The following is a 72,089-nucleotide window of genomic DNA, read 5'->3' as shown; positions in this document are numbered from 1 at the left end:
TCTTGCAGAATGAAAATAAGTGGAAGGGCATCAGGCCACTTTGTGTTAATTGATGATTAGGAGTCTTCACACCATATGACACAGAGACAGGCTGAATAGAATCATATCTCCCGTCTCAGTTAAAGGCTACCGGGACAGGAGGCACTTAACATTCACTCACTGACTGATTGCTATTTCATTCAACATTGAAACTATGGGGCATATTCACGAGGAAGTGGGGGTGAGAGGCGTTAGCCTCCTTGGCTTACACCTCTCATCGCCACTTCGGAAGCGTCAGGCTGCACCATAATACCAAGGATATGGTGCAGCCTGGTGTTTCCCCCTGCGACTGTGCTAAGTCTCACTACTTAACGCCAATGCAAACACCCTTGCACCAGAGTGCAAGGGTGTCTGCGAGCAGGGAGGTTTGTTTATGTACAGGAAGGTGTCCATCCTGCACATAAACAAACTTAAAATGCCATTTAGTAACTTACGTGTGTGCTGCTTCATGCAGCACACATGTAAGTTACAAAACGTCATTCTTAAAAAAAGGTTTGTTTATGTACAGGAAGGGACACCTTCCTGTACATAAACAAACCATGGCGTTTTGCTATTTCCATGTGTGCTGTACAAGGCAGCACACATGGAAAAAGCAAAAATGAGGAGAAATTAAGCATTTGTCCTCGTTTCGCCACCTTAAGACCAGGATTTTTCTGGTCTTAAGTTCGGCACTGACACCTATTATCGCTGCTCTTGATAATAGGTGGCAGCGTCGAATTCAATGGGTGTTGCATGTGGTACGCCCACTGCAACACCCACTGCACACCCCCTTTCACGCTAAGTTTAGCGTGAAAGGGGCCCTATTCTCAAGGCAGCATTAAGCTACTTAACGTGGCTTTAAGCCACATTAAGTGGGTTAACGCTGCCTTGAGAATAGGGCGCTGGCCCTATCGCCACAGCAACGTCAAAAAAAGTGACGTTCCTGTGGCGATAGGGGCTTACGAATATGCTCCTATGGGTGATAAGAGTAACCCTGCAAACTAAGAAGCAGATTCGTTTTTGTGCTCTTTTTTAAAGTGCTATTCATGGTAACATCCAGGAAACTGCAACTTCAGCATCGTAAGTGGTGCAAATACGTGAGCACCCTGGTGTTAACAGTGAATTGCACGTTGATTAAAAAAAGAGGAGTGGTGGGTTTGATCCCACTCCGAGATATCTGGACCCAATCAAGAAACCCTCTTTTAAATCCATCTGGCCTTATGAATCCACTATTTTTCATTTGGGAAAAGTTGTGAGGAGATGTAAAATCTAGGCATCATGTACTATGGAGCACGAAGTTTATTGGTGGAATGGTGTGTTGTGAAATTGTCAACTGATGTTGTGAAAGCTTGGAACCTTAATACTGCAGGGGTGTCGTGCTTTCAGTGCATTGGTGGTGTTGGTGAGCTATAAGTGGTTTACAAGCCAATGAGTGGTGGATTCGATCCCACCCATGAACTATGTAAAAAAACTAAAATTAATTATGAAGCAATCTTTTTTAATTTGCTATGTGAGGCTACTATTGTGTCTTTGGTTGAGTTCAAGAGGAGATGTAAAATTGTTACATTGCAAGTAATGTGGATCATAAAGTATGTTGGTAATGTGAAATGTACTAGCGGGTTTGAAACTGAGGAATGAATTGCTCAAATCCGCCTATAGATATTGTGAAAGCGTGGAAGAATTTGTCTTTTGATTTGTGTTGGCTATGCAAGGCTATTTTAATTTATTTATTATGATATTCATGATCAGTTTACAATTTGAAATATGCTACAGTTTAGTATGAGTAATAGATTTTGTTTGTTAGTTCTACAAATATGATTTTTTTTTAAACTCAGTCTTATTGCCTGCAATAAAATTGAAAGTTTTGACACAAATGAGCAAGGAATGACCTCATACATGAGGAGGTCTTTATCGGCTTAAATCGAGTTCCAAACATCTGACTCGGTTTTTCTTGTGAGCTTTCAGGCATCGAAGCTCCCTGCTGACACATGCTGTGAGTTCAGAAACAAGCAGGCATGAATTTTTAGTTAGTAATAGAAGAGTAGTGTGCTATAATATGAATATGTTTTTACCCTCTGTTTTATGTTAGTGCTCTATTAACATTTAATTTAAGGATTATACCAATGTAAACCCTGAGTTTAGGAACCTGATTCGTATGGCAAAAAATTGAGAACATGAGATATTCTGTGTCGTATGTAATTTTGAACTTTTCACATTAAGGTTTGGTTCTACACGGTTATGCTGAAGAAAGGAAGATTCCAAGGATTCCAGATTTTAAGAAGTTGGGCTCTACCAAATTCTAACGTATATCCACAGAATGGTAACAATAATGGGCGTGAACGTTGGTGAAATTTGAGGGTGAATACAGTAATCTAGACATCAGATGCTGTTCTTGCCATCAACAAGCATTAGGAAGAATTTAAAGGGCTTTTACCAATAATGTTTAGTCAAATCATGTTGTCTCCTTTAATAATAAATATTAGGATTTGTCCCGTTTATGTATTTCAAAACAATAAACTAAGAATGCACTTATGATAAATAAAAATGAGAATTTTATAGTTTCAGATAAAAACAGGCCCATGTCAGGCAATTGTAGGGAATAGATTTAGAAGTCGTCTTGAGGGTTGGTGTCCAGATATGCTTATAAAGCTACACTGAGAAACTGTTTAACTGAAGAAATCCCAGTCATTATATGTTTAGGTGTCTTTGTACTCACATGTATTTGTATGTGAGAACTTTTGCATATGAAATCCTTTTAAGTGTGTATATTCAAGTAGGAATTTATGGAAAACATTTGACCGCGAATGCATATAATAACAGAAAATATTTGGAGTGGGTCTACTGACATAAATAAAATTTTGTAACCCAAGTGGGTCGCATGCCATCGTGTGTATCAAAGTTGAAATGTTCATCAGGATTAAAAACAGTGTCCTGCTCAGTTGCGCAAAGGCATATTGCAGCTCCAACCTGTTCCGCAGTGCCACAGCAATGCGCGACTGCAGCCCCACACGGTTTCTGGTGGTGGTGCATGCTCGTGGCCCGGGCCACTTAAACATCAAATTCAAGTTGCCCTTTTCGTGAGCAGGACACTGTTTTTAATCCTGATGAACATTTCAACTTTGATACAAACAATGGCATGCGACCCACTTGGGTTACAAAATTAAGACTACCAGTCCCATAATCCTGAGCGAATTACTCACCTGAGCGCCATTAGATATTTAAATAGAGGGGATGTTCTGGTGGTTTCCGTGATGCCATTTGTTGTGGAAAGTGCCCATGAAGAAGGGCCCACAGCCCAAAACGCGTTGGCACCACAGGAAGGAGGTTGGTGTCTTGACCAGAAGCGCTTGAGTGATGTCGGCTGTTTTCCATCCTGGGAGTGCAAGCTCACGAAAAAGGCAACTTGATTTGATATATATATATATATATATATATATATATATATATATATATATATATATATATATATATATATATATATATATATATATATATATATATATATATATATATATATCACAACCAAACCCGATCTTCGTAAAATCGGACACCGACACAGGAGATGTTGTTAGCCATCCGGCTAGGGTTTATTCTTCTTCTTTTAGCAACGCGTTTCGGCACAACTGCCTTGCTCACACAAATTAACATTACGAAACACTTTCATTTAAATACACGTCACAGAGTCACGTGACCACTTTAAAAATAACCACTGAAAACAGACTCACGTTATTTTTCTCGTAATGCTGTGGCTTTTAACACAATACTTTTTAACATGGTGTTAATGATCGTGGCATAGTGCCACACTCCCTCCTCTCTTAATATATTAAAATCCCAAAATTCTTATTCATTTAAGGATTTTAAAACCCATAATATACAAATATTACAGTTATATTAAAAAACCAATTAATCTCATAGAGGATACCGGGAATAGGTGATTCTCTAGCATAAAAGCCTTTAACAAATTTGTATAGCATTACATAGTAATATATTTAAAATCATATATTTCAAAAGAACAGTGGTAATATTCAAAACTTAATGCAAGATTCCTGGGCAAGTGCCCCCTCATTATCATCAGTTGATCATCACTTGTTGTATTGATTGGGTACAGCGTAGGAACTATTTTCTGTCAATCCAATGTTCAAACCTTATTGTGAACAAAAATCAGAAAGAAATAATGTAGGATGATCATTTCATGGTACATACCCTTGTTTACATAGAACTGTCTTCTTAACAATAAGTAATATAAATATTAAAATTTATTAAAAAATACTAGTGCATATTAGTTTCAAGTAAAGTGCCAATGCCTACTGTGTGCTAAACCGCAATTCCAGTAAAGTGCAACTCTAATAAAGTGCAAATGCATTACAGTACTCAACCTTAAAACAGTCTATAAATCACTTGTTGGGTATGTCCTTTCTTATCATTACTACATATAGAAAATTATCCTTATGCCACCAGCTAGTTTTTAAATGATGTTATTACAGGGATTTGTCTTATTCATCTGTGACTCTGTGACAATTTAAAATTCATAAAATTTAGACTAAAAAGAGGAGCTACACTCACTATTGATGGATACTACTAAATCAGATGTACATGGAGATCCTCTTCAACATTCAAACCATTTGGACTTTTCGTGTTAAACATCAGTATGTATTTAGACTCCAATTTCCGTAATTTTCTCTCTCTATCTCCTCCTCTTTGTTCCACGGGGATCTGATCAATAGCAAAGTAAACCAGTTCACTGGTGTTGCCTTTGTGGAATTCATTCATATGACGTGCTACCACATAGTTTTTATCATTATTTCCAATTGCCCTAAGATGTTGTAGGATACGTACATGAACCATGTGGATAGTGCTTCCCACATACATCTTAGGGCAAGAACATTTAAGAATGTAAACAACAAACTCACTTTTACAGTTCAGAGGTTTCCTCAATTTCCAGGGGCTATTTAGAAGAGGTGAGGCTACCTGTTGCGTATTTGTTCCGTGTTTACAGGCTTTACATTTAAAACATTTATGAAAGCCCGGGCTTACTTTCAGCCACCCACCTCCTCTCTTAACCTCCAGATTAGTCTTGAATAAATCATCTCTCATAGACTTGGCCCGATTAAATGTCATTAAGGGCCTTCTGGATATCGTCCCCTGTAGAATCGGATCTTGTTTGACCAGGTACCAGTGTCTACTCAGACTGTCTCTTACCTGAGTCTGGTATGCACTGAATCCTGTTATCATGCGGATTTCACTCTGGGTGTGTTTCTTTTTTTCTTCGATTTTCTTTTTATCTGGTTTTAATAACGCAACTCTCTCCAAACCATCTACTTTTGCTTTTGCTTGATTTAGAGTTTCCAAATTGTACCCTCTTTGTAAGAACCTGTGCGTGAGTGCCCCCTGTGCTTTACTCAGGGCATTCTCTTCACTGCAATTGCGTTTCATTCTTAGGTTCTCCGCGTACGGGATACTCATCTTTAGTTTGGTGGGATGGAAACTAGCCGCGTGCAAAATTGAATTGCCGGCGGTAGTTTTCCTATATGTGCATGTTTGGATTGATTGTTGTGCAATATATACTTCCAAATCGAGGTAAGTCACACTCTCTGTACTTATTTGTTCTGTGAATTTCAGATTTAAGTTGTTTACATTGATACGGTATATAATCTACTGGCGGTTATAGTTACAACCTAGTTTCCATAGGAAATCTCAAAATTCTATTTTGAATAACTTTGGCGCCGGTTGACGAATCCTCGCGAAATTCTCAAAACTAATGGGGCGCTCCGTTCAGCTCCTACCCTGAAAGTCTCGGGGTGATTCGTCAAGCGGGGGCCGAGAAAAAGGGGGGTCCCAAAACGCGTTTTCCCCATGCATTTTTCCATAGGACCTTTAGTCGCAGCTACAGCCCGAACGGCTGAACAGAATTACGTGAAATTTGGCAGAGAGGTAGCCATAAGGTCAAGGAAGTGCCTTTTGCAGGTCTGGTGTAAATCTGTTCAGCATTTCCTGAGAAAATAGCATTTAAAAGCATATACATATCAATACGTGCGCACGGTGCGCGCACGGTGCGCGCACCCTGCCGTGCGCGAGCGCAATTTTGATTGGTTGTTAGATGTCGGTAAACATTCGAATCGGTCGAAACCAGGAAGTGTCGGCCACCATTTCGTCTCTCGCAGTCTGAGGGGGTGAAAAAAAAAGGTGGAGAACGTGAAAAGGGGGCAGAGTGGACAGTTCCTGACCCCCTACCCTTGGTCATGGGGTCACAGAAGGACCCTCAAGGGCGAAAAAAACATTTTTTTTTTTTTAAAATTCGCGAGGTGCGCGCACGATGCGCGCATGGTGAAAAACCTGAAAATAAATAAATAAATAAATACATAACTTAGCATTTAAAAAAAACGTACAAATTCACTGAAAAAAACATAGGTTTCACACACGTTATAGTTACGAATTAGCATTTAAAAAACCTTGCAAATTCACTTAAAAAACCATAGGTTTCACACATGTTATAGTTAGCTGGACATTTCACTCGTAAAAAACTAATGAAATTCCCCCGTTATAGTTAGTGCAGGTAACTATAACTCACGCGACCGCAATCCTCTGCTGATGACGTCAGATATTACATCACTGATGACATATGTGTCTTTATGAAAAATAAATATTTGTAATATATGTATAGCTAAAGATTAATGGAAGAAGACATGGGTAAATAAGTGTCTAAATACAGTGATGTAATATCTGAGTAAAGAAAAATTCTACACAAAATGTCGATTTGGATTTCCACGACCTGTTCTTTTAAAAGGAAGAGTCAACAGTTTTATGTCAGCTGTGCGACATACTATTACAAGAAAATCGCCTAAAAATACCTACAACCTAAGAAGAAAAGAAGAGTCAAAATATATAAATGACTACAACCCAGTCATTTTATCCATGTAGAATGCTAACATGGATATTCAGTATGTAGCTGACAATTCTATTGCTGTTGCTCGGTATGTCACATCTTACATCACTAAATCTGAGAAAACGGAATTGAAGGAAATGTGGGAAGAGATTTCTCACGAGAAGACTGTCAGTAAAAAGCTATACAGTTTCAGTTTAAAGATGTTATCGCATCGAGAAATTGGATCCTACGAATGCTCAGATAGGTTATCATCTGCAAGTCTGTACTCCAAATCCAGAAGAATAATTTGGGTATGTTTAGGCCTTGCAGGAATGAGAAATCGGGTACTGGAATCTGTTGGAGAAATTGAATATTTGGCAGAGAATGACCCGGAAAGTACAGATATTTTGAAATCAAAGATCTCGTAGAGAAGAGCCTGAAAGCAGAGGGGACAGAGTCTGGGTCACGGCACAGTGACCAGGGAGCTCAAGGAAAAGAGCCCTTCAATGTCGGGAGCTTCAAGTGGAAAAGGTGTAGCTTGGATCTGCAGCCACGGGCTCCGGGAGGCTTCAAGGAAAGCCATCTTCTGGAGGGTGACTGTCCCACAAAGGTTGAGGGTCGCTGCTGTGTTAGTGTCTGGATTGGATCCACTAAGCCTTGGCAACCGCAACCCGCGCAAGATAAACAAATCAGCTACTGGTGCAGACCCACGAGGTCTGTGAGAGGTCTCCTTCAAGGAGACTGTAGAGCAGGCCTGGAGTAACCAGAGGAACTCTTAAAAGTGAGGATTGTCCACCGCCAGGGCCCACAAGTCGAGAGACAAGGGACCACGGAAGGCAGCAATTTGGAGTGCATAAAAGGGTGCCCATGGGCCACTGGGGTGAGCTAGGGTGCTGATCTTTGGCACAGTTGCTGCTGAGAGGTTGGCTCAATATTGGGCCAAAGCACAACTTCCCCACTGGTCAGGGTCGAGTGCTATGCAAGAGGTGGCCGGTGTCCTGGGGTATCAGGGATCTCGGCACCTACGCAGTCCACGGTGCTCAGACTTGCTGAGCACGCTCACTGGCCTCTGGGATGCTAGGAAACCCACCTCAAGGTTGAGAGGAGTCATCAATGTCCAAAGGAGCAGCAAAGTTCCAACCGCGTCACTTGCAGTGTTTCAGGTGCCTGCCAAGCAGGGGGGTAACTCCTTTACCCCAAGGGAGATTTCTTCAGTCAGCTGGGCAGCAGCTTGTCAAAGGTCAAGTCTGTGAAGTCCAAGATTAATCTGATTCTCCGGGGACACGTTATTCACCTTTATCCACAAGATTAAGGGAGTGTCCAGATCAGTGTCCACCAATGGTAGTTGAGGCGGGAAAGGGTGGCTACACCCTCTCCCCTTTGTGTGTTTTCCGCCTGGGCGAGGGGCAGGATGCCCCTGAACCAGTTTCAGGCGGTGTATGCAGAATGTAGGCGCTGTAACAGCCTACGTGCAACTCTGAAAGGTATCCTATGGTGCACCCACCCAGTTCCAATCAACATAGCCTGTCTGGGAAGGTGCTGGCACCCCCCTGCAACAGGATCCCTATTGTCCAGCTGCCGAGGCTGGGGTTTTCCCCAGCAACAGGCAGCCAGAATTGTCTGGGTGGCGAGTAGCATCCATTTTGTGATACGTGTGCACTTTTAAATTGGTGTCTAAATTCTGCTGCTTTTCCCATATCGCCCCTTTAGCAGGGGGGAATCATGCCCTCATGCCCATGACTGGACTGGGGGTATGATTCCTACATGTTTGACACCAAGCCCGATATGGTTCTCTGTAGCCATTCTCAAGTTATCACGCTATTGCGATATACTTATAATGCGGTTAAGAGTATATGGTATGGCTACACTACAAACAACCCAGCAATGGTTTTACGAGGGTTGCAGAGGGGCCCTACTCAGGTAGGGGTCCCCCCTCATACATATCCCAGCACTCTGGCTTGTAGGATTAGTAAGGCCTGCCCGAGGGGTGACCAATGAGAATACATGTGTTGTACATAGGTGGGATACAGGGTACCTGTATCCCTGTAAGGGGGTGCAAGCACCACTTTACCCAGACTACAGTAGTGGTCTGGTGGTGTCATTTGGTTTGGCTGTCCCAGGGTGGCACAATAAGTGCTGCAGCCCTGGTAGGCCTCTGAGGGACCCATGCCCTGGGTACCTAGGGTACCATCCACAAGGGTCTGGTAGGGTGTCCTCAGCATCCAATTGGAATGTACCTAGGGTACTCACATCAGTTTTAAGGAGGAAGCAGATAGGCTGGGGTCCTGGATAGCAGGATCCCAGTCAGACTAGTCAAAAAACATCCAAATACCAGGCAAAATGTTGGGGGCAACCATATGGTCAGATTCCACCTTCCTACAAGGAGCGTCAGACAGGAACAGGTAAGAGGTTTTGGGGTTAGTTTTAAGTGGGTTGGGGGTATTCGACTTAGTTTTAAGGGAGTGGGGGGTTCGGGAAATAGTTTTAAGGGGCTGAGGGGATTCAGGTTAGCTTTTAGGGGCTTGGAGGGATCGTGTATGATTTTAGGGGGTGGGAGAGGATGGAGTTAGTTTTTAGGGGGTTGTGGAGAATCGAGTTAGTTTTAAGGGGGTGAGGTTAGTGTTAGTTTATAGGGGCTTAGTAGGTTTGTGTAAGTTTTTAGGGGGTGGGTGGGGGTTCAGGTTAGTTTTTTTTTTGGTCCTCATTTGCCTGCCCAACAATCCCAAAAAGGAGCGCCGATCACCGTGTGTGGTCTGGAACTAGGTACTGCTCTCTCCCAGACCCAGACACCAGGGAAATATGAACCAGCGAAAGACGTTCTCCGGGATGAGAGGGCACACCATCCCCTCACTACTCCATCTAGACTTAATAAGCCTTTCGGAAGGAACCACCAAGGCACCTGGAGTGTGATGGCATAATCATCGGACCCGGGGAAAAAAAAAAGAAAAAAACCCGGAAGATCTACCGAGTCTTTTATTTCCACTGGACCAACAGGTTCCAAAAGGAGAGGTTGCGTTGGCGACATGATCTAGCCATATCCACCTTGGATGTATCATATAGGGACACTAGCCAGCCTGCCTGCGATGGAGCCCTCTGGTCTACCCAATATTTGCAAATCTGCCGTCTGGCCAGCAGAATTGCGTAAAACAAAAAGCACTTTGCCTGCCCCGTGATATTATCATCCACCCCAAATATAATTAACGGCAATGTAACGGATATGGATTTCTTAAGAATGGAGTCCAAGGTAGTCTTTACTTCCTCCCAAAAGGTGTTGATAAATGGACAGTCTATAAACATGTGAACGTCGGAGGCTGCAGGTAGATTGCACTTGTTACATGATTTTCCAGTCTGAAATGTAGCTAGCCTTTGAGGGGATAAATAGGCTCGATGGAGAGTAAACAGATGGTTCCGCCTCAACCAAGCCGGCTTAACCACTTTATACAGGAGAGTGAAAGATCTTATCCATAGGTCCTCACACTGCATACCCATGAGCCCTCCCCACTGCTCATCGGGTAGAGTGAAGTCCCCATCCACCTCCTCCTGAATGGCCCAAAACCAAAAGGCTACCTCTTTCCCCCCTCTTGTCTCTCTACCAACTGTTCCTCCAGGAAGCTACTCCTCCCCAAGTGTATCCTTTTCCTAGTCAATTCCCGGGACCAGCTAACAAGCTGCATATATTTGAATCTAGATAGTGTTGGGCCAACCTTCTCATATAACTCCTCCCACACCACCAGAGCCCCCCTACTAGCAGATGTCCCCAACTCACTATCCCTGCCTCCCTAATGGGGGTTGCGAGACTATCCCTCAAACAGGGAGGGAGCCCTGGAGAGTCCCAGATTGGGGCGAACCTAGAAAAATAGGGCAACCCCACTCTTTCTCTAATCAATTTCCACGCATTGGCCAGTGATTGTAAGATCTTTAACCTCACCTTCTTGAAGAACTTCCGGTCCCCAAATTTAAAAAGAAAACCATCAGGGGGGAGATCCGCCCCATTCAACATAGCCTTAAACATTTTACCAATAGATGCACTTGATGGAGATTTCAACAACATCCTGGAGTATGACAACTGAAAAGCCCAGGCATAATATTGTAAATCTGGAAGTGTGAGCCCCCCTTTCTCCCTCCTCCTTCTCAGTTATTTCTAGGCCAATCTGGTTGCTTTATAGTTCCAAACAAATGAATTTATGTCTTGCTGACATTTTTGAATTTGCTTAGGATCAAAAGCTAAAAGGATGGTGTTGAAAATAAAGGTATACTTGGGGAGGATGGACATTTTTACTAAACTGACTCTCCCAAGTATTGTCAGTGGAAGAAAGGCCCAAGCTTTTAGTAATGCCCGACATTCTCGAAAGACCTGGTCCAAATTAGTATATGCAATTTTACCAATCTCCTGAGTGATCCTGATTCCCAGGTAACGCATTGATGGAGTAACTACCAACTTCGGGTTTTGGATGTTCCAGGTCATAACCTCTGTCTTTCCTTCATTGATTTCATACCTCGAAATCTGCCCGAATTCTTTAGCCCTTTTGATGATGACGGGGAAGGCCTGCACAGGGTCAGTTGTATAAACAATTATATCGTCCGCATAAAGTCCAATCCGCTTAGCCCATCCTCCAAACTCGAAAGAGGGGATGTTATACTCCTCTCTCAAGATTTGGGCAAGGGGTTCGATATACATATTAAATAAGAGGGGAGAAAGCGGGCAGCCCTGCCTGGTACCCCTCGTTATCTTAAAATGCTCAGTAAGGACCCCATTAACCAGAAGTCTAGCCCTTGGATCCTTGTAAAGAAGCGAGATAGCTCGACAAAAGTTTTCCCCTAGATTAAACCTTTTCAGTACCGCGGCCAGGTAGGGCCAATTGACCCTGTCAAAAGCTTTGGTAGCATCCAGGGTAAAAGTGGCCAAAGGGAGAGAGAATGTAGCGGCAATATCTTCAGTTCAGGTTAGTTTTTATGGGCTTGGAGGGATCATGTACGTTTTTAGGGGGTGGAAGGGGATCAAGTTAAAATTTAGGGAGTGGGGGTTCAAGAAAGATTTTATGCTGTTGGAGGGATCGTGTTTTTAGGAGGTGGGAGGGGATCGTGTTAGTTTTTAGGGGATTGGTGAGAATCGAGTTCGTTTTAAGACGGTGGGAGGGGATCATGTTAATTTTTAGGGGGTGGTAGAGGATCGAGTTAGTTTTTAGGGGGTTGGGGAGAATTTAGTTAGTTTTAAAGGGGGTGGGGGGTTGGTGTTAGATTTAAGGGGATGGGAGGGGATAGAGTTAGTATTTAGGGGTGGGGGTTCAAGAAAGTTTTTAGGCTGTTGGAGGAATAGTGTTAGTTTTTAGGTATTGGGAGGGGATCGTGTTCGATTTTAGGGGTGGGAGGCAGATCGAGTTAGTTTTTAGGGGGTTGGGGAGAATCAAGTTAGTTTTTGGGGGTGGGAGGGAATCATGTTAGTTTTTAGGCGGTGGCAGAGGATCAAGTTAGTTTTTAGGGGGTTAGGGAGAAACAAGTTCGTTTTAAAGGGGGTGGGGGTTTGTGTTAGTTTTAAGAGGTTGGGAGGGGATCGAGTTAGTATTTAGAGGTGGGCGGAATTCGTGGTTCAGTAAGTTCTTTACTTAGTGGTTTAGATTGAGTCGTTGTTTAGAATTTATGGTTTAGGCACTTGTTATTAAGGAGGTAGTGGTTTAACCAAACAACCAGCTTTATATATACTGCATAGCTATTTATCAGCCCCCTTTTAGTCAAAGCCCATAAAATCATACAGCCCCCACAGATCCCTCCCTTGCTTTTCGTTCATGAGATCAGTGCTTTTGTAATGTGAATTTCTCCCCGCACAATGCTTTGCTCGTGCTTTTTCAATGCAATCCCTCAATAACTGAGCTGCGTTTCAGGTTGTCACCCATCGCAACTAAGCAAAGCCCTCCCACTGGCAGAAGACCCATGCCACGGCACACAAATTAGAGATGACAAGCTCCACAAACTACGCACATGGGTGCCATCTCATAATGCTCCTAAGGCAATGAAGCACTACAAAATCAAATAAAAAAAGATGTGTCCACAGATGAGAGCCTACAAGTGTTTTCCCTTCAACCAGTTTTCCTCGAAATAAAGGACTCTTGTGAGGAGATATATAGCAGTGAGTGTTGCAGTGATGTGCCTAGGAGACTGTGGGCACCGACCTGCCCATTTAGTTCATGTCTATAAACCACACACACACACACACACACACACATGCACACATGCACGCACGCACACACACACACACACACACTGAAAACACTACAAAAATACTCCACACAGTGTTAGAAAAATTGATTATATTTTAATGGGTAAAACGACCAAAACAACAAAACTCCAATAAGTAGAATTGGAGTTAAGAATTTTTAAAGATTAAATCAAAATCTAGTGCTTAGAAGCAAATAATGCTAAGGGTTATTTGAGTTTGCACTGGACCAGACTAAATACAAAGTTCAGGCTGACTGTGATGGAGAGCAGGCCAGTTACAGGACTCACACAGGTCCTGCTGAAAAAGTACATTGGATGGAGTAAGCATCGACGTAGAAGACTCGATGTATTGTTTCTGAAATGCCCAGGTGATGAAGTTTTCATTGATGAACCCCGTTATGATGCAGGCACGGTGTCATCGTCGAGCCACATTGTCTGTCATCGTTGAGCTGCACAGTCTGTCAAAGCGATGTCCTTGAGCATTGGTGTCGAAGGGCAATACGTCGGTTCCGATCAATGCAAAGTAATCACTGCATTAATTTTGATGGTTCTGGACAGCAGAAATCACCATTCAAGGTCCCAGGACTGGATTGGCACCACTTGGCAGGGCAGGACTCACAGATGGCAGAGTCCACATGCTGTTGTACAGTTAAAGGAAGTCTTTGATGGCCCTGAGACTTCAGGACAGGGGACAAGCCAGCAAGCCCTTGGAGTCACTCTGCGTTTAAGTGAAATGGGTCCAGTCTTGTCCTCAGCAGGGCAGAGATCAGCAGGGCAGCACAGCAAAGCAGAGAAGCAGTTCTTCCAGAGCAGCAGTCATGCAGAGTGGCAATCCTTGTAGCACAGCAGTCTTTACTCCTGGCAGAGTTTTTTACAGGTCCAGTAGTGTATGGTCTTGGTAGGGTCAGACCCGCAGTACTTATACCCAGCAGTAATTGTGCCTTTGAATTGGGGGTGACTTTAAAGCAAGCCCTTGAAGTGCCCAGGTCCCCCTTTCTTCCCAACCATGGTTCAAGACTATCAGGAGAGGATAATCTGCCCTTTGTTTGGGAAACAGGACACTGCCTATTCAGGTACTATCAGAATGCAGATGAAGGCAGATGAGTTCTCTGCCCTACCCACCCTTCCTGTGTTTGTGGTTGTCTGGAGGGAATGCACAAAGTGTAGCTGTCATCCACCCCAGACAAGTATTGGAGACAGGCTGCAAGTCACACAGAGCAGTAAAAGCAGTTAAATGTCCACTCTAAAATTGGCATTTCAAAACATAGTAATGTTAAATTGAACTTTACCAGTAAAGAGGATTTATCATTACCATTTCAAAGATATGCAACATGATCAGCTACTCCTTTCTAATCAGGAATTGCAGCTTAAAAGTGTATTAAGGAATTGCCAATGCTAGCCTATGAGAGGAGTAGCCTCACAGTAGTGAAAAACTAATGTCGCTGTTTGTCGGATCCAGACATGTAAAACTTAAAAGTACATGTCTTACCTTTTTGTTACACAACACCCTGCCCTTAGGGCTACCTAGGGCCTACCTTAGGGGGTGACGTATGTGTAATAAAAGGCTTGGCAAGTGATTTTAAATGCCAAGTCAAAGTGGCAGTAAACTGCAAGCACAGGCCTTGCAATGGCAGGCCTGAGTCTGATTTGAAAGGCTACTTGTGTGGGTGGCACAATCAGTGCTGCAGGCCTACTGGTAGCTTTTAGGCTACTGGCCCTGGGTATATGGTACACCACTTTACAAGGGACTTTCAAGTAAACTAAAAATTCCAATTGTGTATAACCAATGTTACCATGTTTAGGGGAGTAGCACATGCTATTTAGCACTGGTCATGAATGGTAAAAAGCTCGGAGTCCTAAGGCCAACAAAAAGAATCAGGAAAAAGTGGAGACAGGCAGGCAACAAAATTGGGGGAAGACCACCCTAAGGACGACAGTTCTATTAATAGGTCTCTGCTCTTTATGTACCCCTGTCTCATGCCTTATTTCTAGGCACCTCCTCCCAGACCACCTCAATTAATCCTTTCTCTGACCCGCAAGTAGGCTCTAGCATGCAGCACTCAAGCCAACCATCTTTGCTGAGTTATGTCAGCAAAGGTACACACATATAAACATGACCACAATCTTTGCTGAGAGTTGTCTCTGATATGGCCTGAGCTTACCTCTCACACACTAGATCACACTAGATCACTGAAATCCACTAAGGCTCCATCCCTACATACTATGTGGGTGGGTAATCTTATAATAGCCAAACCATTTGGTGCACAGGAAAGGTAAAACGGAGTAGCTTTTCCTTGGGCACCTCTGTCTAAACCCTTTCCTTCCCTATTAATATCAAAAATGCCTGCTACCCCACTCTCGAAAATAACATGGGAGGACACTGGGGCTACCCCATCTCTCCCTAGTGCCCATCATACCAATGTGCAATTCTGGTGACATAATGATAAACCATGTTGGAGAGTGGTGTGCAAGTGTTACCAGAACTTCATAACATGTTATCATGATACCTTACTTTTTCATAAAGAAGAAATATATGATTTGAAAGCAGTACTTAAGTATACAACAAAGTTATGGATGGAATGCTTGATTAATCTCAGCCACCAACAATTACTCAGGACTGAATCCCGCTACATTGTTTTTATGCACACCATGGCTTCTCAGTTTGGGCCCCCGCCATAAGCAAATCAGTCTTCTCAGCCAAGTCGATGAATAAAAAAACGGAATATGTGGGTTTAATATAACGCACATTTGGTTTGTGGTATTGTGGTTTGAAATATGATAATCAAGGTTACGTGAATATATTCACAGTACTATTTAACCTGAATGCTGACTGCTTTATTTTTCTGTGTTTTGTTATTATTATCCAAGTGTTTCTAGAAGTTAAAAAGGGCATGCCTCTTTTATTGTTGCTAGTCAAAAGTATATAGTCTTGCAGAATGAAAATAAGTGGAAGGGCATCAGGCCACTTTGTGTTAATTGATGATTAGGAGTCTTCACACCATATGACACAGAGACAGGCTGAATAGAATCATATCTCCCGTCTCAGTTAAAGGCTACCGGGACAGGAGGCACTTAACATTCACTCACTGACTGATTGCTATTTCATTCAACATTGAAACTATGGGGCATATTCACGAGGAAGTGGGGGTGAGAGGCGTTAGCCTCCTTGGCTTACACCTCTCATCGCCACTTCGGAAGCGTCAGGCTGCACCATAATACCAAGGATATGGTGCAGCCTGGTGTTTCCCCCTGCGACTGTGCTAAGTCTCACTACTTAACGCCAATGCAAACACCCTTGCACCAGAGTGCAAGGGTGTCTGCGAGCAGGGAGGTTTGTTTATGTACAGGAAGGTGTCCATCCTGCACATAAACAAACTTAAAATGCCATTTAGTAACTTACGTGTGTGCTGCTTCATGCAGCACACATGTAAGTTACAAAACGTCATTCTTAAAAAAAGGTTTGTTTATGTACAGGAAGGGACACCTTCCTGTACATAAACAAACCATGGCGTTTTGCTATTTCCATGTGTGCTGTACAAGGCAGCACACATGGAAAAAGCAAAAATGAGGAGAAATTAAGCATTTGTCCTCGTTTCGCCACCTTAAGACCAGGATTTTTCTGGTCTTAAGTTCGGCACTGACACCTATTATCGCTGCTCTTGATAATAGGTGGCAGCGTCGAATTCAATGGGTGTTGCATGTGGTACGCCCACTGCAACACCCACTGCACACCCCCTTTCACGCTAAGTTTAGCGTGAAAGGGGCCCTATTCTCAAGGCAGCATTAAGCTACTTAACGTGGCTTTAAGCCACATTAAGTGGGTTAACGCTGCCTTGAGAATAGGGCGCTGGCCCTATCGCCACAGCAACGTCAAAAAAAGTGACGTTCCTGTGGCGATAGGGGCTTACGAATATGCTCCTATGGGTGATAAGAGTAACCCTGCAAACTAAGAAGCAGATTCGTTTTTGTGCTCTTTTTTAAAGTGCTATTCATGGTAACATCCAGGAAACTGCAACTTCAGCATCGTAAGTGGTGCAAATACGTGAGCACCCTGGTGTTAACAGTGAATTGCACGTTGATTAAAAAAAGAGGAGTGGTGGGTTTGATCCCACTCCGAGATATCTGGACCCAATCAAGAAACCCTCTTTTAAATCCATCTGGCCTTATGAATCCACTATTTTTCATTTGGGAAAAGTTGTGAGGAGATGTAAAATCTAGGCATCATGTACTATGGAGCACGAAGTTTATTGGTGGAATGGTGTGTTGTGAAATTGTCAACTGATGTTGTGAAAGCTTGGAACCTTAATACTGCAGGGGTGTCGTGCTTTCAGTGCATTGGTGGTGTTGGTGAGCTATAAGTGGTTTACAAGCCAATGAGTGGTGGATTCGATCCCACCCATGAACTATGTAAAAAAACTAAAATTAATTATGAAGCAATCTTTTTTAATTTGCTATGTGAGGCTACTATTGTGTCTTTGGTTGAGTTCAAGAGGAGATGTAAAATTGTTACATTGCAAGTAATGTGGATCATAAAGTATGTTGGTAATGTGAAATGTACTAGCGGGTTTGAAACTGAGGAATGAATTGCTCAAATCCGCCTATAGATATTGTGAAAGCGTGGAAGAATTTGTCTTTTGATTTGTGTTGGCTATGCAAGGCTATTTTAATTTATTTATTATGATATTCATGATCAGTTTACAATTTGAAATATGCTACAGTTTAGTATGAGTAATAGATTTTGTTTGTTAGTTCTACAAATATGATTTTTTTTTAAACTCAGTCTTATTGCCTGCAATAAAATTGAAAGTTTTGACACAAATGAGCAAGGAATGACCTCATACATGAGGAGGTCTTTATCGGCTTAAATCGAGTTCCAAACATCTGACTCGGTTTTTCTTGTGAGCTTTCAGGCATCGAAGCTCCCTGCTGACACATGCTGTGAGTTCAGAAACAAGCAGGCATGAATTTTTAGTTAGTAATAGAAGAGTAGTGTGCTATAATATGAATATGTTTTTACCCTCTGTTTTATGTTAGTGCTCTATTAACATTTAATTTAAGGATTATACCAATGTAAACCCTGAGTTTAGGAACCTGATTCGTATGGCAAAAAATTGAGAACATGAGATATTCTGTGTCGTATGTAATTTTGAACTTTTCACATTAAGGTTTGGTTCTACACGGTTATGCTGAAGAAAGGAAGATTCCAAGGATTCCAGATTTTAAGAAGTTGGGCTCTACCAAATTCTAACGTATATCCACAGAATGGTAACAATAATGGGCGTGAACGTTGGTGAAATTTGAGGGTGAATACAGTAATCTAGACATCAGATGCTGTTCTTGCCATCAACAAGCATTAGGAAGAATTTAAAGGGCTTTTACCAATAATGTTTAGTCAAATCATGTTGTCTCCTTTAATAATAAATATTAGGATTTGTCCCGTTTATGTATTTCAAAACAATAAACTAAGAATGCACTTATGATAAATAAAAATGAGAATTTTATAGTTTCAGATAAAAACAGGCCCATGTCAGGCAATTGTAGGGAATAGATTTAGAAGTCGTCTTGAGGGTTGGTGTCCAGATATGCTTATAAAGCTACACTGAGAAACTGTTTAACTGAAGAAATCCCAGTCATTATATGTTTAGGTGTCTTTGTACTCACATGTATTTGTATGTGAGAACTTTTGCATATGAAATCCTTTTAAGTGTGTATATTCAAGTAGGAATTTATGGAAAACATTTGACCGCGAATGCATATAATAACAGAAAATATTTGGAGTGGGTCTACTGACATAAATAAAATTTTGTAACCCAAGTGGGTCGCATGCCATCGTGTGTATCAAAGTTGAAATGTTCATCAGGATTAAAAACAGTGTCCTGCTCAGTTGCGCAAAGGCATATTGCAGCTCCAACCTGTTCCGCAGTGCCACAGCAATGCGCGACTGCAGCCCCACACGGTTTCTGGTGGTGGTGCATGCTCGTGGCCCGGGCCACTTAAACATCAAATTCAAGTTGCCCTTTTCGTGAGCAGGACACTGTTTTTAATCCTGATGAACATTTCAACTTTGATACAAACAATGGCATGCGACCCACTTGGGTTACAAAATTAAGACTACCAGTCCCATAATCCTGAGCGAATTACTCACCTGAGCGCCATTAGATATTTAAATAGAGGGGATGTTCTGGTGGTTTCCGTGATGCCATTTGTTGTGGAAAGTGCCCATGAAGAAGGGCCCACAGCCCAAAACGCGTTGGCACCACAGGAAGGAGGTTGGTGTCTTGACCAGAAGCGCTTGAGTGATGTCGGCTGTTTTCCATCCTGGGAGTGCAAGCTCACGAAAAAGGCAACTTGATTTGATATATATATATATATATATATATATATATATATATATATATATATATATATATATATATATATATATATATATATATATATATATATATATATATATATATATATATATCACAACCAAACCCGATCTTCGTAAAATCGGACACCGACACAGGAGATGTTGTTAGCCATCCGGCTAGGGTTTATTCTTCTTCTTTTAGCAACGCGTTTCGGCACAACTGCCTTGCTCACACAAATTAACATTACGAAACACTTTCATTTAAATACACGTCACAGAGTCACGTGACCACTTTAAAAATAACCACTGAAAACAGACTCACGTTATTTTTCTCGTAATGCTGTGGCTTTTAACACAATACTTTTTAACATGGTGTTAATGATCGTGGCATAGTGCCACACTCCCTCCTCTCTTAATATATTAAAATCCCAAAATTCTTATTCATTTAAGGATTTTAAAACCCATAATATACAAATATTACAGTTATATTAAAAAACCAATTAATCTCATAGAGGATACCGGGAATAGGTGATTCTCTAGCATAAAAGCCTTTAACAAATTTGTATAGCATTACATAGTAATATATTTAAAATCATATATTTCAAAAGAACAGTGGTAATATTCAAAACTTAATGCAAGATTCCTGGGCAAGTGCCCCCTCATTATCATCAGTTGATCATCACTTGTTGTATTGATTGGGTACAGCGTAGGAACTATTTTCTGTCAATCCAATGTTCAAACCTTATTGTGAACAAAAATCAGAAAGAAATAATGTAGGATGATCATTTCATGGTACATACCCTTGTTTACATAGAACTGTCTTCTTAACAATAAGTAATATAAATATTAAAATTTATTAAAAAATACTAGTGCATATTAGTTTCAAGTAAAGTGCCAATGCCTACTGTGTGCTAAACCGCAATTCCAGTAAAGTGCAACTCTAATAAAGTGCAAATGCATTACAGTACTCAACCTTAAAACAGTCTATAAATCACTTGTTGGGTATGTCCTTTCTTATCATTACTACATATAGAAAATTATCCTTATGCCACCAGCTAGTTTTTAAATGATGTTATTACAGGGATTTGTCTTATTCATCTGTGACTCTGTGACAATTTAAAATTCATAAAATTTAGACTAAAAAGAGGAGCTACACTCACTATTGATGGATACTACTAAATCAGATGTACATGGAGATCCTCTTCAACATTCAAACCATTTGGACTTTTCGTGTTAAACATCAGTATGTATTTAGACTCCAATTTCCGTAATTTTCTCTCTCTATCTCCTCCTCTTTGTTCCACGGGGATCTGATCAATAGCAAAGTAAACCAGTTCACTGGTGTTGCCTTTGTGGAATTCATTCATATGACGTGCTACCACATAGTTTTTATCATTATTTCCAATTGCCCTAAGATGTTGTAGGATACGTACATGAACCATGTGGATAGTGCTTCCCACATACATCTTAGGGCAAGAACATTTAAGAATGTAAACAACAAACTCACTTTTACAGTTCAGAGGTTTCCTCAATTTCCAGGGGCTATTTAGAAGAGGTGAGGCTACCTGTTGCGTATTTGTTCCGTGTTTACAGGCTTTACATTTAAAACATTTATGAAAGCCCGGGCTTACTTTCAGCCACCCACCTCCTCTCTTAACCTCCAGATTAGTCTTGAATAAATCATCTCTCATAGACTTGGCCCGATTAAATGTCATTAAGGGCCTTCTGGATATCGTCCCCTGTAGAATCGGATCTTGTTTGACCAGGTACCAGTGTCTACTCAGACTGTCTCTTACCTGAGTCTGGTATGCACTGAATCCTGTTATCATGCGGATTTCACTCTGGGTGTGTTTCTTTTTTTCTTCGATTTTCTTTTTATCTGGTTTTAATAACGCAACTCTCTCCAAACCATCTACTTTTGCTTTTGCTTGATTTAGAGTTTCCAAATTGTACCCTCTTTGTAAGAACCTGTGCGTGAGTGCCCCCTGTGCTTTACTCAGGGCATTCTCTTCACTGCAATTGCGTTTCATTCTTAGGTTCTCCGCGTACGGGATACTCATCTTTAGTTTGGTGGGATGGAAACTAGCCGCGTGCAAAATTGAATTGCCGGCGGTAGTTTTCCTATATGTGCATGTTTGGATTGATTGTTGTGCAATATATACTTCCAAATCGAGGTAAGTCACACTCTCTGTACTTATTTGTTCTGTGAATTTCAGATTTAAGTTGTTTACATTGATACGGTATATAATCTACTGGCGGTTATAGTTACAACCTAGTTTCCATAGGAAATCTCAAAATTCTATTTTGAATAACTTTGGCGCCGGTTGACGAATCCTCGCGAAATTCTCAAAACTAATGGGGCGCTCCGTTCAGCTCCTACCCTGAAAGTCTCGGGGTGATTCGTCAAGCGGGGGCCGAGAAAAAGGGGGGTCCCAAAACGCGTTTTCCCCATGCATTTTTCCATAGGACCTTTAGTCGCAGCTACAGCCCGAACGGCTGAACAGAATTACGTGAAATTTGGCAGAGAGGTAGCCATAAGGTCAAGGAAGTGCCTTTTGCAGGTCTGGTGTAAATCTGTTCAGCATTTCCTGAGAAAATAGCATTTAAAAGCATATACATATCAATACGTGCGCACGGTGCGCGCACGGTGCGCGCACCCTGCCGTGCGCGAGCGCAATTTTGATTGGTTGTTAGATGTCGGTAAACATTCGAATCGGTCGAAACCAGGAAGTGTCGGCCACCATTTCGTCTCTCGCAGTCTGAGGGGGTGAAAAAAAAAGGTGGAGAACGTGAAAAGGGGGCAGAGTGGACAGTTCCTGACCCCCTACCCTTGGTCATGGGGTCACAGAAGGACCCTCAAGGGCGAAAAAAACATTTTTTTTTTTTTAAAATTCGCGAGGTGCGCGCACGATGCGCGCATGGTGAAAAACCTGAAAATAAATAAATAAATAAATACATAACTTAGCATTTAAAAAAAACGTACAAATTCACTGAAAAAAACATAGGTTTCACACACGTTATAGTTACGAATTAGCATTTAAAAAACCTTGCAAATTCACTTAAAAAACCATAGGTTTCACACATGTTATAGTTAGCTGGACATTTCACTCGTAAAAAACTAATGAAATTCCCCCGTTATAGTTAGTGCAGGTAACTATAACTCACGCGACCGCAATCCTCTGCTGATGACGTCAGATATTACATCACTGATGACATATGTGTCTTTATGAAAAATAAATATTTGTAATATATGTATAGCTAAAGATTAATGGAAGAAGACATGGGTAAATAAGTGTCTAAATACAGTGATGTAATATCTGAGTAAAGAAAAATTCTACACAAAATGTCGATTTGGATTTCCACGACCTGTTCTTTTAAAAGGAAGAGTCAACAGTTTTATGTCAGCTGTGCGACATACTATTACAAGAAAATCGCCTAAAAATACCTACAACCTAAGAAGAAAAGAAGAGTCAAAATATATAAATGACTACAACCCAGTCATTTTATCCATGTAGAATGCTAACATGGATATTCAGTATGTAGCTGACAATTCTATTGCTGTTGCTCGGTATGTCACATCTTACATCACTAAATCTGAGAAAACGGAATTGAAGGAAATGTGGGAAGAGATTTCTCACGAGAAGACTGTCAGTAAAAAGCTATACAGTTTCAGTTTAAAGATGTTATCGCATCGAGAAATTGGATCCTACGAATGCTCAGATAGGTTATCATCTGCAAGTCTGTACTCCAAATCCAGAAGAATAATTTGGGTATGTTTAGGCCTTGCAGGAATGAGAAATCGGGTACTGGAATCTGTTGGAGAAATTGAATATTTGGCAGAGAATGACCCGGAAAGTACAGATATTTTGAAATCAAACATGTTGGACACATATTACCCAAAAAGAAGTCGTCATCTTGAGAACATGTGTCTCTATGAAGTGCTGCAGAACTACATTTTTACACGGAAAGCCACAGAAGACATCAACAATGGAAAATATAAAGTCATTGGTGAGGAAGGATGTTTGGTGAAGCAAACAAAAGGAAGCTTGATTAATCACCGGAAGCTGAGTTGCGACACTCCTGACAAAAAGGAATTTTACTACTTAGCACTTTTACAGCTGTTTAAACCATGGCGTTCAGAGGATGAATTACTTGGAGATTTTCACAGCTATGAAGATTCCTTTAATGCATGTAAAGATACGATTGAATGCAGTACTTTCACAAATTATGTGCGAATGTTAAATGAAGAAATTGAACAGGAAGCTACAATTGCAGCTGAAGTAGCTAGAGACAGTTCTCAAGACATCCAAAGTTCTGGAACACTCAGTCAAGATCCCCTAGGACAACCAATCGTAGAAAATGAAGCTGCAATAGCAATGACTGAAGTGGAAACAGCTATGAATCAAGCTCAGGAAGATTTAGTAGACTTAACATATTTTGAACAGCAACTGAATGAAGAACAAAAACAAATTTATGAAGAAGTCACAAAAAAAATTGATCATGGATTACTACATGAAAAGAAAGAGTGCTCATGTGCATCATTTGAACCAATCAGGATGTATGTGAGTGGACAAGCTGGAACTGGAAAAAGTTTCTTAATTAAAGTCATCCGAAGCTACCTACAGCAAAAAACAGATTCAACTTTGTCTTGTGTTGTTACTGCTCCAACTGGGTTTGCTGCATATAACATAAAAGGAATTACCTTACATCGCTTGCTAATGTTACCAGTGGAGCATGAGAACAAAATAGAATATCACAAGTTAACAGGAGAAGCATGCTTCGAAGTTTCAAGAGTGTTGAAGAAGATGCAAGTTCTCATTATTGATGAGGTAAGCATGGTATCAAACTTAATGCTTGCCTTTGTGCATTTAAGAATGCAGCAAATTCTAAAGAGAGACTATGACGTGTTATTTGGAGGAAAACATGTTATAGTTTTTGGGGATCTTCTGCAGCTCACTCCAGTTAAAGGACAACCAGTGTTTAATACTGTGACACATGAAGACACAAAGAGGTCATTAGGAAGTATTGGTAATGCGAATATTTGGTCATTCTTTGAGTACAAAGAACTCACTACCAATATGAGGCAAGCAAACGATGAAGATTATGCAAGTATTCTGAAAGATATCAGAATTGGACTACTCACAGAAGTTGGCAGAGAAGCATTACAGAGTCGGTTGCTACATAATTTATTTCCAAATGAAGAAATAGTTGCAGAGAAAATATACCAGAACATTGCAGAAAAAAATACTGTAATCTGCTTAATGCCAACACTACGTGAATGCTCGATATTCAATGAGGAAATTTTGAAATTGGCAAAGATAGAGATTAAGAAAATGGAAGCAGTGGACAAAATTCAGCATGAAGGAATTACTATTACATTAACAGGCAAACTGAAAAATAAATTGGATTCTCTAGAGAAGAATATTTCGAAAACAGCTGGATTAGAAAAAAATCTTTATGTTTGTATGAACTGTTGAGTTTTTTTAAGAAGAAATTTGGATGTAGAAAAAGGTTTAGTGAATGGAGCTATGGGTAAAGTTGTGGGATTTGTGAAATACCAGAAAAAAGATGGGATTGAATTTTTAAAAATAAAATTTGATCAGATTGAAGAGGTTAAAGACATTAGTCGTTGTTCAGTCCGTTTTTTGCTTGTGAAAGACTTATATGTACGTAGGAAGCAGTTTCCGTTTTCTCTAGCATATGCTGTAACTATTCACAAATCTCAAGGATTAACTGTAGATAGTGCTTTTGTAAACATTGGTTCAACTGTGTTCAAAGAAGGTATGGCATATGTTGCTTTGTCACGAGTGAAAACATTATCTGGTCAATTCATGATACACTTTGATGACTCAAAAGTTAATGCTGATACAAACTGTGTAAAGGAATATAATAGATTAAGAAGAAGCTATGCTCCTCATTTAGGTCACTATCCTGTGTTTGAAAAACGTGTTGTTTGTCGGAAAAGGAGAATTGAGAATATCTGTAATGAGGATGTACAGAAGAGAAAACAAAAGGAGAGTGATGTGATTGCAAGCAAAAAGAAAAAGGACAGTGTTGAAGAGGTTGTTGGTTGTCATTTTGAAAATAGCTCTGGTGTCAACTGCTACGCTAATGTAGTGCTGAATGCTGTATTTTATCTTGAAAGTTTGCAAGAGCAGATAATACTAAATCATGAAAAAAGATTCTGTTCTCTGCTGAGTTTTCTTTTTGAGAAGCTGAGTAATGATAAAACTAAAATAGAAAGTGCTTCTGATGTTAGAAAACTTTTAGATGTATGTTCAGGAAGTACACAGTTTACTCAAAATGTCCAGCAAGATGCACAGGAATTCTTGATGTATATTCTTATGGTACTGGAAGAAGAAGGGGTAGAAATTGAAAATATGTTTGGTCTCTCTTATAAATGGGAACATATTTGTGAAAACTGTTTCAACACATGCAGCTCTAATGTTGATTCTGAAAGGTTCATATATTTAACATTACCAGAGAGGCAATCAGTCACTTTTAGTAAATTAGTTAAAGATGCCAATCACAGCTTGGAATGTTCTAAATGTAAATCAGACATGTTTTCAACGTTATTTTTAAAGAAATATGGACAGTATGTAATTTTAATGATGCAACGTTGTAGAGAGCTGATGGAACAAAATTGGACACTTCTATAAAGAAGTTTGTAGGAAAATAATTATCAATATCAGGAAAAACTTTTGTTGCAGTTGCAATAATTTTCCATGATGGACCTTCGATAACTTCTGGTCATTACACAGTTTATCTTAAATGTGAAAAAGGCTGGACACTGTGTAATGATTCTCAATTGATTTTCAAGCAACGTTTGCCTGCAGAATTACCAAATTCCTATTTATTTTTTCTAAAACCAAAAATTTAGATACAAATTGCAACATCTGAACAAATCATTTTTTGCGATTTCATTGGATTACTTTTGGATATTTAATCAAAAAAGAATTTAAAAATTACCATTTGGCCTCATGGAAAGGTAAAAATTTCTCTTGTGGACTTCTTTGACAGATATTATTTGGGTGTATGAGCTTAAGCAACAAGATTTACAGACGTTATTTATTACAAATAGTTATTGTTGCTAGATGATATTTTTATTATATATATTATATTTCAATCAAGGTATGTTTTACTGAGAAGAGATTCAGGGCTTTTTTTAAACAATCTTTCAGATTGTTAATTTTTTTGCCCGCTGTTAAGTGATGAATGCAATTGGTTTCACAATTTGCAGTGAAATTCAATATATTCTGAAAACAGCAAAAAAAGGGCAAAACATGTCTGTGTTAAATATGAAAATATGTGTACTGTATTGTAAAATGTATTGTTAAATATTAATACTTTTTTTCTTTTGTTACAGATTGAGAAAGAAATTTTAGGAAAATTAATCCTTTTTTCTAGCAATTTAAAAAAACCATTTAATGAAAATTAAGTTGGTCAGGTAAGTTTGAAATATCTGTATTTATCACACATTTACTTTTGTAGTCCCCTGTATGCAGTTCTCCTCACTCTGCTTTTGTCATTTCCCTAGTGGTCCCTCAAGTACATTGAAGGGTGTAATAAATATTTTATTTAAAAAAAAAAAAGGTGCGCGTACGGTAAAAATTAAAAAAAAAAAAAAATGATAAAATAAATTGAAAAAAGAATTGTGAGGTAGGGTGGCTCTTAAAAGAGCCCTTGTGTTAATACAGGGACAGAGGAAAGAAAGAATTGGGAATATTAGAAGGGACGGCACTTGTGCTGCTCAATCTTATTATCTATTAGAGGAATACTAGATTCCCCCATAGCAATAAGAGAGTAACAAGTGCTGCACCTTATACGTACCCTCTGAAACCGAGGGTAGATGGGCAGAGGAGCAGAAGAGGGTGATGCTCCCACCGCAGAGGAAGTGCTCGGCTGAGCTGCCGAAGATGTACTCGGCTGAGCTTCTGCGGATGTGCTCGGGTGACTTACTGAAGGGTTTGCTTCAGTATGTCGAGCAAAAGTCCTGGGATGTACATCCCTAATGTGTCTAAACATAGTGTAATTACCAAAGGAATACTTCTTCCTTGGATTACCTCTAGATAAGACACGCTCACAAAGTGAGCAGGTGACTAATGGAGCATTTACCTTTTTCTGCCCCTCAGGAAATGTGAAATATTCCCAAACAAAAGAATTCTTCTGTTTCCTCCTTCTCTGTCTAATGATGCTGCTGCCCTGCTCACTCTCAGAAGAGGACTTCTGCTCTGCCATTGTATCCCAAAGACAATTCAGCTCCTTCTCCTAAGGAATCACAAGCAGTAATGAGGGGAATGGGTGTGGTGTTGGAAGTTTCTGGAAATGAAAGAAGTTTAAACCAATGAAAAGTGTTGTTTCTGGATCACATGACCTACCGTGCGCGCTCCGTACGCTTACCGTACGCGCACTGTAAAAGTATGCATGCGCGTACGTGAGACACGCGCACGCACGCATGCGCATTAGAGGCACACGCGCACGCGGGCACGCACGTACGGCGGTTCCGCGTAACATGCGCGCGCGTGTGCGCGTGTGCGCGTAGGGAGCAAGCGCTTACGCGTTGCACGCAAATTACGGACGCGTACGTAAATCGCGTACGCATGTGCACATGGAGCATAAACATTATGTACGGGCACCGTACATAAAACGTACCGTGCGCGTACGGTAAGCTTACCGTATGCGCACGGTAAAAAATCCTAAAAAAAAAAAAAAAAAAAGGTTTGTAGAAGATATTAACTATGTTATTCAACTATATCTAACCATTTATTTAAAAAAGGTGAACCTTTCTATATTGCAGGATACAGTAAATCAATGATTATATACATAGGTAGCATATTGTTTAAATAAAAAAATCAAAATAAAAAATAAAAAAAGGATTTAAAAAACCTTAGAAATTCACTTAAAAAACCATAGGTTTCACACACGTTATAGTTAGGAATTAGCATTTTAAAAACCTTGCAAATTCACTGAAAAAACCATAGGTTTCACACACGTTATAGTTAGGAATTAGCATTTTAAAAACCTTGCAAATTCAATGAAAAAACCAGAGGTTTCACACATGTTATAGTTAGCTGGACATTTCACTCGTACAAAACCATTGAAATTTCCCCGTTATAGTTAGTTCAGCTAACTATAACTCGCGCGCCCGCAATCCACTGCTGATGACGTCACATATTACATCACTCATGACATCGTCAGTGACATACCTCATGACATCACTGATTACATCTCAAATGACATCACTGATGACATCACAGATGACATCATCCATGTGAAAAATTACCACATCTTCTCACACCCTAAAATAACCTTTGATACACCGACTAAAAATTTGAGAGTTCCATTCTCAAAACCATATATTCTGCAATACCAATCATTACATACCCACTTATTAACTCTTAGGTCTTCATATACCTCCACTTACTCACCTGTGACAGTCACTCATACTTACAGTCACTCCATACAAAACTATCACACTTACACACTAACAAGTATCCATAGAGCTACTCTTACACCTACTCAGTCATGCAAATAATCACACTCCCATTTACTCACCTATGCAGTTATACACACTCAAGTTCACTTACTCATAAAAATAGTATCACATTCTTACACTCATAGAATCATTGATACAAGCACACACTTATCCATACAGTCACTTTCACAATCACACACTCTCACATCTACCCACTTATATACTCTTACACGCACATATACTGCCTTTCACATATGTAGTTAGTCACAAATGTACCACTGAGATATACATTCAATCCCTAACACACCCATACATACACTCACTCAACCATACAGTCCATCACAGATGCACTCTTAAAACCATGCACCCATAAAATCACCCACTCACACATGTATGCATAGAGTCACACACACCCTACCCACACAAACACTCAGGAACCCATACAGATACTGAGACAAGCAATCAATAACTTATATAGACACTCATATAGCTATTCACAAAACCATGCAGCCACTTATACACCAACATACAGACACATACAGACATTTACACAGTTTAGTCACTAGTCTGCAGTAAGATACATTTAATGACTCACTTATAGAATCATGTTACCCACCACAGAAAATCATCCATTTACACACTTGTACTCCCACTCATTCTTCAACAGGCCTTTCCCTATATATATTAAACATATTAAAATTGTTCAGAAACACATACTCAATGGATGATGTCATCAGTGATGTCATCAGTGATGTCATTTGAGATGTCATCAGTGATGTCATGAGTGATGTCACTGACCATGTCATGAGTGATGTAATATGTGATGTCATCAGCAGTGGATTGCGGGCGCGCAAGTTATAGTTATCCCATAAGAGTTTTTTTATGGAGGGTTTTTATAAATGATTTTTATATTGTATCCGCTCAGGTCATTTTGCACATGTATATCCCCAGCTGCTAACATAAATATCCTCCCTCCCCTGTTTTTAATTTCCCCCTTTTTAGGCACTTATAACTTTATGACTTCATAAAATCAATTGCACTATTTGCACTAATCTTTCAGCACCTTACAAATTTAAGCGCTTTTACACTTTGAAGCAAAACTTAGATGATAGGGGAGCTTCCAGTGGTTTACATAAATGCGTAATTTTGCACAATTTTGACAGGCAATAATTAATGTTCTTTTTATGTTTTCATCTTTGCACTATATTTATGTAATCCATCCTCATATGAAATTGTTTGAGAAACAGCATTCATGTTGTTATAATCAATGTACTTAGGGTCAAAATGGATCTTAGATATATAAAACAATATTCATTTTTCAAAAGGTATAGGATTTAGCCTATTTCAGGTATTTAGATGCAATACTGTGTAATGTTTTGAAAAAGAAAATATATATAGGAACTGGTACAGCATTCATGCAATCATGTAGTAATAATATGTGCAACACATATATGCATGGACGACAACAACTGTCCACTGTCATATAAAGTGCTTTTGAATTTACATTCGCATAATGTTTATACCAAACGATAACAGATTTGCGCTAACGGAGGATGTTGTTTATGTCTATTATCACGTGACTATGCATTTACACACACGAAAAAAAGTTACACGGATATAAAAACTGTGGGCGGACTGCACTTCCGCATGTGAACAAGGATACTGTGTTATCCGAAACGCGTCGAAAGCTGCAAACTCAAATAAAGACCTGACCTTGCCACGAAGAAAACTGATGTCCGTGACTCTCTCTTCGCTGTTTGCCGGATGGGAAGCGGGAAGAGTTGGGAAAGTGTTTCTGATATATATATATATATGTACATGTATATGGATACTTCCAGTGAGGACTTCTGTTGTTTAACTTGAAAAGGGGTGTCACAATAGTCAAGAAAAGGATAGGTGACCTGACCTTGTGGTGCTTCATAGACATTGGACTACACTAAGGATAACTCACATTTAGTTCTTCTCCAAAGGTCTTTCGGTCAAGACCCTCTGGGCCATATTTAAAGCAAGTCTCCCAGTGCAACACAGCAAGTCACCTTGTTTGCTGCACTGTATGACAGGGAAAGTGTAGGATTGTACCGTATTGAAGTCAACATGGTGCATTCCTGTCTCCCTTATGCTGGTGCCCCTCGATTTGCCTAGTGCCAATGCATGTATCCTTGCACCATGGTGCAAGGGTGCCTGTGTTGTAAGGGGCACCTTCCTGCTGTCGTACTTTGATATTTGGGACCGCGTAGGAGACAGGGCCCTACCCCTGTTTTATTCATGTATTAGCAAACCGTGATTGGTCAATGCGGTATTTACAAGCGCTTTGCATAACGTCCCATTGCCAAATGCACTATGTATACGTTATTATACATTGACTCCGTGGGTTCCATCTTGGAGCGGTGGCCATCTTAATAGTTGCCCTCACATAGACAAACAAATTATAAGCAAGTACGGACCTTTAGAATACATGTACTTTCTGCTTGACTTCTCCATGACCTGGGCAGCTGGTCTCCGCTGCCCCAGGTCAGTCCGGTCTCACGAGCTCCCCATCCTCCGGCCACCTGTGATTAGCATCAGGGCATGACACACCATAAAACCTTTTTCATCCCACACAAGCCTCCGGCTAATCTCTTTCACACCTGACTGTTCCTGCTTTATGGCCTGTTTTTCTAAACAGGAGATGCCCGTGTTCAACTAGGGCCTGTTGATATCTGATGTGGGATCTGAGCCTTGCTGGGTAAATAATTGCGGGCTGGCTTAACTGGAATGTGGGATGGTCATCATGACTCTGCTCTTTCGTTTGTAATATATACTTTTGAATGACCATACCATAAACTGAAGAATGTGTGCCTGAAGCACAAGAATCTGTATATAAGGGAAGACTGTTTTTTGTTCTGTAGACTGCCTCATTCAGTTGCTAAGGCTTCTGTGCGACGTAGTCTCACTCATTTGAGTTTAATAAAGATGTCTTTTCATATTTCAGCTTCTGTTGCCAAGTTCTTTGTGATATTATCAAGATATGCAGAATTTTATAATACCACATCAGGAAGTACTCGAAGTCATAGGGTGCTACCCCTAGTACCTCTGGAGTCTCAAAAATTGGAGTACTTCAATTGGCGCCCAAAGTTGGGCCTCATCAGAGAAGTGACTTTCTGTGGGAGTGATCTGGTCAGGAGACTGAAATCTACTGGAAGGACAGAACGGGATTCTACCAAGAAGGTACTCTGTGCACAGGGATTCTGGAGATTCTTTGATTGTGTAGTCCGGTATATTTCTGCTCTTCCTGATTTTGATCCTCCACATGATGTTACTCAAAAGGTGAGAAAAAGAACCCTTTTGGCGTGAGTATTATAAAAGACGTTCGGGCATGTAGAACTTGACAATTAGAATTTGGATAACCTTTTGATTATTAAGAATAAGAATTAAGTATAAGTGGGTCGCTCCCAGTCCTTTGGTTCTTTGGGTCTTTAATTTGGTTATCGCAATTACCAAAGCCGAGGGGTTGGTTTCTTGGTTTCTGATTTGGTCATTGCAATTACCAAAACCGAGGGTTTCGCATATTTGCGAGTTTATTGGTAGAGATAAACCCTTGAAGTTTGAAGCTAGATTAGTGAGCTATAAGATGCCTGATCTTAGCAAATTGGGAAATGTAGCTTTTGGTTTGTATAGGTTTGGATATGCGAATTGCAATTTGTGTAGGCAGGTAATGAGGAGATATTTCTCCATTTGGTTTTGATTATAATACTTGCGTTTTCCGCAGTATTTTTGGCATGCCTGTTTGTAAGCTCACATGGATAAATGTGTTGCTGTTTGTTTTAAAAGGTACCATAGTGTGGGAAATATCTAAATAGGTTAGATTTAAAAACATATTTCTTCCTTGGTGATTTTGTATCCCCAGGGAATTAAAATATGACATAATACAAAACAAGGATCCTTCGTTCTGCGCAGTTTCACGAATGAAGATATGCACAACGATTTTGTGTGGTGTTCTGCTAGGCAGAGCTAGTGAATTGAGCGCATTCACTACTTCTTGGACATGCATCTGTCTGTGGAGCTGTTTATGCAGCCTTTTGGAACACTATTGAAAAGCGTTGCTTGTAAATATGACCTACAACAATATTTGCAAATGGTTTGTTTCAAGTATAGTCTATGAGCTGTTCTTTCTTTCTGTCATGCGTATTGATTTGTAAGTCAACTGTGTGTTTAAATGTCTGTGTTTTTTTTTATTATTAGTGCAACTTCCGTAAGTAAATTGCGACGGCGCTATTTATGAAAAATGGCTAAAGCGCGCTGTATTGTCTGTTTACCCCCTTTCTGTTTATGTCTGAAATGAGCTCAATATGTGTTTGTGGGTCTTCTGATGTTTCCAGTCTGTTAAGTAGTTTGCTGGTTAATTAATATCAAGTAGAAACTTAAAACAAAAATCCAGAAATGAACAATGTGATGTGCTACAATAGCTATGTGTTGCTCTTTAATTTATAGAATGAGCAATTATGCACATATACAAAACTGCCGTTAAATGCTTAAAGGATAAAATTAGAAACACATTCGATAGATATAAATCAGGCCCCAAAAACGAAATTATCTATTTTTGCAAAAGTAAATACATTTACAGCATTTTCCTTAGATGCATTATATTAGATGTTCACAGGCAAACTTTTCAGCTGCAGTATATTTGATAGATATGTTCATTCAGCCAGCACCTTCCCAGTTGAACACGGGTGAAATTTGGCAGAACCGTCTTTTTAAATGAAAGTGGCGCAAAAATGTGACGCGTTTCAAATTGGGCTTATGCGCTTAGGATTGTGAGTTAAATGTGTCCAAAATGATAGGCAAGGGATGCAGCTTGTTTTTATACATGGAATTATCACAAAAACGAATAATTGGGATTTTTTAAAAAGAAAATTATTAATCATGGGAAAAATTATTTTAAAAAAATAAGTGCTTTTCAAAATCGTTTTTTGATATTTATAAAGCTTAATACTCATACTATGACCTCCTAGCATTAAAATTTGATTTAAGTTGTGTTGCATCACTAAAATGACAAGCATTCGCGCGTACAATTTTCCTTTGGCGCAGGCGCAAACAAGCTCATTTTTATAAAGTATGAGTTATTATTTCCAATGCCTGACTCATGGGTTATGTAATAGACATTCTGGTAATGCATATTATGCAAGAAAATTGTAGGATATTCATTTTTGAATGCTTAAAATATCAAAGTCGAATTTGGGTAAAAAGGACTGTTTCAATTGCATTTTCTTTCATTCAGAGTACTGTTTAAAGTGTCTCAGGCTTCAGTAAATGCATACGTTTAGGTTTTGATATATATTTACAGGTTGTGCCTTCTTATGATTCAATGAGTCAATGTGCCAGTACAAAGGCTTGTTTTAATATCAGGGTTGAAGGTTCTAACTTTAGCTGTGTCTGTCACGATACTACTGAACACGCTATGAAAAACAAGACCTTTTTAAAAACTTGGGGAAATTAAATAAGATATGGTGTCGCAACCCGCAACTATTTGATGTTAATAAAAAACGGCCTTAATGGAGTTAGCACCCACATAGAGAAAGAGAAATGGAGAATTGTTTTTTGATGAAGGAAAAAGAGGATGTTTGTGAGCAGGTACGTGATGAAGTCAGTAATGATAGAGGGGTGGAGAAATGTAGAACTACGGTTATAGTAACTGGGTAATACGTAGGAAGGAGGAGAACAATTGGGAAAATACAATGCCGTGGAGGGAAGAGAGATGATGAAGGGGAGTAATAAAGACATGAAGAGTAGCGTGAGGAAGGTTGTATTGACGAAGGGAATGAAAAGGAATGTGGTACCGGTTTGAGTAAGTAGGAGGGGAAAGATGAGATTGCAAGTTCTAGCAGTAGGGGTGAAAATATTGTAATTACCTAACGGGAGGCACTGAGTTTCATATGCTAATATGAAAGGGACGAACAGAGCTTGAATAAAGGCAAATGACTAAATGATGAAGAAAATATCAAAACTCATTGCGAATACAATTCACAGTGCCAGTGGACTGGGGCAGAAAGCGGTCTCACTTGCTGGAGTTCAGTCTAACTTTAGCTGGGCCTACTGAGACGTTCATTCACTTGAGGTTGATGAAATGTATACCATTGCATAGGATTGCAACAAGCATTTATTCTAAAAACTGGTATGTGTATTATTAAGTTTTGTGAATTATTCACAGTACATGTAGTTTAACAATCTGGGAATAGGGATAATTTTTTTTTTAGCGCCTAAGAAGGAGAAATTATTTTTCAACATAGAGCAAATTATTGCAAGTCAGGAGGAATTAGGAAGGCCTTCTGGCTTTGACGAATTCAGAGTGTCAGAAGCTGGGGGATGGGACAGCTGCAGAGGCTGGCTCGGTCACGCTGCTGAGATGCTATCTTTCCCGTAAACAATGGAGTTGACATTTATGACCTTTTAAATTAGGGCCTTGCCTCTGTGGAATGCAGAATGCCCTTGCTACACGGGCCTCTAAAGGTGGGGTTTCTGGTTTCTCCATAGCATCACTAAAACTAAAGAACTTAATTCCACCGGGAAAATATAGCAAAGGGGTTTTCTTTGAAAGTCCAAACATCATGTTAAATGCTTTGCTGATACATTGGTGCTCTAAAAAAGAAAATAGAATGATGCCTGCTATAGTTGCTCTTCTTTAACAGAAAACGAAGTGTTGCATTAAGTCTTAGACAGACAAAAGATTCTAAAGTTTTTTTAAGGCTACATGCCTAAATATGAACGAATTGCTATCATGAATTGTTCTTGCTGGTCCTGTATGTTAGAAGAGAAACAGTAGAGTTATATTTGACAGCAGATTTCCATTGCCTGGTGATCTACTGTCAAAAAGGAGGGTAAGTATTTTAAACCTGACAAATTAAACAGGCCCAAATATTGGGTTTTGGGCTGCAGTTTTACAGTGCATAAAGTACATGACATGGTGTTTGTGTGACACCGCTTTTTACATATGCTATTGTTTTGTCTATGCTTTTTTGTGCTTGATATACAGCAAGTATATCTGATGGCTTGATGTTTTGTGCGTTTTTATTATTTTTTGCATGTTTTTGTTGTTTTTGTTGCTGCTTTTTATACTATTACAAGTTTACCTATATTGTATGGGGATGGTCATGACGATGCCCATCGCTACGCAACAGTTGGTTGAACTTGTTCTAGTTACTAAATTCCACAGCTAATGATATTTCATGCTGTGAACATGAGAGGCAACACTTCACCAGTGCATGTCTAAATTGGCTATAATGGTATTACAGAAAACTAAAAGAGATCTACAGGATCAAAGTGTGTCACCTGTCACCTGTCACCTGTCACGTTACTGCCTTTCCCTTAATGGAACAGGCAGCCCTACATTTATGTATCCTTGATTGGACCTAAGGATGAAATTATAGATCTGTGACTTAAGGTGGCCTAATTTCTATATTACATTAGGTAATGGTGTCCTGTCTCCTAAGTAGTATATGGCCTTTGCTTCTTGAAAGGAAACTAGGTTTTCATTTTTCCCTGCAGAAGGAACTGGAACATTACCTAAGATTACCGTATATGGTGTAGTCGCCAGCGGTAGAGTTAAAACGTATGTGACTTTGGCCTTTTGTGTATCACCCGTACTCTTGGTGATGTCACATGCCTGACTACCACCCAAGTAAATTCTTGTCCTTCCTATAGATTTTTATTTTTTATTGCTTTTGTTTCTTCCCTGCCCAATGTCGCATTATGCTTAGTGATTGGGGATTTTAGTTGTGTCCTAGTTCCAATTCCCTTTTCCGTATTCCTTTCACCAGTCAGCCCATTTATTATTGTAGGTGTATTGTTCAGGTACACACTTCCAGACTGCAGTGATGCACCAGGAACCCCCATATTATGTACAAATTCCCTTTTTGCATGACCAGACTGGTTTCCAAGAATTTTCCTTAGGCCTGCTTCAATGTTTTCCAGCCTGACTGTCAGGATAGCGATAGACTGGCTAACTGACTCAATATTATAGTAAGACAAGTTTTCCATACCAGTAGGAGATATCTTACGTTTACCCTTTTGAACATGATGAATTTTCAATGTCTATTTTTTAATGGGGTTTTTACCCTTTTGTTCCTGCTGCTTTAATTTTCGGTGGGATCAGAAGTTTCTAATCATGCAAATATCTGGACCCTCTAGTTCTTGTCTTTTGTTTTCATATCTGACTATTAGCCTGTGTATTGCCTAGTGCACCTGATATGAAAGGTTTCTACATGCCTATGATAAACTGTACCATGTGATTTCTCTATTGAAATGTCCTAGATAAGAATTTAGAAACACTTATATGTAATCATTCAGGAAAAAAAATGTGTTTGCCCTATTAGACAATGCCACCATATGTGAAGACATCCATTTTAGATAGAATTCTCGTGTAGTTATCTACCCTTAGATGATGGAGGCTCTCACACGGAAACCCAATTGAAAAGCTTAGAGGCACTGTTTTGCCTACTGCCTTTTTATTTGTATTGCTTCCTGAGAAAGACAGTGTATTCTGGACCAAAATTGTCCCATGGCGTGTGGCCACTCCTTTGAAGGACCGCAGGCCACCTGTTTACAGTCCCCTGGTTATACAACGAACTGTTTAAAGCATCGCACTTGCTTCATCAGAAGGCGTTCAACATCAGAAAAGAAGGAGGAGCTGGTTTTGCCACAGAACCAGAATTCCAGTGCAAAAGAGCGCCTGTCATGTGCTGGTAACCTCTGACAGTGTGCAGTCCCTTGAGCCCCTGGGCCTGAGTTTTTGGCCACACACACACCCTCTTTTCCCTTTGCTCCAATGGAAGTGCAGTGCACCGGCGGATCCAAGATTGACAGAAGGCACTACATTCCAGTGCCCATGGAAGAGCAGCCTGAGCGTCCTCTGACACTGAGTGACGAGTGTTGGATCCTGAGAATGGTCCCGGGTCTGCCCAAGATGATCTGTGCCCATGACCAATGGAGAGCATATTATTTGTAGTGTCTGCAGCAGAGGAAAGACACAGGTGCACTGCCTTGAAACATTGAGACCCTCGAGTGAGCTGTGAGTGTTTGCCAGGAGGGCACTCCAACTGAGCAGTACTTTCTTTTCTCATGAAAGGCTTGAATGAAGAGGCCCATGCAAAAGAAAACAACAGAAGAAGATTTGATGGACAATAGAAGCCTGCCAGAGAGGCTTTTTGAACGGACTCTGGGCATAGGTGGTTTCACGAGAGGTTTCCGTGTGATTGTATAGACTAGGTGTTAGAAGACTGTTTGTTTTGCTGGCATTGTCTAGTATAAGCAGAATAAAATCCATTTTCTGTGGAAAGGTGCCCCCTTTTCACCTCAGAGCATTGATGAGGGTCACCTCTGTTTCACCTGAACATAAAAATTATTATTTCATTTGTAATAGTGGTCGCTACTTTCTCCCGTTGTCTATATATTCTTAATAACGTGTTTTCTAGTGTTTTTTAAACATGACGTTGTCATTTATGGGTGGGATTGATTTTCTCTACTCATTGACTTCTGCACCCTCTGCCCAACCTATGTCTTTTCCCACTACTGTTTCTTTGCACTCTTTTCACCCTTTTCCTGAACATGAGCAGGTTAAGAGATCAGAATTCGTAAGCAATTCTTCTATACAGCTTCTGCATCGACACTAGTTAGTAGTAAACATCACTAATTGTTGGGGGTGTGATCTTATGCCACCTAGATAGGGGTATTCCTTATTTTGTCCTGCCATATGTGGCCTTTGTGCTACTACATGTGTCCCGTGAGAGTCGCTAAGTAATAGGATGATGCTACAGCAACATCTCCATGACTTCATGTCTGTAGACCTGGACTAAGATCAGTATGAGTATAGTGATTGCCTATGTAAGGGCAAAAGGAGGGTCTGTCGTACTTTGATATTTGGGACCGCGTAGGAGACAGGGCCCTACCCCTGTTTTATTCATGTATTAGCAAACCGCGATTGGTCAATGAGGTATTTACAAGCGCTTTGCATAACGTCCCATTGCCAAATGCACTATGTATACGTTATTATACATTGACTCCGTGGGTTCCATCTTGGAGCGGTGGCCATCTTAATAGTTGCCCTCACATAGACAAACACATTATAAGCAAGTACGGGCCTTTAGAATACATGTACTTTCTGCTTGACTTCTCCATGACCTGGGCAGCTGGTCTCCGCTGCCCCAGGTCAGTCCGGTCTCACGAGCTCCCCATCCTCCGGCCACCTGTGATTAGCATCAGGGCATGACACACCATAAAACCTTTTTCATCCCACACAAGCCTCCAGCTAATCTCTTTCACACCTGACTGTTCCTGCTTTATGGCCTGTTTTTCTAAACAGGAGATGCCCGTGTTCAACTAGGGCCTGTTGATATCTGATGTGGGATCTGAGCCTTGCTGGGTAAATAATTGCGGGCTGGCTTAACTGGAATGTGGGATGGTCATCATGACTCTGCTCTTTCGTTTGTAATATATACTTTTGAATGACCATACCATAAACTGAAGAATGTGTGCCTGAAGCACAAGAATCTGTATATAAGGGAAGACTGTTTTTTGTTCTGTAGACTGCCTCATTCAGTTGCTAAGGCTTCTGTGCGACGTAGTCTCACTCATTTGAGTTTAATAAAGATGTCTTTTCATATTTCAGCTTCTGTTGCCAAGTTCTTTGTGGTATTATCAAGATATGCAGAATTTTATAATACCACATCAGGAAGTACTCGAAGTCATAGGGTGCTACCCCTAGCACCTCTGGAGTCTCAAAAATTGGAGTACTTCACTGCACAAAAGCAATCCTCTGATGCTTTTAAATAAAAATATTTCTCCTTGCTACCACTTACCTGGGGAGGAGTATGTTTTTGGTGCATTGCCAGGTTTGCCACTTTTGATACATCTGGGAATGCATCAAAATCTATGAATATTGTGTGGGAACACCCACACACCACCTATGGAAACACTTCACTGGCACAGAGTAATGCAACGCAGTGATTTCCGCTGCATTGCATTACTCGAGATTTAGGAAGGCACTCAGAGCCATGCATGGTGGCCTTGTGTAGCTTCATAAATATGATTTAAGGTTTGTGTCACTCTTGCACCACGTTACGTGGTGCAAGAGCAACACAAATGAGCTTGTAAATAGGCCCCTAGGGTTTCTGCAGCGAGGATGAGTTCCTTGTGGGTGTTAGCAGGATGGCCTATAATCCTATTGAAGTGGGTTACATGAGCTGGGAGTGATTCTGGCAGAACCCTCCCGACTGGGAGAAACTACCATCAAAGAGGCACTCACCCAGGTTAAGGGGTGGGACACACTGGTGGAATTAAAGAAAACACAGGTGAAAACTATCTTGCATGGGGCTATCCTCACTTTGTACCTGAGAGCAAGTGCAGCCCAGACGGGTCTACCAGTGACTATTGAGCCATTAATATTCTTAGAGGATGCTACTTTTAGGAAAGATGGGGTGCTAATGGCCTGGAAGTGCACAAGGGACTGGCTGGTGTTGATCATCAATACAGCCAAAAAGATATCTGATGCAATACTGATCCAGATTCAGACCAGCAACAGTTACTGAAGACCAGTGTACAGCCAACCATGTATAAAAAGAAATTAAAGGAGATAAACAATGAGGTAGCAGAATACAAGGAATATTTAATGCAGTTAAAAATAAGTATACTACAAAAAGATCTCAAACGGTTCGCCAAAGATAAAGTGTACCCCCACACCACAGACAAATACATGAAACAGAAAGATATTGAGAACAAGAAAGGGAACCAGAGAAAGGAAGTGGAGACAGGGTTGGATGGGGAACCAAATCTGGCACTGGCAAAGTGCTCAGCCGGGCCGCCGGGGGGATGGGGGTGCGGCCGAGCTATTTGCCAGGGCTGGTTTGGGCCGATTTTGTTACAGCTGCCGATATTGCAGCTATGCTGCAAAAACGGCCCTGTAACAAACACGGCCCCCCAGGCGCCTAAAACCGGACCCCACCCTGGCTGCACACCGGGGAAATGCCCAGTGCCCGCTACGGCCAGTCCAGCCCTGAGTGGAGAGATCAATCTCACAGAGCGAAAACAGTAACTATGAGTACAGACCGAGGAGAAGAGAATGTGGGAGGGGCTTTAATTACAATCAGCCATGACCATTCACCCCATTCCCACCAACAGAAGGCCATGGCTATGGATGGCCCTCAGCACATCCACAATTCTAGCCACAACAACCCATGCAACCTTTCCAATACCATCAGAACCCACCTCCTTTTTAGGGAGAGGCAGAGGTCGTGGGAGAGGAAGGCAGAAGAGTGGACAGTGATTCCAATGGGAGGATCTCAATCAGAGGATCATCAAGAGCATTGTGAGAGAATTTATGCCAGGGACAAGCAAGTATTAAATGTAGTCATGAACTTGAAAGACACAGTACTTATGAAGTCAGGAGAGAGTCCTGAACAAGGGTTTGGGATTTGCTCCAAAGAATACTTTGAACACCTTCCTACTGAGGCAAGAATTGGTGGAATTCCTCCGAAAACTGCGACTCAGAATCCATTTTGACGGCACAGAAGGAATTGCGATGCACAGGGGTGACACCGTGTTTCGACCGAAGTCAATATTTACACCGCAGTTGTCTTAAATACAGCCTGAAGTAGCGACTTTTGAACAAGCAGTCATTCATGTGTGGAAAATATGAATACGTTACAAAATTGCCCTTTCCAGAATCTGACCAAACTATGGAAGCTATCCAAGAATTCAGACATAATCATGACTTTTGTCATAAAACCGGCGGTAAAAGGAGGAGCAATCTTTATACAAACCAAAGAGGCCTACGAGCATGAATCTCTATGCCTTTTGTCCGACAGACAGAATTATAAGATACTCGCATGGGATCCCCCACCAGATCTGAAAAAAGAGATCGGGGGACTGATAAATGTGGCAGTGAGTAATGAATGGATTTCCCATCATGAAGCATCCTTCTTATGTAAAGAGAACCCGGTAACTCCATATTTTTATACTCTCCCAGAGGAGCACAAACCATCCAGAGGACGACCCATAGTGTCAGGAATTGGCTAAATACTTGAACCATTGTCGCAATTTATGCAAATATTTTCTAAAACTGCTAGTCCAGAGTACGACATCATAATTAAAAGACACTCAGGACATCCTTAATCAACTGAGGTATTTGGAATTTGATCCCTCATCAGAATTTCTGATAGGCCTGGACATCGAATTCCTCTACATGAACATACCCCAGAACGAGACTCTGAGGGTTACTGAGGGCACCTTATAGTTAGAGGTTTGGGGGTACCAGACTCCAAGAGCATTTATACTGGACCTAGCAAGGATAGCATTGACAACATTTTTTTCTAATTCAATGGGACCATCTATTTACAAACTCATGGGACTTCTATGGGTAGCGCTTTTGTGCCTAGTGTGGCCTGCCTCTATGTGGCAGAATTTGAAAAACTGCATATACATGCAGAAGACTTTCCTTGGGCAGGATCCATCAGAATATGGAGACGTTTTATTGATGTTGTCATGGTAATATGGAGAGGTGACCTGACTCTTTGATGGATTTTCTAGAGTGGTTAAATGAGAGAAACCCTTTTCTACACTTCACCTCCACTATTACAAACACTGCATTGCCCTTTTTGGACCTTGAAATAAAGGCGATAGAAGTAAGACTAATCACACAGGTTTATCACAAACCGACCAACAGGAACAATCTAATTTCCTTTAAGAGCTTTCACCCCAAACCCCTCAGAGAGATTCTACCCTTTGGACAAGTCCTACATCTCTGGAGAAACTGTTCCAATGTAGGGGATTACAAATTGGAATCAGAGAAACTACAGGATAAACTGCAGGAGAAGAACTTCCCTGATCGGGTCATATACTAAGCACAACGCCGGGCAAGGTACTTCAACAGAGACTCTCTCCTGGAGAACAAGGAGAGAAAAAAAGGTAGAAAGGAAGAACTGTGTGACAACCATTAGTACAGCCTCCAATCAAGTGAACAAAATAATAAAAAATTGTTGGATCCTGAATTCAAGGGGTTTACACATCACGACACCCATGTTTTCCATTCCTAAAGAGCGCAAGCATTAGGGACATGCTTGTGCATAATAGACTCCAACGCAGTGTCCAGGCCCAAAAACCAAGACTGTGGGACCTCCCGCCGGTGGTCGGCCACACCTGTTATGGGGGATGTGGAATGTGTGTTCCCTGACCTGCAGTTCCAAAACAGTAGAGGTAGGATTGAAGTACACTTGGATCCAGACTAAACACACAAATTGCAATTCTGAAAATGTCATCTACCTAATCCGGTGCCCATGCAACCTTTTATATATAGGGATGACAACTCGCAAGGTAAAGGTACGAATAACAGAACATAAGAGCAATATAAAATGCAAAAAAATGAACAAACTTATGACACACTTTGCAGAGGCAAACCATAAAAATAGAAGACATCTATCAGATTGTGCTAGACAAACCCTCTATTCTACAGAATGCGAGAGACATTACGACATTACTCCTTGTAAGGGAGCATAAATGGATCTACAGGATCCGTAGTGATGTAAATGGCCTCAATGATGAGATCCCTTGGCACCAGCTGAGCAACCTCTAAGCAATATCAAGACACATAACTAATAAATTATATAAGGAACAAACCCTGTGGTATTTATTTAGGGATAGAGAGACGTCTACTGGGAACCTTCTCCCACTTGTCCCCATAATAGAGCATCTACTTGCAATTAATTAATAATATTGACGTCTCAACATGAGGTCATAGTCATGAGCATACACTTGTATATGTCCCTCTACAGTGAGCACAGTTACGGGTAAGAGCCCACTACTTTTATTGGCTAATAGTCCATCACAAACAGAAAAAGACTTATGAATAAAAAAAAATAATAATAATACTGAGTATCTTCTCATTACCTTCCCTGCAAAAAACAGTAGTTAGAAATATACATGAAGAGACTCTCATGAAGGAAGTGAGTATTTGTGATCGAAGCCAGAATGGGGTCAGTGGTCTAGCTTCTTCCTTAGTCTGGGTTACAGAACTGATCCGTCCGGAAGTTGGAAGTGCCTATTCAGTGTCATTTGAAACTATACTTAAGGCGATGGATTTAATGCAGCTACAGCTACTTGGAGCAGCAAGAGGTACATACTAGTGGCATCCAGCCCTTGATGAAGTAAGTGGAGTGAACGAGTGGCGCTCCGAATGACTGGTGTCAGTTTTTCGTCAGGGTAACCTTCAGAGATATTTGGCAAGGGGGAGAGAGTGACTGGGCAGCGTGGTTGGGATATCCTTCCTGGGGGAGTGAGTAAATGGGGTTCTGACACACCCAGTAAGATCGGTGTTGTTAGACTTACGTTATAACAAAAAAAGCCTCATGAGAGAGCATCAGGCAATGGATACATCTATCCTGATGTAGCGAGTTAATAGGTGGTTGTAGAAACACCTGAGATGATTTTATTTCACATTGAATTGGCAAAAGTTTCATGAATAGGCATCGGGGAATGTATACACTATCCCCGATGTAGTCAGAAACATGTGGTTGAGAGCTACTCAATCTAAACACCAAATAGTGAGACAGTGAATGCGTTTTATGCACATTTTTGCTTATCTCATAACACAGAGTGTGACAACAGGGTGATGCTCCCGCTGGCACTCGAGTTTGAGTGACTTTACCGAAGATACTTGGTAAGAAACAACTTGATTGTACTTTTTCCATTATGCTAGATTCACCTATATTGTTGACTTTCTGCTCACCCTTGAGTGGTGGGGCTGTGTGATAGATGATAGCACATTTTGTATATGGCAGTCAGGGGTTTTCCATGACCGAGCCCATGTGTGCATATAGTTAATGTGCAACAGATTGGAGGACTTCCCTCAAAATTTTATCAAGACACATTCATATAAAATGTATAGCTCCGTGGGGAGCAATACATATATGCGCAGTGGAAAACGTTTGGTGTTGTATTTGAATTTATGTTGTGTTTGTCATTTCAGAAACACACGAGAGTGTCTACACAGAACGTGACAAGCAAGGACATTGTATATAGAAATACCTTTTTTCAAACACTTATATCCCTTTGAGTATCACGATATTTACCTGAAAAGAAGTTTGTACAAAAACAGGATCACTAGTCCTGAGGAAGTCCAAACGACCCTTATTGGATGGCAAAAGTGGGCGAAACATGTCGACATAGAACCAGTACATGAGAGACAAGGGGTCCTAATTCTCCACTAGACAATCTCCAGATTTTAATTTTTAATCCTATCCGGGGAACACATGAATAAAGATTTTGAAGGGTATCTCTGGTATCACTGTCTGTTTACATGTAGTTTAATGCATGGATCCCAATACATATATGTTTGTGTTGTCTTCCCCCTCCCTATACTCCATTCCAGGCATTTGTCTGTGCGGGGAATGTTGTCGCAGCCCTATGATGAATCATGCCACTTTCTAGTGGGTGAGGGCATTTTTATAAAAACCTTACGTTTTCCTATAGAGGGGTGTTTTCTCAGACACTGACCTCTGCCTCTTTTTCCTAATTTTGTGTGTATAGTGATAGAAGAGCTCCATCATTTCAGAATACCCCTGCTCCAATTCCATATTAAAGAGCAACCCATTCTGATAATCTTTATACAACTAGGCATAGGAACTGCATTACTTTAAAGTAAAATAGGAAGTCGAGGTTTGTGGGAATTTCTACAGACTATTTGGGATTCTGCACAGTTAGTATAACACATCCCCTTTTAAGAACTGTTGCCTTGCTCAGTGGCATTTCAAAACTTGATTGGAACACTGGAGAAGGAGGTTCTATACATGCTTGACCAACATGTATTGCATCTCTGGGGTACATCTTGTCCTGCCCCTTCCTAACTTTAACCTCTATGGCAAGGATTTTGTTAAAGAACTGGAGAGGCTAGTTTGCTGACTTAGTGCATTGGGCTAATTGGAGCAGCCTCTGGTAGGATAATTGCCTGATGGATAGTGCCTGCTTCAAGGAGCTGGGTCCGGGGAAGCTGCAATCAACTTGGAAATAGAGCAAAGTGCTGACTACAGTGACTGCTGAAAACAGTGGACTGCCTGCGGCAACTCGAGTCCTGCAGATTTGACGGTTCCGATCTGAATGGTTTTGTGAAGCTAAGAGGACACCTGCTGCCCTGGAAAAATGTTCTGGTGGGGGTAAGAACAGAGCATACCCGTGTAATACATCTCAGATACTTTCCGTACATGGTTGCACCTTGGAAAACACCCTGGACTTTTCTACAACTTTGAAAATCCCTTGAACTGTCTTCATTAGAGGGGAAGTGTGCAAAAGATAAAGGCAAATCACATCACTAGCTCTTCTACAGTGCTTAATTTGATTCTGTGGTGTCCGTGCTCATCACTGACACTTAGAGCCTCATTTACAATATTTTGCTGTGGGGCAGAGTGAAATAAGGTGGATGAATCAGCGTTGTAAAGATGGAAGTGTTTATTAGGGGTGGTACAGAGAGCAGTCTCAGCAGGCACAGGCAAGGAACACAAACAGTAACTGTCACCAAGGGAACACTCAGAACATGACCAGCTTCAACACTCCAGATGACCTCATCTAGTTCTGCCAGCATCACATCACCACACCTCCCCCTTTTTAATATAAACAATTCAGGTGAAGAAACAAGGGAAGAGATACAAAAAAGAGAACAAGGGTGCACAGGTACAACGTAAAAAACAAATATGCCCAAACATGCCTAAGAAACATTAAAGAAGCTCAGAGGTTGAAATACACTCAAATAAACTGTTGGGTATAACATGGACCTAGCAATCAAACATAATCACGTAATCTACTTGATCTAACATGAGCTATAGTGCTTCTCCTGGCACCACCCACTGCAGAAACCCTTTGTTAGCTCTGACTGTTTCGGAGGGAAAACATGGATCTTTAGCAACACGGGAAGTGCTCCACCAATTCCCGTTGAACAATTTTACAGCATTCTTGCAAATTTCTACAATTTGTTGAGAGTTCAAAAACTTAGAAAGACCTTTTCTGACAGACAGGATTTTTAATTCTAACCCAATCCCCAACAAGAAGTCTATGGGTATCTTTCTTGACACCAGGTTCACAACTCTTAAGACAGGCTTCAGCTGATTTTTTGTATTAGCAGATTCCCACACAGATTTCACATCACAGCCCTGGTGGAAAGACTTTACCAATGCAAAAATAACAATTGATGGACAGAATGCAGAACAATGTCATACATTCACCCCAGTACAGAGATCTGGGCCTAAATCCATCGTTTTTTTGCTCACCATGCCATTCCAGTTTGAACCCAGCCATATGCAAATCAGTCTTGACCCTGTGCCACATGGGAACAGTCCAGCCCGAACTGCCAAGCCAGGTCCTCCCTGGACTGGAAACAAGCATCCTAGGACCGGTTTCGGGCTTTCAGCCCTCGTCAGCCAGGATAGCCTGATTCCAGTGGCATGGAGAGCAAGGGACTCACGTCTGAGCATACCCTTCCCACTCGGGGTGACAAATGCAAAAATAACAATTGATGGACAGAATGCAGAACAATGTCATACATTCACCCCAGTACAGAGATCTGGGCCTAAATCCATCGTTTTTTTGCTCACCATGCCATTCCAGTTTGAACCCAGCCATATGCAATTCAGTCTTGACCCTGTGCCACATGGGAACAGTCCAGCCCGAACTGCCAAGCCAGGTCCTCCCTGGACTGGAAACAAGCATCCTAGGACCGGTTTCGGGCTTTCAGCCCTCGTCAGCCAGGATAGCCTGATTCCAGTGGCATGGAGAGCAAGGGACTCACGTCTGAGCATACCCTTCCCACTCGGGGTGACAAATGCAAAAATAACAATTGATGGACAGAATGCAGAACAATGTCATACATTCACCCCAGTACAGAGATCTGGGCCTAAATCCATCGTTTTTTTGCTCACCATGCCATTCCAGTTTGAACCCAGCCATATGCAATTCAGTCTTGACCCTGTGCCACATGGGAACAGTCCAGCCCGAACTGCCAAGCCAGGTCCTCCCTGGACTGGAAACAAGCATCCTAGGACCGGTTTCGGGCTTTCAGCCCTCGTCAGCCAGGATAGCCTGATTCCAGTGGCATGGAGAGCAAGGGACTCACGTCTGAGCATACCCTTCCCACTCGGGGTGACAAATGCAAAAATAACAATTGATGGACAGAATGCAGAACAATGTCATACATTCACCCCAGTACAGAGATCTGGGCCTAAATCCATCGTTTTTTTGCTCACCATGCCATTCCAGTTTGAACCCAGCCATATGCAATTCAGTCTTGACCCTGTGCCACATGGGAACAGTCCAGCCCGAACTGCCAAGCCAGGTCCTCCCTGGACTGGAAACAAGCATCCTAGGACCGGTTTCGGGCTTTCAGCCCTCGTCAGCCAGGATAGCCTGATTCCAGTGGCATGGAGAGCAAGGGACTCACGTCTGAGCATACCCTTCCCACTCGGGGTGACAAATGCAAAAATAACAATTGATGGACAGAATGCAGAACAATGTCATACATTCACCCCAGTACAGAGATCTGGGCCTAAATCCATCGTTTTTTTGCTCACCATGCCATTCCAGTTTGAACCCAGCCATATGCTGTTTGTTGTAACGCTTTTCGCCCTAAGTGGGATGGGTATTCCCAGACGTGGGACCCGTGCTCACTACGCCACTGGAGTCAAGCTATCCTGGCTGATGACGGCTGATAGCCAGAAACCGGTCCTAGGATGGTTGATTTCGGTCCAGGGAAGACATGGCTTGGCAGTTCGGGCTGGACTGTTCCCATGAGGCACAGGGTCAAGACTGATTTGCATATGGCCATGTCTAAACTGGGGTGGTGTAGTGGGCAAAAGAACGATGGATTTAACCCAGATCTCTTGACTGGGGGAGAATGTCTGCATTGTCAGCATTCCGTCCATCATTTGTTTGTTGTAACGCTTTTCGCCCTAAGTGGGATGGGTATTCCCAGACGTGGGACCCGTGCTCACTACGCCACTGGAGTCAAGCTATCCTGGCTGATGACGGCTGATAGCCAGAAACCGGTCCTAGGATGGTTGATTTCGGTCCAGGGAAGACATGGCTTGGCAGTTCGGGCTGGACTGTTCCCATGAGGCACAGGGTCAAGACTGATTTGCATATGGCCATGTCTAAACTGGGGTGGTGTAGTGGGCAAAAGAACGATGGATTTAACCCAGATCTCTTGACTGGGGGAGAATGTCTGCATTGTCAGCATTCCGTCCATCATTTGTTTGTTGTAACGCTTTTCGCCCTAAGTGGGATGGGTATTCCCAGACGTGGGACCCGTGCTCACTACGCCACTGGAGTCAAGCTATCCTGGCTGATGACGGCTGATAGCCAGAAACCGGTCCTAGGATGGTTGATTTCGGTCCAGGGAAGACATGGCTTGGCAGTTCGGGCTGGACTGTTCCCATGAGGCACAGGGTCAAGACTGATTTGCATATGGCCATGTCTAAACTGGGGTGGTGTAGTGGGCAAAAGAACGATGGATTTAACCCAGATCTCTTGACTGGGGGAGAATGTCTGCATTGTCAGCATTCCGTCCATCATTTGTTTGTTGTAACGCTTTTCGCCCTAAGTGGGATGGGTATTCCCAGACGTGGGACCCGTGCTCACTACGCCACTGGAGTCAAGCTATCCTGGCTGATGACGGCTGATAGCCAGAAACCGGTCCTAGGATGGTTGATTTCGGTCCAGGGAAGACATGGCTTGGCAGTTCGGGCTGGACTGTTCCCATGAGGCACAGGGTCAAGACTGATTTGCATATGGCCATGTCTAAACTGGGGTGGTGTAGTGGGCAAAAGAACGATGGATTTAACCCAGATCTCTTGACTGGGGGAGAATGTCTGCATTGTCAGCATTCCGTCCATCATTTGTTTGTTGTAACGCTTTTCGCCCTAAGTGGGATGGGTATTCCCAGACGTGGGACCCGTGCTCACTACGCCACTGGAGTCAAGCTATCCTGGCTGATGACGGCTGATAGCCAGAAACCGGTCCTAGGATGGTTGATTTCGGTCCAGGGAAGACATGGCTTGGCAGTTCGGGCTGGACTGTTCCCATGAGGCACAGGGTCAAGACTGATTTGCATATGGCCATGTCTAAACTGGGGTGGTGTAGTGGGCAAAAGAACGATGGATTTAACCCAGATCTCTTGACTGGGGGAGAATGTCTGCATTGTCAGCATTCCGTCCATCATTTGTTTGTTGTAACGCTTTTCGCCCTAAGTGGGATGGGTATTCCCAGACGTGGGACCCGTGCTCACTACGCCACTGGAGTCAAGCTATCCTGGCTGATGACGGCTGATAGCCAGAAACCGGTCCTAGGATGGTTGATTTCGGTCCAGGGAAGACATGGCTTGGCAGTTCGGGCTGGACTGTTCCCATGAGGCACAGGGTCAAGACTGATTTGCATATGGCCATGTCTAAACTGGGGTGGTGTAGTGGGCAAAAGAACGATGGATTTAACCCAGATCTCTTGACTGGGGGAGAATGTCTGCATTGTCAGCATTCCATCCATCATTTGTTTGTTGTAACGCTTTTCGCCCTAAGTGGGATGGGTATTCCCAGACGTGGGACCCGTGCTCACTACGCCACTGGAGTCAAGCTATCCTGGCTGATGACGGCTGATAGCCAGAAACCGGTCCTAGGATGGTTGATTTCGGTCCAGGGAAGACATGGCTTGGCAGTTCGGGCTGGACTGTTCCCATGAGGCACAGGGTCAAGACTGATTTGCATATGGCCATGTCTAAACTGGGGTGGTGTAGTGGGCAAAAGAACGATGGATTTAACCCAGATCTCTTGACTGGGGGAGAATGTCTGCATTGTCAGCATTCCGTCCATCATTTGTTTGTTGTAACGCTTTTCGCCCTAAGTGGGATGGGTATTCCCAGACGTGGGACCCGTGCTCACTACGCCACTGGAGTCAAGCTATCCTGGCTGATGACGGCTGATAGCCAGAAACCGGTCCTAGGATGGTTGATTTCGGTCCAGGGAAGACATGGCTTGGCAGTTCGGGCTGGACTGTTCCCATGAGGCACAGGGTCAAGACTGATTTGCATATGGCCATGTCTAAACTGGGGTGGTGTAGTGGGCAAAAGAACGATGGATTTAACCCAGATCTCTTGACTGGGGGAGAATGTCTGCATTGTCAGCATTCCGTCCATCATTTGTTTGTTGGAAAGACTTTACCATCCAAAATGGGTAAACATTTGAAGAAGCTTTTCTCCCCCTCATAAGTTCGAAAGGACTAAAATTGGTGGCAACATGGGGGGAGGTGCGGTATGACCAAACAAGATCTTTCACAGCTTGAAAAACACACAACTTGGACCTGAAAGCTGCTTGTACAATGACTCTGTTGAACCTTTCTGCTTTGCTATTGCTTTGTGGATGGTAAAGTGGAGTCCTGGTATGTTTGATACCACAGGAGCGCAGAAACAATTTCATCTCCTGTGAGACGAATTGGACGCCGTTGTCTGTTAGAATCTCTTTGGGATAAACTTTCCTTTCGAAAATGTTGTTCAAACAATTGATAACACTCTTTGGGGGATATTCTCAAGAACGTGAGATAACTACAGCAAAAGTAGCTTAACGCAACTCTTCACATCGCAGTCTATTGCTGGAAAATAACACCGTGGTAAAGTGGTATTCCCAAGCCAGCGTTACCATGCGATAGGGTCACGATAACGCGTCAAATGTCTGCGATAAAGTCAACGCGATCCCGCAAAAATGCGAAACACGAACGCCCAAAAAGTTGTGATGAGGCCAATCGCGATACCAAAACCAGCGAAAACCAGCCACAGGCCTGCAAATACCATCATGTGGGAAAATGCACTATTAACGCTACGAAAAAAAAAAGGAGAAAAAAAGTAACTGCGTAGCACCATGGATGCACCCGGACCAAGTGCAGAGGCCAACGTGAACCCCACAAGCCCCACAGACCACCAGCAAGGAACAACGGGGTCAGGAAAGGCCAAAGAGAAGAGTGAGAGGAAGACGGGGTGCAGTCCGCAGGAAAAGCAGATCAGCGTCACAGAGGTGACAGAACACTACCATCAACTGACACACAATTAGACCAACGTGAATGCAGTCGGGGTGTCAAGGAGGGAAATGGAGGAGGACACGAGGCGCTGGCATGATGTGAAAAGCCAAACCAAGCACAACCTGCTGCCAACAGGAAGGCAGCAATGGCAACAGGAGGTGGGAGTCCTGCGCCACAGGAGGAGCAGGAGGAAACGGGGGCCACAATCATTCGTGTGGAGACGCTGCAAGGAGGTGGGACTCAGGACACAGCTCAAAAGGACCTGACACAACATCAACAGGGTGAGTAATGACCAGGGACTCGGGGGACGGGGGGAGACGGGCACAATGGCACACATGCACAATGATGTGTAGCACACTGCACACCCACAATGACCCTGGATCATGTCTCTGAACCCTGTGGCACACTGCAGCACACGCACATAGCAATAACCACGCATCCGATGACAAGGTGCCGACACTGCAGAACAGAGGACACAACTGGGTCCACTCATGCACAGAAACAGGCCAATCACATCTAACATAGCAGGAAACTGTGAGACGGAAATGCACGCGTACAACGTCACATCTGTCATGTAGTCCAAATGTCCACTGTCCCGCAACAAAATCCAGCATCTCCCAAACAGTCACAATGTACATAGTCATTCAGTCTGCATGTAAACAAGAACAATGCGCCAACATAAATGTAAACACAATGTCAACATGCATCTCCCCTTCACATTGCAGAGGGACAAACAACACCTCCAGCAGAGCAGACCAGACAACTCACCAGTGATGCTGGAGAGGACCACACCTTCGACACCGATGCCCTACAACAGCCCATGGACATCCCAGGCAACCCACCACCAGAACCAAGGCAACCAAGCTACATAGAGGAGAACCCTGCCCCTGCACAGACCACACAGCAGGAAGCACCCGCCAGCACGGCTGGCTCCCAACACCTCACCGAGCTACACATGGCATTCCAATGCCAGGTGTCAGGATGCCAAATGGATGTGGCCGAACAGGTGCGGGTGGGGTCCGAACCCATGGAATACGAACTAGATCACATGCGTGGGTGTCTAATTCCCCTCAGGGACCACCTACATCACATAAAGGAGACCCACACAGCGACAGGAACACATGCATTTGCACATTTCTAGTACTGACCCATGCCCAGAGGCACGCAATTATCATTCATACACCCATGCTAGACCTGCGTACGACGGGCCAGTACACTCCTCTTGCATATTGAGTGGGTGACGATAAAGCTACATGTCCAAGATCTAACACGCTGCCTGCGGTGACATGTTGGCATCTGCTGTGCACAACACAATGTTATGTTTTTGGGCCCGGGGCCCTAATGCATACATTATGACCACATGGACACACGCAGATAGTTTGTGGAACTGACCACGGGCATGTGCGCCTGGCCCCTTTATTGGCAGGGCCCCATGTACAGTGACGCCTGTGCTGGATGTGTGTGGGGTGAGTGTAAGTCTGCCTTCAAGGAACACCAGTAAAACGGAAACAGAAAACACCAGCATAACAGAGACAACTGCGGAGCATCATGGAGGTAGCCGGAGCAAGTACAGAGGTCACCCAATATGCAAACAGAAGTGTCTGTGAGTTGCAGTGCACTGAGGTTGGGGCAATTGGTGTGCTGAGCGGGGTATCAGGTAGATGATGGCATCCACCACAGGTGTGAGCAACTCCGTTAGTCTGCCAGTACGACTGTTTCGACTCTTGCAGTTGGCGTTTGGAGGTGGACCTGGTGGTGGTGGCATGTGCCTCCTGCGGTGATGCGTCGTCTGGGCCGGTCAGGATTCGATTTGATGTGTGAGCCCTATTGTAACGCAGTTGAGTCCGGAGTCAGTGAACAGCGCAGGGCCACATACACATGGCGTAGATGACCCCAAGGTCATCGTCTCAGAGGCCATCCAATATCTCAGGAGCCAGGGTCCCTGACTTGAGCTGCACAGAGTTAGTGGCCCCGGATGTACTGCTGCCGGCACAAGCACACCGCCATGGGACGGTGACTTGTGGTGCAGTGAGATGGGCCACGCGAGCTGAGCGGGTCCTCATCGATGTCCGAGGTGAATGTGGCGGAGGGTTGCGGGGACAGTGGAAGGTGTCCTCCAGGGCATGATGCAGAGGGTAGAAGTGTCTGGAAGCAGAAAATTGAGGAGTGGAATGCTACTGCCTCGTTTTTGCCACAAAGTCAGTGTTATCGACATGATGGTGACGACAACCCCCAGTCCATGGACTCAGTCGCCACCAAAGTTCAATCAGAAAGTGTCCATGGATCTCGGGGAACAGACTTAGTGGAACCGGAGCTGAAAGGGAATGCAGTCTGCAATGAGGCCTGTACAATTATATCAAGTCAGCCATAAATAAATCAAGACTGAGTTCGAAATGTGTGACCTACTTGACCGCAGTGTAGACCCAAGGCAGCGGTCAGCGCGGTCCAGACGCGGTTCAGTGAGCTCCTCCTGGAACTCTAACACACAATGTTGACATGGCATTTGGGGGTGACTTGAGGTTGACAGAGGTAAAAGCACCAGAGGTGGCGGGTGTTCAGTCAGCGACGATGACATATCCTGCCTGGGATGGTCTGGATCGGATTGGTGTGAGGCCTGCTGGACCGCAGTGTAGGCGGGAGGCAGTGGTCAGCAGGGGCCCACAGCCACGTGTCGTTGGCTTGCAATGCACAGAGTTAGTGACACCAGGGCAGTTGTCAGTAGTGTTCGATCACCTCCGTAACAATGATCCTTTTTCCCTCCGGACTGAAACACGTCACCCTCTTACACCTCTCCTTGTGTGCAATCATATGTACTCTGCCATTGAAAAATCAAGACTCAGTTCCTAATGTGTGACCTACTCCAGCGCAGTGTGCCCCGAGGGCAGTAGTCCACATGGGCACACAGACACGTGGGGTTGGAATGCTATACACAGACTTAGTGTCACCACATCGAAGGGAGTATAGTGACATAAAAACAGCCATAATTAATGTTCTCTGCCATAGTGTAATCAAGACTCAGTTCCAAATGTGTGACCTACTAGTCCGCTGTGTATGCCGGTGGAGTACGTCAACGAGAAGGGAGTACTGCGGGCTGTGTCGCGGAGGCTGTGATGGTCTGAGGAGGCTGCCAGGGTTGTGGCACTCGGGCTTGGAGCTTGCACCGGCACGTGGTGGGCCCTCTTCGACACATGCCGGTGTCGGTACATGTTCAGTGAGGCCTGGTTGCGCAGGGCCTGGAAGGACTGGTACGGGGGCCAGCGGGCCAGGGTGCAGCAGGCGCACAGGATCGCAGGCAACACCGCTCACAGCGACGGCATCAGCCTCATGGTGGGGTGAGGGGCGCCGCCCTGGCAGAGACGTTGGGAATTTCAGAAGAGAACCACGGCCAGAGCTACGTGCTTTTTATTCACACCCCTACGCTGGCCTGGCGTACGCTGGGCCAGCCCACTCCGCTCACGCTTACAGGGGGGGACGTAACAAGCTACATTTCTGGGATCTTCCCCACTGGGTGGGGTGACATGGCTGCGTCCACAGTCCACTACACTCCATACACCAGAGGTGTATGTCAACATGGATATGTGTGTGGCCTGCATACTGCAGTCTGGCCATTGCATCCACGCCACACTTGGCATTGTGTACATTCTCATTCATCGGTCACTTGCCTCCTTCGCACATGCCTGGTCCACACCTCTTCCCACAATCTGCTATCGTGTGGCTGAGGTGCCATGCCGTTGATGGCTTATGTGCAGGGCTGGCCCAGGTTGCCACAGTAAGTTGTGCTGTCATGTCTGGTGGGTGGGCATGTTGTTTGGCATGTTGTATGTGAGTTTGTGATGTGTGCATTCCCAGTGTTGTGAGTTGAATGATTTTGGAGTTGAGGTGTGTGGTGTGTTCATTTGGTACTTGCCAACGAGCAGTGCATTTACTTAGGTGCCATCCTGGAAGCGCAGGTTGATGAGGGACTGTCGGAAGATGTAGGACTCATGCACTCTGCATGGGTGGTTGGCATCAATGTTGGTGGAAATTTCCCGGTGGCCCACTATTGCCTGCACAGTGATGGAATGCATGTGCTTTCGGTAGTGTATATTGTGTGCAGTGTTGGCAGGGGGCACAAGTAGGACATTTGTGCAATCAATTGCCCCCTGACATGTGAGGAAAGCCAGCTATGGTATAGACACCTTGCTTGGTCTCCAGCTGTTCCTGCGCAGTGTGGAGGAAGGATAGGTTGTGTGGTACCAAGCTGATGATGGCATCCAAGACAGTTGTGGGGGGCTTTAATTGGGCTTGCTGTGAGACTCCTCCAGACTCTGGCATTTGTTGGTTGGAAGGTCCCAGAGGCCAACAGGTTCAGCACAGCCAGCTGCTTTGTCTGCGGAGGGATGTTGGTTACCCGCTGTGTTGGTACCATCAGCCTGTGGGCAATGGTGGTAAGGATGCGTAGGATGGTTGTCCTTTTGAGCCTGTGGTGGGCAATGACATTCTCTGGTGTTGGGTCTGTGAGATTGGTGCGTTTGCAGGAGGTAGCTGTCTTTGTCTGTGCTGCCTCAGTGACGGTCCAGAAGGGGGGTGGAGGGGTCTGGGGGGGAAGTCCTTGGGGTGGTGACAGAGGGTGTTGTGGCCCTGTTGGAGTTCCGAGCTGCATGATCAGTGGATCCATAGCATCTGTTGTTCTTCAGGTATGGCTGTGGTCTGGGCTCCCTTTTCTGGTGCCGGTTGTAGTCCGACTTTGCACCAGGTTAGAGCAGGTGTTAATTTCCTGCTGCTAACGTGCCTTATCGCCTGTTTTGTGATCTTATTGCAGATCAGGCTGGTCGTTGAGAATGTTGAGGTGTGGTGTTGTCGCTGATTTTTCCTCGGGAACGCCTACTCTGCATCTCATTAGCGACAGTTGGCAGGGTCATCTGTGGTGATGTTTTTTGTGGATGCTATCACCGGTAAACTGGTGATATCGGCTGTTTGCACCAGCTTGTGAATGGGGTGATACATTTATCGCCAATTTGGCTGCGATAAAGTGCTGATAACTCGGTGATAGCTCCTTGAGAATATGCCCCTTTGAGTTAGGGTTATTGATTGGCTCTACCTCAACCCATCTGGACAGATGATCAATAGAACTAGGAAATATCTTATGTTGGCAGGTAGAACATGAAAGGACCCAAGAAAATCAATTCCTAACCTCTGCCAAGCTCTTCCAGGTGGTAACACCGGAGACTCAACCTCACCTTCCAGAACTAAAACTTTGTCACTGGCACTACAACGCGTACATTGCTTGACCGATTCGTCAAATGGGAATCCATCCTAAGCCACCAGAAATCAGTTCTAACCTTTCTCTTGGTGATGGTCGAACCAAGATGACCAGAATGTGCAGCTAAAATAATCTTCTCACGATAACACACAGGAGGTACAAGCTTATCGCCTCTAACTGTTTTACCGCCCTCAACTGATAGCTCATCGCTGACCTTCCAGAACATCTGTAGTTCAGACGAAAGACATTTCTCCTTGGGACAACCTTTCTTGATCAAAGACAGAACCTCTCTAAGCACAATGTCCTTGTCCATTTCGACTACTCAATCTTTCTCAGTGAAAAATAAGCTGTCCTAAATAATACTTGCCACGAAACACTCCTCCTCTTCATTCTCCTAGTTTTGTTCCTCAGTGTCAGTAATGGGAAGCATAGACAAGCAATCTGCTCTACAATTCTTTCCCCCTGGAATGTACTCTACACTTAAAGTGTATTCTAAGAGTTTTGCAGATAACCTGTCTAAATGAGCAGTGGTACGCTTTATTTTCTTGCCAGATAAGATGTCAACTAGGGGACGATGATCAGTCTTAAGCACAAAACATCTTCCCCATAAATACAACTTAAATTTCACAGCACTCCAGACACAGGCCAGAAGCTGTTTTTCTATAACAGAGTACTTCCGTTCCACAGCACGTAGAGTCCTGGAAGCTAAACCCACTGTGCGCTCTCTACCATCAGCATACTGAGACAGGACAGCCCCTAGACCACCCTCACAGGCATCTACTGTGACAACAGTTTGTCTTCCTTCCACAAAAGCCTGCAAAGCCAGGGCCTTAACAATATGGTTCTTGATGGATTGGGAACCTTTTTCACACTCTTCTGACCATGAATAGAGTGCTCCTTTTTTCAGTAGAGCCCTGAAGCACTCAGTAGTCTTGGCGAAATCTTTCATGAACTTGGCATAAAACTCACATAGCCCAAGGAAAGACATGAGCTGTTCCTTATTTTGGGGCGTAGCTGCTTCCACAATACTTTTGATCAAACATGGGCTGGGTGTTATGTCATGCTCCGAGATTACATGACCTAAATATTCTATTTCCTTTACTTTGAAAGTGCATTTGCTCTTTTGTAGGGTAACTCCTCTATCTTCTAGAATGCTGAAAACTTGATCAATGACTAAATCGTGTTCAGCCTCAGTCTTCGAAAAAATAAGAATGTCATCTTGAAAGACGACAACTTGGGGAATATCGTGAAACATTTTGGTCATGAGCCTCTGAAAAACTGCGACCGCTGAAGCCAAGCCGAAGGGTAGATACCAAAATTGGAAAACACCATCAGGAGTAACAAAGTCTGTGAGGTGTTGGGACTGAGGATGCAGTTCAACCTGATGATAGGCAGCCTTGAGATTCAGTTTAGTACACCACAAAGATGACCCAACTCTGGCGATAAGATCATTAATGCGGGGAAGGGGAAAACCATAGACCCAGATGGCTTTGTTGAGGCTCCTCAAGTCAACACACATCCTCAAGGCCCCAGACCTCTTCTTAGCCAAAACAATGGGCAAAAGCCAGAGCGTAGCTTATACTTTTCCAATTATAACTTGATCACACAGAGTTTTTAAATGTTTGGATAAATCAGCCCTAATGCTGAGGGGAACATTACGTAACTTATGCTTGATAGGCTTGATATTTTCTTTGACCTTGAAAAAAATGCTGAAAGTTAGTGATTTTGCCAAGACGTTCATCGAACACCTTCCCAAACTTGTACTCCCATTTATTAGCCATCTCAGTAGAAGACAGAGAATAGATGTCCTTGGCAGACTTAACGTGATCTAAAGCAGACTGTTTGTCAATAAAAACAGGTTTGGCCAGACCAGGTTTAACGGTTAGACCAAATTCAGCCTGATGAAGTGGACCAAGGACATTAATCCCTCTTCTTGCCATGTACACTTTTCCCTTGATGACTTCCCCTAGGACACTGATGGTGGGCCAAAAATAGCTTAATAATTAAATTCTGCTACCTTCAAAGGCCACGGTGAGTACGTCAGGTGGTAACAAGCTCTTCTTTGACCAGAACTTAAGGTACTTGTCTTGTGACACGATGGTAATACGTGCACCCGTGTCTACAAGAAGTTGAATGCGAGTGCTTTCAATAGTGACATAAACCTCAGGATCAGGAATGGAAAGTGTGGTTTGTTTCTCACTACAGTCTTTCACCACTACTACATATTCTTGGCTAGTGACGTCATCGTCATCATGGCTATCAGGTTCATTTAGAATACACATTAGGTTTTTTCTTCTAGCCCCCATGCAAACACTAGCAGAATGTCAAATTTTCCAAACTATCCACACTGTTGGTTGACATCTGGACAATTTTTAAAGGACGAAACATGTAAATTCGAACCACACCTGTAACAACAAATTTTCTGATTGAATGACCTATTCTGCACAAAATTCCTGCCGCCTCTGAATGAGTTCTGGCATTTTGTATCATCACAGTTGGAAACAGGCAGTTTGGAAGAAACGGCACCTGAAATTGTGGTATTACACAAAGCAGTCTCTAATTATTTAGCATCTTCCATAGAGCTCTTGATACTTTTGGCAATGTCTACCGCTTTGTCTAAAGAGGGATCTTTACATGTGAGTAATCTTTCTTGAATTTTTTTACAGTAACATCTGGCTACAAGTTGGTCCCTAATGAGTTGGGAAGTAAAATTCTCAAATTCACACTTAGAAGCGAGAACTTTAAGTGCTGTGATGAAGGTGTCAATGTTCTCAGATGGTTTCGGCATTCTGGTAAAAAATTTGTACCAGTGTACTACAATTTTTTTTGTTTTTGTAAAATATTTATCTAGTTGAGCTACAGCAATATCAAATTCATCAGGATCTTCGCCTTCAGGTGGATCAAATGGAGGTAAATGCTCAAAGACATTCTGTCCTTCAACACCCAGCTGATAATACATAGGATTTTTCTTTCTTTCAGGTCTGAATCTTTGACCGTCGATAGCACCTTAAAAAGCCTTAAAAGATCTAAACCACAGTTTCCATTCAAGTGGAGGTTCTCCCGGTTCTTGCAGAAATGGAGCTAGAGCTGTGACACTCTGCAGGATGATGGATTACCTGTATAGTAAACCTGTTAACAAGACCAGGAAACAAGAAAACTGAAAAGATAAACAGAAACAAAAAGGAACAAAAGGAAGTCTAGTAAGAGGAAAAAATAGAGAAAGAGTAAACCAGAACAAAAGCAGAAAAAATAAAAAAGAAAATCCTTGTATTGTTTGTAATGTATAGCTCAACAATTAATAAACATGCGTCAGCCTCTTCTTTGATTTGTGCCTTTGGCCGTGATCAGAGAATTAGGCCAAATAATAACTGAATCTTGAAAAGTATGTGTGTGTATCACAGACGTAATACACAAAAGATCATGCTTATAAAGTAACCAGACGTGTGTGTGTGTATCACAGACGTGACAAACGTGAAGAAAAAAATGATCTAGTTGCCAGCATTAGATCGACGTTGTTTAGTAAGGAACTGTGTGCGTATCACAGAAGTGAAACGCTGAAATGTCTTGAGCGTGAACTTCCCGATGTCGTTGCTATGCAACCACCACGCTGGCTGCATACAGTGAACATATATTCAAGATGGCCGCGGCATGAGCGTGATGTGTAACGGCGTTGCATAGAGAGTCAGCACTTCAACACCGTGAGCAAAGTAGAGGATTCCATGGAGCGCGCAGCAGGCACTAGACAGCTGATGAGAATTCCAGGTAATGTGCTGTAGCCACGAGACGATGCGCGAGCCGCACTTCAAACTGGCAAGTTGTAACCAAAGATATACAAAGTTTCTTTCCTCTTTTTTTTTTTTAAATAAATACCAATGCCTGCTTCCAATGCGTCCCTAGCCTTGCTTCTCCTCAGGAATGCACAACAGACACCAAAAGTGAGGGAACAATAGACGCGCAGAAAAAGGCACCGATACGAGCAAGGCAGACAAAAAAAATTGGACACTCTCTGTACCCCCAAAACATGCGCATGTCCAAGCAACAAAAGAAAATGGTACTCTCGGTTTGCCCTGAAAGTGGATATCAAGGGACACAAACCAGTACTTGGCGAAGCGTGTACTCAGTCTCAGTTCAATTCCATGAAATAAGTTGTTTTATGAAAGTGGCACCGCATCCCGTCTTCTGTCGCCAATGAAATAAGGTGGATGAATCAGCGTTGTAAACATGAAAGTGTTTATTAGGGGTGGTACAGAGAGCTGTACCAGCAGGCACAGCCAAGGCACACAAACAGTAACTGCCACTAAGGGAACACTCAGAACATGACCATCTTCAAACCCTCCAGATGACATCATCTAGTTCTGCCAGCATCACATCACCTCACAGAGTCACGGGCCTTCCTGCTCCGCTGCTCTATGGCAAAAGAAAAGGGCAGGAAGTGCCATATCTATCAAATGTGGCACATTCCTCTCCTTTTTCCCTGCGCTGGTGGTCAATTGGCTGCCATGTACCACTGGCATCCTTGCATCATGGTACAAGGGTATCTGCGTTGTAGCAATGATTGCTTTTGTGCAGGAGAGGTACACTTTCCTGTACAAAAACAATCAATGGAGGTAATTTCCTCTTCCTCTTTCTATGTGTGCTGGACACAAAAAGAGGAAAAAATGAGGAGAGATAATGTTATTTCCCATTGTGCCTCCTCTATGCCTCCCCTGGGGAGGCGTAAGATTTTGCAGCATTCCCAAGTTTACAGCCGGTTGTAAATTTGGGAATGTGTCAAATGCCATCGGTGTTATGTGGGAACTCCCACCGTAACGTCCATGTCACGCCTCCCCAGCATAGTGTGAGGCAACGCAGCGACTTGCACTGCCTTGCCTCAGTCCATATCTACAAGGCCATGAAAAGCCATGGGGGCGGCTTTACGTGGCTTTGTAGATATGGCTCAGCCCTGTGCACCACCGGAACGTCACAAAAAGTGACATTCTAGTTGCACACGTAGCTTGTAAACAAGCCCTTTAATTTTCAACACCGGCACCTATGACAGTCTGCCACATGGCGGTGCTGTTTGTCTTATTTAGAGATGAGCACAACAACAGCTATCAATTCAATACACATTAACAAGGACTAATGCCTGCCTACCATGCCATCGTATAGTTTTGGGTGCCTGGCATAGTCTGAATTGCCACTCTTGTAGCTGTTTGATGATTAATAGTTGAGTGTGTACTATCATTCGCAGACCGGCAGGGGCAATGGGTAGTGCGAGCTGAGGTGGCCTCTTCACAGGGCCCTGCCACGTATTTTTTTATTTATTTTGTATTAAGGATTGCTCTTCTGGCTTTCTTGCGTCTGCTTCCCTCACCTTCAACAAGGACAGTGGCTCCCTAGTGCACGTTTTAAAGAAAAGAAGTACGTTTGTGTTTATTTTTTATTAATTTCTGATTATCTCGTTTTATTAATTGTATTTGCAAAATGCTTTTATTCAGTGATTCTCTTCTTACCATTATTTTCAAAATCTTTTTATTTACATTTTCTATTAAATGCATGAAACCCAACGACTCATCCTTGAGTCGTTATCATAGATATTGAGAAACAATACAAGTGTAAAATCGACTCCACATATACACGAGCGTTTCTTACAAGCATCAAACAGACAAGTATATTAACATTATAGTAACTGTAACACGGCTAGATTGGAGTTCACATCTTCACAAGTTTACAGATTTAGGACATTGCCATGTGCTACACGAAATTAGCAACAGAATCAAAATGAAAAGAGCAACACGACTGATATTATTTTTAAAAATATTGTATTTTCTTAGACCTGTCTATTTTTCGTTTTTGTAGATCTGTAATTTCTTGATTTATTCACTGTGTTGTTGTTGTTGGTGCTATTGCACATTACACCTAATGCATTTACTCTGTAGATTGCCTTGCTGTTCTGGGTTAGCTATGCAAAAGAAACAATTGATGGACGGAATGCTGGACAATGCAAACATTCACCCCAGTCACAAGGATCCGGGTTAACTCCATAGTCCATTTGCTCACCACACCACCCCAGTTTGGACCTAGCCATATGCAAATCAGTCTTGACCCTGTTCTTTACGGGAACAGTCCAGCCCGAACTGTGAAACCAGGTCCTCCCTGGACCGGAGACAAGCATACTGGGACCACTTTCAGAGCATGTTATGTTATGTTATTTTTATTTGTACCGCACACAGCTGCCCCAGCAAAGGGGCGTCCTGGCGCTTTGAGAAGGTAAACACAACACAGCACTACAAGCGGACAAAAGGAGACGAGACACAACAGATAAAAAGGTCTTGATAGCCCGTCTAAACTGAAGGAGCTCATTGATGGCCCGGATTTGTGGAGGAAGAGAATTCCACCAACTCGCTGCCAGGACTCGAACGGAGCGGCCACCAATTCTGCTCAACTTAAAACGCGGGACCACAGCTAAGTTCTGGCCTAGCGATCTAAGAGTGCGAGAGGGGACATAGGGGATCAGCAATTTCTCCAAGGTTTGTGGGGGAGTACCCTTTAGGATTTTAAATGCAAAGCAGAGAACCTTAAATCTAATCCTCTGCTGCACAGGGAGCCAGTGGAGAGAGCGCAGAGTATTGGACACCGAGCATCGCCTAGGCAGACCCGTCACCAGTCGGGCTGCAGCGTTTTGAACCCGCTGGAGCCGCAAAAATTCTGACTGGTTTATCCCCGCCATTAGGGAGCTGGCATCACCCTTCATCAGCCAGGCTACCTTGAATCCAGTGGTGTAGTGAGCACTGGACCCACGTCGGGGCATACCCTTCCCACTTAGGGCGACATATGCAAAAGAAACAATAGATGGACGGAATGTTGGACAATGCAAACATTCACACGCAGTCACAAGGATCTGGGTTAAATCCATCATTCTTTTGCTTACCCCCCCCCCCCCCCCCCCTCCTCGTTTGGACCCAGCCATATGCTAATCAGTCTTGACTCTGTTCCTTGTGGGAACAGTCCAACCCAAACTACCAAGCCAGGTCCACCCTCGCCCAGAAACAAGCATCCTGGGACCGGTTTCACTTCATAAGCCAGGCTAGCTTGAATCCAGTGGTGTAGTGAGCACAGGACCCACGTCTAGCTACCAGAGTTCTGTAAAGCAATTTTAGTAGAAGAAACCTTACCTCTCCGTGGACTCAGACAGGCCAGTTTCTCAGTATAGCTTTAGAATTCATCTGCGGGTGGGGTGAGGATCCTAACTTTTAGTGTCAAAGGGTGCGTGATGTCACTTCCGCTGCTCTGGCATTTGGTGAGTTGATGTCATTGGTTGTTGAAATTAAGAAAGAACAATCAAACGTGATCAAGTCTTAAGTTTATAGTATTGTTCGGTGTTGGGGAGAGGATGTGGTCTCACGGCTAGACTGCGGACCTTTGAACTGGGATACAAAGGTTCGAGCCTCGGGGTCGACTCCACATCTTGTGATTCTGGGCAAATCACTTAATCTCCCTGCGCCTACCAAAAATGAATGTGTACTTGTATAGTGTTACTGGTGCTCATGTAAAGCGCTCCAATACCTTCGGGTCGAGTTCGCGCTATATCAATCTGGGACAATTTTGGGGTCTATTCACAATAACGTGTGATAACTACCGCAAGAGTAGCCTAACTCAACTTTCAATATCACAGCCTATCGCGGGAAAATAACCCCGTGCCAACGTGGAATTCACAACAAGGCGGTAGCATGCAATAGTCACCAGATAACCCACCAAATCTCCGCGTGAAAATCAACGCCACGCTGCATAAATGCGATACGCCAACGCAAAAAAAATGCGATAAGGACAACCACGGTACAAAAAGTAGAGAAAACCTGCCACAGGCCTCTGGTGGAACAATGAACCATAAAAAACAGAGAAAAAATACACCAAAAACAATCCAAAGCGCGTAGCAACATGGATGCACCCTGACACAGTGCAGGTGCCAACTCGAACCCCACAACCCCCACAGACTACCAGCAAGGAACAACAGGGTCGGGGAAGACCAAGGAGAAGAGGGAGAGGAAGACGGGGTGAAGACCGCAGGAAAACAAGACCAGCGTCACACAGGTGACAGAACATTATCAGCAACTGACCTACTAGCAGACCACCTGGATTGCAGTCGGAGTGCCGAGGAGGCCAATCCAGGAGGCAAATAGGCACCGTCATGACGTGACTACCTAAACCAGGCACAAACCCGCTGCCAACAGGAAGGCAGCAACGGCGACAGGAGGTGGCAGTCCAGCGCCCCCTGAGAAGCTGAAGGAAACTCCGGCCACAGTGTGGAGACGGTGCAAGGAGTAGGAAGTACGGACACAGCTCGAGAGGACCTGACACAATATCAACACCCTTCACATCGCAGAGCGGCACACAACACCTTCAGCAGAGCACAGAATACAACCCATCAGTGATGCCGGAGAGGACCACCACACCATCGACACTGATGCCCTACAACAGCACATGGATATCCCACGCAACCCCCCACCAGGACCCGGACAGCCAAGGTACTCAGAGAACACCGAGCTTGCAACAGACCACACAGCAGGAACCACCCGCAAACACAGCTGGCCCACGACACTTCACCCACCCACACATCGCACCCCAATGCCATGTTCCTGCATACCAAAAGGATGTGGCCCAACAGGTGTGGGTGGGGGCTGAACCCATGGAATGCAAACCAGGACACATACATAGGTGTCTATCACCCTTCAGGGGCCACCAACACCCCACTAAGGAGACCCACACTGCCATAGAGACACATGCAGTTGCACATCAAATATCAGTCACACACCCATGTTGGCTCTGCGTACGACGGCCCTGGCCACTCCTCTTACGAATTGAGTGGGAGACGACAAAGCTACATGTCCAAGCTCCAACCCGCTGCCTGCGGTGATACGTCTGCATCTGATGTACACAGCACAATGTAATGGCGTAGGGCCCAGGGCCCTCATGCATACAACAAGACCACAGGGACACACGCAGATATCATGTTGAACTGGCTACGGGCACGTGGGTCCGGCCCCTTTATTGGCTGGGCCACATGTACAGTGACGCCTGTGCTGGATGTGTGTGGGGTGAGTATAAGCCAGCACGCATGGAATGTCTTGTGCTGGCAACCACTTGAACATTAGACACCAGTGCAACGGAAACAGAAAACACATGCATAAAAGAGTCAACTGCTGAGCAACATGGAGGGAGCCAGAGAAAGTCCAGAGGACAGCCAACATGCAAACAGAAGTGTCGGTGATTTACAGTGCACTGGGGATGGGACACCAGAGATGAGCGCGCCCATGTGAAGAAAAAGTCTGGGATTGTGTCACTCCGACTGATACCTGATGCAGATGCAGTGGGGTGTGTCCTACCTGCTTTATCTTCCCCATGAACGTCTCAAGGCCCCCACACTGTTTGAGGTGACATAGCTGCGCAACCTCTCCACAGCTCAAAACTCAATCAGTAATGGACAAAGGCTTGCGGTGCACTGAATCACTGGCACCTGGAGTGCTGAGCATGGTATCAGGCCGATGATGGCATCCAGGACAGTTCTGAGCAACTCCGTAAGTCTGTCAGGATCACCTTGTCAACTGTGGCAGATGGCTGTTGGAGGTGGTCCTTGCGGTGGTGGCGTGTGCTTCCTGCGGTGATGCCACGTCTGGGCCGGTCAGAACTCGATTTGGTGTATGAGCCCTGGCGGGACGCTGTTGGGCCCGCAGGCTGCGTACAGTGCAGGGCCACAGAGAAAATGGCGTTGAAGACCCCAAGGCCAATGCTTCAGGGGCCATCCAGTATCTCAGAAGAAGGGGTCCCGGACCTGACCAGCACAGTGTTAGTGGCCCTGGATGCACAGCGGCCGGCACAGGCACCCAGCCACGGGACGGTGACTTGCGGTGCAGTCAGATGGGCCATGCGACCTGAGCGGGTCACTATCAATGTCCTAGGTGTATGTTGTGGAGGGTTTGGGGGGTCAGTGGAAGGTGTCCTCCAGGGCATGACGCCGAAAGGTTTGATTTTATCCGGTAGCAGCAAATGGAGGAGTGGAATGCGACAGCCTCGTTGCCACCACCAATTCGGGATCAGCTACATGAGGATAAAAACTGCCCCCTAGTCCATAGACTCAGACGCCACCAAAGTTCGACCAGAGAGTGTCCATGATTGTCGGGTAACAGACTTAGTGGCACCGGTGCTGAGAGGGGAGGCGCTCTGCGATGATGCTGGTACGCTGATATGAACTCAGCCATTGCAAAATGAAGAGTCTGTGACCTACTGAACTACAGTGTAGGCCGGAGGCAGCGGTCAGCAGTGGCCCACAGCCACGTGTCATTGGCTGGTGAGGCACAGAGTTAGTGACACAAGGGCAGTTGTCGGTAGTGTTCGATCACTTCCGTAACAATGATCTTGTTCCCTCCGGATTACAACGCATCATCCTATTACGCCTCTCCGTGCGTGCGATGACATGTATTCTGCCTTTTGAATAACCAATGTTCAGTTCCAAATCTGTGACCCACTCATGCGCAGCGTAGGCCGAGGGCAGTAGTCTGCGTACGGCCACAGACACGTGTGGTTGTCATGCCATGCACAGACTTGTTGGTACTACATCGAAGTGAGTATAGTGACTTCTCCTATGCCTTAAATGGTGTTCACAGCCATGGTGTAATCAAGACTCAGTTCCAAATGTGTGACTTACCTGACCGTGGTGTAGACCTGAGGCAGTGGTCAGCACGGGCCATTCACCAAGTGTCACTGGCACAGGTTGGATGGCCCCACGTGCCTGTGTAGTTCAGGTTCAGTGGCACCACGTGTTGAGACACCTCCGTGTATGTGACCCGGGTTTCGTCCGGACTGAGATGCATCTTCCTATTACTCCTCTCCGTGCGACAACTAGTGTGGACCCTGCCATTCGTGATTTCCACCTGGTGCTGGATGTGGGACCTACTGGTCCGCAGGGTAGTCCTCATCCACGTATCGCCAGCTGGCGTTGAACAGGGTTAATGGCACCACGTGTCGCAAGAAGTCCATATGGAAATATGCCTCACTGATTGGGTGGGGCCTGGTGCTGTTGCCGCTGGCCCGGATTTGGGGTCACTGCCATTCATGACTCAGGACACGGTTTCACACATGGGACCTACTGGGCCGAAGAGTAGGCCTGAGGCGGCAGTAGAGTACGTCAACGAAAAAGGAGTAAAGCGGGCCCGTGTCGTGGAGGCAGTGATGGTCTGAGGAGGCCGCCAAGGTTGCGGTACTCGGGCCTGGAGCTTGCGCCGGAACGTGGTGGGCCCTCCTTGACACATGTGGGTGTCGGCAGGTGATCAGTGAGGCCTGGCTGCGCAGGGGCGGGCCTGACGGGTTCGTGGTCTGGCAGGCGCACAGCGTTGCAGGCAACTCCGCTCTAGAGGACGGCGTCGGCCTCGTGGCGAGGTGAGAGGCACTGCCCTTGCAGAGACGTTGGGCTTTCTGGAAGAGGACCATGCCCAATGCTACGTGCTTCTTATTCACACCCCGTACGCTGGGCCATCCCACTCCGATCACGCTTGGGGGGGGGCATAACAGGCAAGATTTCCGCGAGGTCCTCCACTGGCTGTGGTGACATGGTTGCAACTTGGGGAATATCGTGAAACATTTTGGTCATGAGCCTCTGAAAAACTGCGGCCGCTGAAGCCAAGCCGAAGGGCAGATACCAAAATTGGAAAACACCATCAGGAGTAACAAAGTCTGTGAGGTGTTGGGACTGAGGATGCAGTTCAACCTGATGATAGGCAGCCTTGAGATTCAGTTTAGTACACCACAAAGATGACCCAACTCTGGCGATAAGATCATTAATGCGGGGAAGGGGAAAACCATAGACCCAGATGGCTTTGTTGAGGCTCCTCAAGTCAACACACATCCTCAAGGCCCCAGACCTCTTCTTAGCCAAAACAATGGGCAAAAGCCAGAGCGTAGCTTATACTTTTCCAATTATAACTTGATCACACAGAGTTTTTAAATGTTTGGATAAATCAGCCCTAATGCTGAGGGGAACATTACGTAACTTATGCTTGATAGGCTTGATATTTTCTTTGACCTTGAAAAAAATGCTGAAAGTTAGTGATTTTGCCAAGACGTTCATCGAACACCTTCCCAAACTTGTACTCCCATTTATTAGCCATCTCAGTAGAAGACAGAGAATAGATGTCCTTGGCAGACTTAACGTGATCTAAAGCAGACTGTTTGTCAATAAAAACAGGTTTGGCCAGACCAGGTTTAACGGTTAGACCAAATTCAGCCTGATGAAGTGGACCAAGGACATTAATCCCTCTTCTTGCCATGTACACTTTTCCCTTGATGACTTCCCCTAGGACACTGATGGTGGGCCAAAAATAGCTTAATAATTAAATTCTGCTACCTTCAAAGGCCACGGTGAGTACGTCAGGTGGTAACAAGCTCTTCTTTGACCAGAACTTAAGGTACTTGTCTTGTGACACGATGGTAATACGTGCACCCGTGTCTACAAGAAGTTGAATGCGAGTGCTTTCAATAGTGACATAAACCTCAGGATCAGGAATGGAAAGTGTGGTTTGTTTCTCACTACAGTCTTTCACCACTACTACATATTCTTGGCTAGTGACGTCATCATCATCATGGCTATCAGGTTCATTTAGAATACACATTAGGTTTTTTCTTCTAGCCCCCATGCAAACACTAGCAGAATGTCAAATTTTCCAAACTATCCACACTGTTGGTTGACATCTGGACAATTTTTAAAGGACGAAACATGTAAATTCGAACCACACCTGTAACAACAAATTTTCTGATTGAATGACCTATTCTGCACAAAATTCCTGCCGCCTCTGAATGAGTTCTGGCATTTTGTATCATCACAGTTGGAAACAGGCAGTTTGGAAGAAACGGCACCTGAAATTGTGGTATTACACAAAGCAGTCTCTAATTATTTAGCATCTTCCATAGAGCTCTTGATACTTTTGGCAATGTCTACCGCTTTGTCTAAAGAGGGATCTTTACATGTGAGTAATCTTTCTTGAATTCTTTTACAGTAACATCTGGCTACAAGTTGGTCCCTAATGAGTTGCGAAGTAAAATTCTCAAATTCACACTTAGAAGCGAGAACTTTAAGTGCTGTGATGAAGGTGTCAATGTTCTCAGATGGTTTCGGCATTCTGGTAAAAAATTTGTACCAGTGTACTACAATTTTTTTTGTTTTTGTAAAATATTTATCTAGTTGAGCTACAGCAATATCAAATTCATCAGGATCTTCGCCTTCAGGTGGATCAAATGGAGGTAAATGCTCAAAGACATTCTGTCCTTCAACACCCAGCTGATAATACATAGGATTTTTCTTTCTTTCAGGTCTGAATCTTTGACCGTTGATAGCACCTAAAAAAGCCTTAAAAGATCTAAACCACAGTTTCCATTCAAGTGGAGGTTCTCCCGGTTCTTGCAGAAATGGAGCTAGAGCTGTGACACTCTGCAGGATGATGGATTACCTGTATAGTAAACCTGTTAACAAGACCAGGAAACAAGAAAACTGAAAAGATAAACAGAAACAAAAAGGAACAAAAGGAAGTCTAGTAAGAGGAAAAAATAGAGAAAGAGTAAACCAGAACAAAAGCAGAAGAAATAAAAAAGAAAATCCTTGTATTGTTTGTAATGTATAGCTCAACAATTAATAAACATGCGGCAGCCTCTTCTTTGATTTGTGCCTTTGGCCGTGATCAGAGAATTAGGCCAAATAATAACTGAATCTTGAAAAGTATGTGTGTGTATCACAGACGTAATACACAAAAGATCATGCTTATAAAGTAACCAGACGTGTGTGTGTGTATCACAGACGTGACAAACGTGAAGAAAAAAATGATCTAGTTGCCAGCATTAGATCGACGTTGTTTAGTAAGGAACTGTGCGCGTATCACAGAAGTGAAACGCTGAAATGTCTTGAGCGTGAACTTCCCGATGTCGTTGCTATGCAACCACCACGCTGGCTGCATACAGTGAACATATATTCAAGATGGCCGCGGCATGAGCGTGATGTGTAACGGCGTTGCATAGAGAGTCAGCACTTCAACACCGTGAGCAAAGTAGAGGATTCCATGGAGCGCGCAGCAGGCACTAGACAGCTGATGAGAATTCCAGGTAATGTGCTGTAGCCACGAGACGATGCGCGAGCCGCACTTCAAACTGGCAAGTTGTAACCAAAGATATACAAAGTTTTTTTCCTCTTTTTTTTTTTTAAATAAATACCAATGCCTGCTTCCAATGCGTCCCTAGCCTTGCTTCTCCTCAGGAATGCACAACAGACACCAAAAGTGAGGGAACAATAGACGCGCAGAAAAAGGCACCGATACGAGCAAGGCAGACAAAAAAAATTGGACACTCTCTGTACCCCCAAAACATGCGCATGTCCAAGCAACAAAAGAAAATGGTACTCTCGGTTTGCCCTGAAAGTGGATATCAAGGGACACAAACCAGTACTTGGCGAAGCGTGTACTCAGTCCCAGTTCAATTCCATGAAATAAGTTGTTTTATGAAAGTGGCACCGCATCCCGTCTTCTGTCGCCAATGAAATAAGGTGGATGAATCAGCGTTGTAAACATGAAAGTGTTTATTAGGGGTGGTACAGAGAGCTGTACCAGCAGGCACAGCCAAGGCACACAAACAGTAACTGCCACTAAGGGAACACTCAGAACATGACCATCTTCAAACCCTCCAGATGACATCATCTAGTTCTGCCAGCATCACATCACCTCACAGAGTCACGAGCCTTCCTGCTGCGCTGCTCTATGGCAAAAGAAAAGGGCAGGAAGTGCCATATCTATCAAATGTGGCACATTCCTCTCCTTTTTCCCTGCGCTGGTGGTCAATTGGCTGCCATGTACCA

This window comes from Triturus cristatus, chromosome 10 (genome assembly GCF_964204655.1).
Source record: "Triturus cristatus chromosome 10, aTriCri1.1, whole genome shotgun sequence".
Lineage (NCBI taxonomy): Eukaryota > Metazoa > Chordata > Amphibia > Caudata > Salamandridae > Triturus > Triturus cristatus.
The sequence above is the reverse complement of the archived record's forward strand: the minus strand, read 5'-3'. Positions refer to the sequence as shown.